The sequence below is a fragment of the Odontesthes bonariensis genome, chromosome 1, assembly GCF_027942865.1.
Source record: "Odontesthes bonariensis isolate fOdoBon6 chromosome 1, fOdoBon6.hap1, whole genome shotgun sequence".
Lineage (NCBI taxonomy): Eukaryota > Metazoa > Chordata > Actinopteri > Atheriniformes > Atherinopsidae > Odontesthes > Odontesthes bonariensis.
In genome coordinates this window covers 2,459,513-2,531,120 of record NC_134506.1, presented here as the reverse complement: position 1 = coordinate 2,531,120, position 71,608 = coordinate 2,459,513, and the positions used below count along the sequence as shown (strand labels likewise).

The following is a 71,608-nucleotide window of genomic DNA, read 5'->3' as shown; positions in this document are numbered from 1 at the left end:
GGAAGGTAATCAGTCAGAAGAGGCTGGCTCCTTGGTATAATTCACAGCTGCGTGCTTTAAAGCAGACTGCAAGAAAGCTGGAGAGACAGTGGCATAAATTTCCATTGCTATGCTGATGATACTCAGCTGTACTTATCTATAAAACCAGATGAACCCAATAGGTTGGTCAGACTACAAGCATGTCTTAAAGACATAAAGACCTGGATGACTCAGAACTGTCTGCTTCTAAATTCAGACAAAACTGAAGTCGTTATCTTTGGACCTGAGTGCTTCAGGGAGAAACTGTCTAGCTATATAGTTACTCTAGATGGTATTTCCTTGGCTTCTAGTTCTACAGTGAGGAACCTTGGAGTTATTTTTTAACAGAATTTATCATTTGAATCACGTATATAACAGGTTTCTAGGACTGCCTTTCACCTTTCAAGTTTAATTTGTGATTAACTACGTTGAGAACTTGAAGTTAAGCCACTTATCTTATCTCTCTTTGTGCCAGTCTTTACCAGCAGCAATGATGAGTCAGCCTGTTGTTCTAATGCCCTCTGTTTACCAGGAAGGAGTTGGATATGTGCCCATTACAGGTCAGAAATGCACACACGCACATATCCACCTAATTTCTCCTGTGTAGAACTGCCTCTTTCATTGACTGTGTGTCCTATGTTGCTAGGAGTGCCTGGAGTGTACAACCAGGGCATGGTGCCTATGGCAGTGCCATCAACCATGCCAACTATTGGGAGCCAGGGGCACGTGTGCAGTGAAGAGGATCTTAAGGCTCTGCAAGATATGTTCCCCAACCTGGATCAGGAGGTGGTTCGCACTGTACTGGATGCACAGCAGGGCAACAAAGATGCTGCCATCAACTCTCTGCTGCAAATGGCTGAGGAGCTCTAAGTACAGAAGACCATCTGGGAGCAGACACACCAACACATACAGTCATGCACACAGGCATGGAAATGATTGAAAAGCAGAATATACCCAGATAGTACAGTCTCTTTGTACACACACAGTTTAGGTAACTCACATCCTGAACTCCCAGTTGTCCCAGCCAAACAGTCACAGAGATCTGTTCCCTCTTCCTTTACTGACTCATAAGCCAAACAGTTCAAAAGAAGTATGGACCCTGCTTGCACACAACTCTGTGACCCAAAAGACATTCCTTATTAAAGCTTCACAAAGACGAAGTATACCTTTTATTAGTCAGTGGTTTAAATTTAGATGAAGAGCATGTCTTTGTGAGATGATGCAGTCATGCCAGGATCATTAATCACTCAAACTGAATAATAAATTAGCAGTAGTGTGACATCTTGTAAATGTGACTTGCCAGCATAATTTTGCGTTTCTTCAGTCTTTCAGTATTATGATCTATTTTGCAGTCATGGTGATACAATCTATATTCCCCACAGGGATTCCAGGGTTTGATTTGCACTGATTAAGCTGTAGCGCGCCCATCTACCATATTCTTTTTGTTAATTGTATGTTTTGTATCTGTGTGTTCTTCTATTTCATATTTTAGTTATGAAATGTTTAGTGCATTCAAAATCTAATTATTAAGAATATATTAAATCATACAGAAATCTATATATGGATAAGAGAATGACAATGAAGAGCCATTTAGGGGGAAATATCTTGACTTAAGGCAACACAACTTGCTCAGATTTATCCTTCACAATGCTAATAAACATATATTCTAAATGTTTGGAGGTAACATATTGTAAGTCACACAGTATGGATGTTAAGTTTTATAAAGTACCTTGTGGAATCACTTGTTAACTTAACTGTAGTCTTAAAGATGCAGCATGAAAATAAATATGTTGCTTTCCTGCTCAGCAGGATTTTGTCAATAAAGCTTTTGAGGCCAATAAAGCTCCATCCACATTTTGCAGAGTAACTTCCTTTAAATCCTAAACCACAATATTTGCCCACTTTTGATCAGCTGTATCCACAGCTGTTTTTAGAAATACTTTGTTGTTTGATTTTCATCATTCCACACAAAGATTGTCCATGCAAATGTTCATGTTGCAGAAATACTTTATTATTATTGAAGAAAGTTGATATCACAGATGTATTTCGTGACACTGATCAAGAGCATTTTAGGGGATAAATAATGGAAGGCTGAAAGAATTAAGAATAAGGTGAAAGCTTGACTCGTCAAAAATAGTATAATAAGTCAGCGCCTCCTGCGGCGCTGTGGCTTAGTCCCCCCCGCACAGTCTTCTTTGCTGCAATGGCACGTTTCCACTTGGGTGTAGCTGTGGTGGAGCTTGGAACCATCTGCACAGGTCAGCTCCACCTGCTTCAGGCTGGTGGTAGCCTCGTGGCAACATTCACAGTGGTGGGTCATGGTGTTCGCTGCTGCGGAGTACCTGCACATACACATCCACAGAGGGCAGCTCTTATATTCCACACTAAGGGTTCTTATTCACTTTCCATCTCAAAGGTGCAGCTACAGATGTTTTCGGATCATTTTCACTTCACATTTGAGTTCAAATTGTGAAATAAATCATTTGTTTTAGCCTAATACTTGACAAATGGATTACATTACTAATACGTCTGTTGCAAATAACTGGGAAGAAGACCACCCCCCCCCCCAAAAAAAAACCCTAATGACAAAAGTATTAACTATTAAGACAAAAAATTTAACTTACCAAAAACAAACTATTAATAGAATAGAAAAATACTTTATTCATCCCCCAATGGGGGCAATTCAAATTAGTCAAGTAGCTCGAAAAAAATTATAAATATTTACAATGATTGTATATTAGCAAAAACTACAATAAAAACAATACTAATAAAAAATACAACTACTAATAATAATAAATAACTAAATAAATAAATGTGAGAAAAACATGTCAGCAGTCCCTGTTAAATCATGTCCAATCCCACTGTTTGAACAACTTGGTCCAGTTCAACGCTGGACTGAAGAAACTGAGCCACAAAGAGGGATCAGTTCCAACTCTCAGGGTTTAACTTCAGACGAGGATTTCCCTTGTGTCTGAGAAATGATTTGGCTCGGATGCTTTCCAGTATAAATAAAAAGATGTTGAGAGAACTAAATTTAAAAACTGACCTTTGCTGACAAAGCCGGACCCAAATATTGTGCTACATTTACTCACATGGATGAGCTTCTGCAGTGTCCAACACAGGATGTCACGTTAACCAGCTCCGTGCTGATGCAGCGGTTCACCTCAATAAGCATCTGCTTACTGTGGACCTTACAAACACTCTGTAGTTTGCCTGGAATACACAACAACTGTTACATACTAACACACTTTTTATCCCCAGGTGAACTTTCCATTTTTAATCATATTTGGTTATCATAAACAGCATCTGCCAACTTACAAGTTTTACAGCACCCGATAGCATCAGTCGTCTCAGTGCCCTACAGGAGGAAGACGTGTGTTAGAACCAGACTATATGGGTTGGAGCAGAGATTCATCATCTGTCAGGTGTTGATAAACTCACAGGTTCACAGTCCAGGGAGTTAAATGGGGGACAAATGGTGTTGGTCGCCTTGGTGACAATCTGTCCATTGGTCTTCTCACAGGTATATTGTACACACTTGTCATAAGGCGATATAAATGTGTCATTGACCTGTAACAAAATGAAGAGTGGAGCTATTACAGAGTCAACTGTTTAGAAAAAGATCCCAATTCCTCAGATTTGAATCATTTAAAAAGACAACACACTGGAAAACAGTTGTATGAGACATTTCTATACCTTTTACAAATGGAAACCAGTTTCAAGTTTGTTGGTTTCAACTTCATTTAAATGGATTTTGTTGTTCAATTCTAAACTTGGTGAAAAGAACACTTTATATTGCTAATGTGCCTTTTTTATTTTCTTGCCATTAAACACGAGGAAGCACAGCTGTAGCACTGACCTCGATGATATGCATTGTCAGGTTGTCAGGTGTGGTGAAAATACAGCTCTTCTGAACGCATGTGCCACAACACTTGTCCGTCGCAGTCTGATATTCAAAGCCCTGCAGAATGAGTCAGCAACAGGACAAAGAAAATGAAACACAGAACAACAAGAAGAGATGATGTAGTTTGTGTGCTAAATGCTATATGTGTGTGTTAGAATGATCTGATATTTATCTTCTTTTGTGAGTGTAATTTTTCCAAGCAATGTTTAGCACAAATGCCTGAAGCATTAGTACATCAAGTACAAATGCTTGAAGCACTATATTATAGTCCAGTGTCTCGGGTGGCTGAAACTCAGGAGGAAGATCAGTCGCCTACCAATCGGAAGGTTGTTGGTTCAACTCCTGGCTTCCCTGGGCCACATGTCAAAGCGTCCTATACCGTACGTTTGCCTCCGATGCGTCCATCTGTGAATGATTGTGTGCCAATGTGTAGAAGAATGTACCGTGTCGCTTATATGGACTGAAGCTTTCTGAATGGGTGAATGTGGTCAGCTGGAGGAGAGAACTGCTGTACAAGTACAGCCCATGTTCCATTTCTGTCATCTACATCCAACAATATTCCACCAGAAATCCTTTTCAGTTCATTTTTTTTTTCTTATTCCTTATTCATGTTGTTGTTTCAGACTCAGATTTTGCTGTTGCCAAGTTTTGACAAGAGTTGTTTTAAAAATAATGAATTAGTCTATTTTATAAATTTATATAAAAAAAACTGACACCTTACATAGTTCTGGTTGCCTTGGTCTACTCTTTAAAATATATATCTGTTCACTTTCCTGTCTTCTTTACCTTCAAATAAAAGCCACAAGTGCTCAAAAAACAAATTTTGCCACATGTTGCTATTTGCCGTATTGTGTGTAGTCAAGTGCTGTTGTGGCATTACATTGTTATGTTGTTGCACCAAACTGAAATGTACTGAGACTATTTCAGAGGTTTTGTTCTCCACATTAACAAGTATATTCTATTCAGCACTCTGTAGGCTAACATCAGTGACTTGATGCGGGCGGCTAAGGGTAGCCAGTGGAGCTCAGTGAACAGAGGGGTGACGTGTGCTCTCATAGGCTGAATTGAAGAGCAGATGCGCTGCGGCGTTGTGGACCATCTGCAGCGGTTTCACAGCCCAGGCTGGGAGAGCAGTTAGGAGGGTGTTATAGTAGTCAAGGCAGGAGATGAGCATGGCCTGCTCATAGAAGGTTGTGACAGAAGCAAAGCATCACTACTGCATATTCGCATTTTCCAAGTTGGAAATGATTTTGGCGTCATGATTATTTCAATTTCTGACGGTTTTGCTCTGTGCTGCAGATGTAAGAGAATCTCTAATTAAATCTGTCACACGCAAACACTGGAAGCCTTTCTGTTTTTCACACGAAGCTCAAAACGTACCTTTTTGAAATAGCTTATTTCGAACTCTCTGAACTTTTGTGCACATTTTTATTAATTGGGTCCTTTATAGTATTTTTGACCTATATTTGTCAAAAAACGTTTTCATTTTTTTCTTTTTTTTTTAAAGCTGATTTGATGAATATTTTTTCTGATAAGTGCAAATAGCTTTTCTGAGTGTGGTCATTCTTTCACGGAATTTATACTTGTTTTCGTGCCTTGCTTGGGTCCTTTTAATTGCTTTATAAAGCACCCAGTTGCATTTTGTTTAAAACGTGCCGTGTAAATAAAGATTGACTGATCATGATTCCTGTACAATCTAATCTGTAACATTTCAAAGACCCACTGTCATTTTTCAGTCCTTTTCTTCTCTTCTTAAAGAATTCCTCAGGCCTCTTCACTACTCCTACATGTTTCACCTCAGGAGCTCTTTGGAGGGCTACAGAGTATCTACACTTTCATTTTCAGGGAGAATGCCGACAGATTTAAGAATTTACCTCCAATTTCCTCTTAAGAAGCATCTCTCTGTGAATTAAAATTGCAATAGCAGATATCAGATGTTGCTCTGTCTGTTGAACGATCTTACCTCAGAGCAGCTCGTGTTGCACACAACAGGTTTGCAGGTAATAATGTTCAGCTTGGTAATGGGATCCATTTTGGGGCCACAGTAACACTCCTGGCAGGGTGAAGGTTGAGCAGACTCCTCTGATGAAGATCCCAGTGTTGCTTCGCTTGTTTCTGATAGTGCAATTGTTGTTGATTGTGGTTCTGATGGTGTTTCTGCTGTCGGTATCTTTGCTCCGGGCTATAGAATTATATATATTGTGTGTTAATACTATTAGGCATCAATTTTCATGGACGCCCCTATACTTTCCCCTCATTTTATATAATTCTGAGCAGGATTAAAAACAAAAGTAAAAACAAAGTTTTATTGTGTAAAATATAAAAAAGTAAATGAGACAAATCACAGACATTTTTACCTAAAATATACCTCAAATAATTAAACATGCTTGCTGTTTTTTTTCCCTCAAATCAAACAACAACTGGACAGTTCTAATTTAAATCAGGGGAATCACCTGGTGACACGTGCAGGTTCCCATTTTTAAGTGATCTCACATCATTTCCGATAGAAGTCTGAAGAACTTGTTCACAATTACCAAAATTCTGATTGTTTGCTTACCTTGAACTCAGTCATGTCATAGAGACATACACCTTTAGGAACTGCAGAGATTAAAAGAACAAACAAACATCAGTATAGTTGACACTGACACTGATTTATTTGAATTAGTTCTAAAATAGATCTATCAATACAATTATTTTGAAATGTCTGTAATGTGAGAAGAACAGCTTCAGATTTAACTGGAAGTGGAACGGCATAACATCTGATTAGCATGTTTCTTTTAATATTCCTAAAAACCAAAAAGGGATTAAAACTGGTTGTACATGTTTCGGACATTGATTTTCCTTCACAAGTAAGACTTCAAACAGAGGAATGAGGCTTGGCGATTATGGCACTTGTAGTCTCTTAAAAATACTTTTTAAATGTCCTTAACAATAACTGAAACACACGCACACACGTAAAAAAGGTTCTTTAACTTTGCACAAATTTTTTGTGCTGTCTTTCCACACAACACATATGCAGATGTTTATTATGATTTATTATAATTAGATTATTATGCAGGTGTAGACCGGAGCGGTCAACAGAGAAGAGTCACGTACCACAGTCGTAGGACTGACAGCAGGTGCCATTGGTGACAGCCACTTGGAAGCCCAGTGGGCAGGTAATGGGACCCACACACAGGTTAACACTGCATTCTGTTGGATGTAAAAAAGGTATTGATTTACCCATTTCAGTCATTTATAAGAACACCAATATCAGCTTAGCGTGTTAAGATGATTTGTCAAGTTAGCAAGAGACTCCCCTAAGCTGGACTTTCTTAGCTCACACCAGCAAACATTCACCCTTACATGGCGTGATCAAACTTCTCTATTGGTCCCTAACACAAGCAGTAAGCGTTGTTGCTGGATTTTAATATGTAAATTTGGGTAAGTCGGAACTTGTTGACAGACATGGTGGGAAGTGGGATTTTCTTTGGCAGGAGAACAGTACATGTGCAGCCGTCTGACTGGGAGCTGCACATAGGCATGGACAAGGGTGTAGGAATGAGTTTAACATTGCGGGGGACACGTCCCCCCTGGTTCCTATGCCTGGTTTCATGCATGGAGGCATGATGGGAGAACTTTTTAAACATTTCTTCAGTATTTTGGAAAAGACACTAACAGCGGGAATTACAAACGTCTGATTGATTGTATTTTAATTATAGATGTTTGTGGTAAATTAGTGAATGTGTTCTTCTGACCCGAGCATTTTTATTCATTCAGCAACACCATTAAGCAATCTCTTTAGATCAATATTACCTTTGAATAATCATGTTACTGTGACCATTTTGAATGGATTTTCATCGACACATGAACAGGATGATTGGTCACTACAAACTAGGACAATGCAAGCATTGGTGAAACCAACCACCACATCCTGTTGCACTTTGGATAAATAAGCTGCAACTGTCATTGGCATTTAAAAAGTTCTCTCTCTCACCGGTGAGAAACAGAAAAGGCATCAGGTAATTTGGCAGAATGATGCCATATAAGAAATATCATTACAGTGTATTTTAACCCATTTCGGCAATGCTGACTGTAAACAGAGCAGAACATAAAACACTGCTGTCAAACAGGGACCCCAAATGAAAAGCAAATGTATGAAGTTCAGGGAACATTAGAAAGTATATTATGTAATTGGAAATCTGTAGTGACATTATCACATCTAGGCCTTCAACAATAAGACTGACCACATGACGGTGTTGTGCAGCAGCCGTTGGTTTTGTTGACCAGCTGGTGGCCAGGCTCGCTGCAGTTGGGTCTCTGTACCGCTGGGCACTGAACAGGCTGACAGTCGATGCTCATTGAATCCTCGTCACACACACAGGTGTTGCAGTCACTTGTCCATGTGTCACCTGGCTGTTTAACAGAAATAAACCACTTGAGAAACAAAGGCAATGCTTTGTTAGTGTACATGAAGATGTGTGTATGGCAGAGTTTTCACCTGTTTGGGTTTTCCATCGGGTCCAACACAGCCTGAAATCCAGGCACAGACATGTGAGCAGAAAGGTGGTGACAGATAGAGAAAGTTTTGCTGAACAAGACGAATAGACTGGAAGGATAAGTCATATACTTGACTGATCTCTCCTGTAAAATTGCTGGTGGCTCTGGTTTTACCATCTACAAACATATACCTACAAACTGACTTCAGAGGCATAAAAACATTTTGAACTAGTTGTCAAGGTGAACAAACAAACGTGTTAATTGAGTTAAATCATATTACACAAAACATCATGTAATTTCCTCTTGTCATTTAACAACAATTCATCATTCATCACTCAGTCAACAAAAAACAGTAATCAGTGTTTTCATTTCATCCCTCAGACACATCTCTGTCAGTCACTATTGCTCAGTGGTGAAGCCAAACTGTTTCTAGTACATCCTCTTACCACAGGAGGTGACACATGTGTCGTACACTGTGTTGAATAATGTGGTGCCATGAGGACAAAAGCAACCTTCCTTTGTGTAGTCAGCGAATGCCTCGCTATCTGCTTGGAACTTCTTGTTGTACCTGGTGCCAGAGATATTATTATCAATTATTACAGTGGTGGGATTATTTGAACCAGTTAGAATAATTGTCACACGGAAACATTCTAAAAGTGGAAACCGTGACTTGTGATGCAGAATTGTATGTAACGTTGCATACCTTGTGCCCCTCATCAAGTCTTTGTATCGCACTCTACCTGCTGAGTCATGAGCCACCGCCACCCCATATTAACATTAAAACGACTGACCACTGACTGAAAGGGAGCATGACAACGCGAGTACCCCCACCATGTGTAAAGAGCACTCCCCGACAGTAGCCGCCAGCAGGACAGCAGTGGGCCCAATAAAAACTGCTTACCAAAAACATAACAAAGTCTGAGGTGTTCACCTAGCCTGCAAACACGCCAGAAACCAAATTCATGGGGTCCGATGGCGTCTTTGTGAAGCAAGCTTACACCACAGAGACACCACCCCACGACCCACAAGGCCCAAGAGATATATTGCTATTATGGATGGGCACTTTGAGTGATTATTGAGGGCAACTAATCAAGTCAATTAAAGTTGATTAGCCGTGACGTCAACATTAAACTAACATTAATCACCAAAGCAGCTATTGTTCCTGTCGTTTAGCTGCAACAAAACCCATCATATTTCATTGTCTTTCCATCCATCCATTCGTCGTAATGTGAACATTTTTGTGATAGTTTAGTAAACGAGTCCCCATTGCGCTGGTAGAATCGTGGTAAGCTATCTTCATCCCGCATAATGTGCATTGGACTTTGTTGTCTTGGTGAGTGAGATACTGCCATGCTTCACTTTGTTTTGTTGCCGGTCTGTTGATCATTCTGTTGCCTCCACTATAGATGTATACTCAGGCAGAAACAATTAGTTTCACGTCTCTGCGTTGTCTCATCCTGTCCCAAACAAAAATTAGTCCACTCTTAAAAAAGAAGTCGACTATGTATCGACTAGTATCGCACATGCCTAATGGCTAACTTCCTGGTAATAGACACGCCGTGACACCCTCAGATGTCTTTTTAACACAGCCTGAGTGGTCTGAGATATTTTCACTGCCTGAGGAAATATTAGACAGGTGCTCATTATGTTATGGCTGATCGAACACGTGTTAAATAAAAATCATCAATATAAACTTTGCTTGTGCTAAAATATCATTCACTGTACCCGTCATTGCATGTAGGCTCTATCAAGGGACCACAGGCCATGTACACTTTGTTGCTTGGACACTTGTGCTCTGTAAGACGGAAATACATTTATTTACTCATTTTTAAAATCTTGAAAAGTTGAAGTATTATACACAATTAACTCTATAACTCACCACAAAGCCCATCAGTAGCATTCCTCCAGTCAATACATACTCCTGCATTAGAGCACTCAGTGGCATAGGCCTCTAGGCTGGAGCAGGTGTTGTTACCACCGTTGCAGATGTCATATGCACAGGATGAGACAAATGGACCAGGGGCTATGACTGCGTGGCAGGGTGCAAATACACTAGAAGGAACATGTTTGCATATTAGTTTACCGGAAAAATGACAAGATTTATTAACTATGCCTGTCTGAAGAGATGGACATATTGTTTCCATTTATAAAGAGTAGAACTTTGTAGAAATTTATAAAAGAGTAGAAAGAGTAGAAATTAGTTTCAGTTTACATAGAACTCAAAACTAATTCACTATAACACTACAGCATCACCACAGTGGTGCATAATAGAAAGTATGCCATGCTTTATGGCTGTAAATATTGGTAAAACTGTTGTTTGAATTATTAGAAAAAATATTTTCATTGCTGTATAGCATTAAAATTCACACATAGAATTTGTACTTTCTTCAACCAGACTACAGAAAGTAGATTAAAAAAAAAAGTCATGAAGATTACTTCTGTCGATCTGGGTATGTCGCTACAAGTTAGTAAACTGTTAAAACTGCATTTATAGAAATGAAGATTACGTGCCAATGAATAATCAGACTTATACAGCTGTGTACGTGCACACCATCAGATAATGCTCCCTTTAGCAGTCACAGTTAAGCTGGAAACGTACAGCCTAATATGCTGCCCTCTACACACCCACATTTGCCAAAATATGATCAATGCAAAGCAGCTCATAATTTTAATCCATCAAATTAAAATCCCCTTTGAGTGGATGTTCCTGAAGTGCCCTGATAAAACAAAGAGGAAGACCAAGGAAATTACTTTCTGACAACACTCAATTTGTTTGTGGGCCATTAAAATTGTACATTGACCAAACGCTAATTCATTAAAAGTAAAACTAAAAAACTAAATTAGAGGTTGTTTAATAAACAAGGATTTATTCTTTTTTGCCTTTCACGGACAGGACAGTTGAAGAGAGATAGGAAGCAGGAGGCAGAGAGAGGGGGAATGACATGCAGCAAAGGGCCGTCCAATGTGGGACTCAAACCGGGGCCAGCTGCAGCGAGGACTCTGGACATGGGGCGCCTGCACAACCCACGACGCCACCAACCACCCCAGAAGGATTTTTTCTTACGGAATGTCTCATTTGTCTTAAATAAGAGTGCTGTTGAGCCATTCTCTGTCTTTTTCTTCTGGCACTATGTCCTGAAACTGAACTGAACAGTTTCTGAATGGTTTTGGCAGTGAATATTTGGCCCTTAGATATGCTAACATGTTTCTATTGAAATGGGCCTTGCAATTTCAACTCCATCCTAACTCTCAAAAGAATGGGTTTAACACTTTCATGTGGAGTTCATAACACCAGCAACATAAATACAAGAAGTAACAAAATTCCAGATATTCTCTAATGTGCGTAATTCTTAGTTAAAGGAATAAAGAAGATAAAAGAATTTAAAATTTTGTGTTTCCCTTACCTGCTGCTCAGGAGATCACAGAGAGAAGGTTTGCAATAGGCCTGTGTCGTTGAGGATGGAGACTCGGGTGTGGTCCCGGGTGCAGTTGTAATGACTGGGGAGGTTGATGGGGTGGCACAGGGTGTACCTGGGACATGCCACTGGCCAGCAGATTCTGAGCAGCTTTCTACTTGGCCATTTGGAGACCGGCAGTCATTGGCCTTGGAGTTGTCACAGGTACCTGATAAAACAGAGGCAGCAGCCTAAGCCACAGAAATGTTCCCCAAACAAGAACCAGTTCTCCAAACAGATTTGTCTTTAAACAAATACCTTTCATTTGTGTAATCTTAAACTTTGGATGTGTGCTTGGAAACCATCAGATTCCCAGAAATCATTTAACCATTTAACATTAACCACATATAGCACGTTTATTTACTTCAAGCTGATGTGGCTTTTCATGTTTTCTGAATGATTTATAAAACCTGGTTTTAATTATCATTTTCCATACACGGGAGATTGGACCGAAAAAAAAAAAAGTTTCAGTGCAATCTGTTGGTTTCCTTAGCTAGGAAATCGTTTTTGAATTGGCTCTATATGAACAAATTGGATTATTTTATGAATAATTATGATTACAATTAATTGAATTCCAATTGGCTTGAATTGGACTTTATTATCTAAGTGCCTTGAGATGACATTTGTTGTATTTGGCGCTGTATAAATAAAAATGAATTGAATACAACAATATACAATAACACAAATCTTCAAATACAGTTAACAAAGTTGAAGATCGTCAACAGGTGCTGCACTTGAACTTAAGTAACGTTCTACCTTACATTATCTTATCATCATCTTCGCTAAGATGCTTTAAACTTCAGAGGGGACATATTATGGAAACATCCCCTTTTGCTTTTGAACTGCTACATAATGTCTACTTGCCAAGCCCTAAAGAGTAATGAGGCAAATCATGAGGCGCAACAGTAAAGCTTGGAGGTGGGTCTGTCTTGCTGTGCGGGTGTTTAGCTACTACTTAACTTCCCCTGTAACTCTGTAGTTACATATTCAAATATTTCCCATAAATTTCATCCCACGATTAGATTTAATAACGATGAATGAAAAGTGTTATGATACAGACCATGTGTTCTGGTAACTCACCACACTGTCCCTCAGTGTTTCCCCCAAAGAGAGAATAGGGCAGGTCAATGCTGAATGAGGAGCCCCTGTAGACTATTCTTGTGTTGATATCCCGTATCTCCAATGTGATCACCATGTCTGTGCCAGTGAGGAGGAGGCCAGAATTGCTATAGGCCGGATAGATCCGTTTCTGACTTACATACACCTGTGGGACAAAAAGACAAAAAACAATGGAAAACACTGTGAACTATGCTGAACAGCAGTTGTCTTGTGCATCATATTATCTTGATTGAGTGATGAACCATTAACCCTAGAACCCTAAAACCTTTTTTGTTTTATGAGGCATTGTATAGCTGGAAATGAAAGAAGAATACGTCAATTTGCCATGTATTGCAGTGGTTTAATATATTTTATAGAGAAATATGGGTATATGGGTATATCATTAGTGATGGTGTTACAAAAATGTACGTTAGTGTTCTAGGCTTAAAGGTAGGGTAGGAGATCCTGGATTTTGAGTCCAGCGAAGCTGCATTTTGAAAATACACAGGTCACAAGTCCCAACCCCTTTATTCAGACTTCCCCCCGAAGCCACGCCTCTAGAGTACATGAACGCGCAATGCTTGTTCACGAGCACGAAGGCGCACGAGCGCTGTTCTGACAGCAAGCATCGATTGGTTTGGCTAACTTTTGCTAACTTTTTCTCATGGCGGATTCACAGGTAAGAAAATACCTTTCAACATCATAATGAAGCGTTTAATAATGCTAGGTGCTAGCCAAGCTGGCTCTAGTTTAGCTTCCTGCCAAGCTTCTGGACGCGTAATTCGTTCACGAAGAAGGGTACGCGCACAGGGGGAAGGAGGGGGAGGGAGGAGCAGATTGCAGTTTGATAGACGCATCAGAATCCAATCATTGTGAACGGTCCGTTCAGTATGATTGGATAGTGTTTTTCCTGGATTGTACGTTCTAGAGGCCACTAAAACTTTTCATTTTTGTGTCAAAACTTTTAATTAATTGGTTGCAATGGGGGTGTGAAGAGTATTTCAAGCAATATGTAAAAAAATGCTCCAGAAAAAGAACACCTACCCCACCTTTAAGTGTTGTCAGAATATCTAAGTGAGATAGCGACACTAAAACGACAGCTTGAGTCTGTTTGAACTGCTGCTTACCACATTAGTTGCTGTTCCTGAAGTCATCACCTGAGTTAAAACTACCTTAAAGGATTGGTATGTAACAATGAGAGCCAGAGGACAAAACGTGCTGTCTGAGGGATCACAATGATCATGGCTTTTTATAATAGTCAGGTTATATTTAGAAATAATCTCCCTGACCAGGTAGTGAGAACAGTTCTCACTGAAACTGTATGATTTTCCATCAAATGTCATGTAATGGGATCCACTCCAGACACTGCACACACCTGCAGGATTAGAAAAAGTGTGTATAGAAATTATAAGTAGGTGCAATACAACTCGCATAAGAAAAAAATGATCTCTTGTAAGCATGTCATGTTTGTTTATCGGTGGATAGTATCTGATACTGAATTAATTGCATTTATTTAGTAACTAATGAATCTTGTTACCATATAATCAATACAACATAAATGCATTGAGAACAAACTTTTTAAAATACCTCTCCTTCATATCTTTATTCAAGTTTCAACCATGTTTCTTAGATAGCATTAAAGCAAAATGGATATCAATTTCTAAGCAATTGAAATTTTTTATATGCATGAAAAGAAAATGATTAAATTACAAAATCCTTGTGTAACTCTTAGACATCTGATTTAGATATGGTAAGATGACACATATCACAGTGTCTAATGCAGATAGAACCTTAATGCAAACAGTTATAGGACCCATGGTTACTGTCACATACTCTGTGCAACCTATAAAGTACTAGAAGAGTATATAAGTTGTTGAAAGGTGGTATATTTAACTTACATTCACATCCATAATGAAAGCAACATCCGTCATCATCATACATCTTGACAACTTTGCGTTCATTGGTACAAATGGGTTGGTGTACGGGAGGACAGTCAACAGGTGTCACTGAGATCTTGCCATTGATGCAAGTAGCTTTGCTGCAATTGCTAACCTTCCAGGATTCTCCATTCTGAATGTGGATTGAAAAATATAAATTAACATGAGATAACAATAATCAAATAATGAAGACTAATTCAACATCACTCTCAAAATATGGAGTCCTGTTTTTGTTTTTTTGTAAGTCTGCGTGACTTTGATTTGGGTCTAGAAAGAATACGTTAACATACATCCAGATGTTCAACTTTCACCCCCTTTGAAACAATTAGTTTTACTCATATCTTGACACATTGACTCGTTAAACTCAGAGTTCAGAATGAGAACGCAAAAATACTGATATTCCAGTTGTCAATATGGTTTCTGCTTAAAAGTGCATAATTTCTTTGGCATCATACAATATCATTTTTTACTTTCCCACAATGTACCATGAAAGCATTAAACGTGCTCCTCTGTTTTTTTTTTTTATCACAGCTTCTTTAAACCCAACCCCAAACTGTTTCTCCGCATCACAATGTTCATCACAACTGTAAATGTGTCGGTATTGTAATGTGAAGTTTCACTTTTGTGTTACTCCATGTTTTTAGGTATAAACACTTGGGGGAGCCTGAAAAGATGGTGTTGGGGTGAGAATCAAGAAATCTAATCTAGATTTATTTAGAACTGTGAAGAGCTTTCAATTTGTCTCTCCATTCTTACTGTACAGAATAACTTGTGAAAACAAAAAGGTTCAAGTTTTCTGTGGATAGTTTAGCGCTGGTTTCACAGAATTTAACCAAGTCTCTCAGCTGTAATGTTGCATGTTTTGAAAGCAAGCACCATCCCTGTAACTGGAGACAGTAGATGTTATAGTTACCTGCCGTCTTCAGAGACGAGGCATCAGAGTAAGGAGAACTAGCTTTGGATGAAAGCAGTTAAGAATGACTTGTCCCTGTCTGTCCCCTCCAAAGAGACCGTTTCATTATAGTCATAGGTGAGCTTGTTGATGACCACAAAATTGAAGTGAAGGGATGAGTAAACATGAAAAATAGCGTGTGATTCCTTTTACGTGTTTTCATTTGAGAGATCCTTAAATAGGATGGCAGTGTTGATCTCAGTGTGCTGCAGGAAATTGCAAATTTGCTGGTTTCGAGCTATGTTCTGCACCTTAGAGCAAAATCAAACAGAGCCTTAACTATTATTATTAGTATTAGTATATAGTATCATTTAGTATCATTTATGCAGTATTATTTATGTCATGGTCACTTTTGCAATATTATTTATATCATGGTCACTTACTTTTGCAATATTACTCATATTATGGTCACTTTACATTGCAATACTTTTATATCACGGCACTTTTTTCATCCTGAGTACTTGTTTTTGCACATTGTCTGTTTGCAGGTTGATTGTTTTCTTGTTTATTGTGTAGGTTATAGATATTTCTGTCTGTTTTTTTTTTGTGTTTTTGCCCCTTTTTATTTTAATTCTGTAGTGTATACTACACTTTTCTTTTCTGCTGCTGTAATAAGTACATTTCCCCGTTGTGGGATGAATAAAGTATATATATCTAATCTAATCTTAGCATTGTTTTAAAAGTCTATAAAAAGATCCAACTCGTCAGTTTGTCAATGCTAAATAAATAAATAAAATGCATCGATTCTTTTGGAAACTCAATCCTGACTTAAAAAAATACAATACGTTTTTACCCACATCATACCTGTCTTGGTGGATACATATCATTGCAGTCCAGGGTAGTTGTAGCTAGAGTTGTTGTTTTGGTAGAGATAGAGGCAGGGACAGTTGTGGTCAAAGGAACTGAGCTTGAAATCGTGGCCTGTGTCGTGGTGCTGACCACCGGGGTTGTAGAATGTGCAGTGGTGCTAGATGTCGGTGTTGTTGGACATTGGCTGGATTGTGTCTCAACTTTACAAGATTCATTGCAATATGCAATGAAACACCACCCAAGGCCATCAGTAACATTGTACAACAAGTCCCCTGTAACAAAAAAACAAAGAGATCAGGAAGGAAAGTTTGGTACTTTACATTACATTCAGAGTAGGCTTTTAAGATTATACTTAGGGGGCACAAAAGGATAATCCATGCTTTGTGATGTATTGAAAGAAATTCTGCAACTTCGTGTTAACTTCATTCAAGCTGATTTAGATTGATGACTTTTGGTGATGATGGGCAAGCTATTGCATTTCTTCTTTTTAGGAATGTCCAAATTGTTGATTTAGCCACAACTAAAGTCTCTGCTATCTCTGTGCTGTTGTTGTTGTTGTGGAGGTTAGTTTGATATCCACAACATTCCAACAACCTTGAAGATGCAAAATATGTGTTATTGTCAAGTAAACAATGAATAATAACCCCCAGAAAAGAACCTTGAGCGTGCAAAACAATTTACCAGCTCCCAAAGTCAGTCATTTTTAGAGCCACCAATTACGACTGCAAGTTTCTTAAGGTATGTCAGGGCTTTGGCTAGCCCATTCCTACACATTTTTTACATGTTTTGCCTTAAACCAACTCTAGTGTTGCTTTAGCTTTTGGCTGAGGCTCATTGTCCTGCTGGAAGGTGAACCTCTGAGACCTGGAAGGTCTCAGTATCAAATCTCTGGAAGACTGAAAGAGGTTTTCCTCAAGACTTTCTCTGTATTTAGCCCCGTCCATCATTTCCTTAACTCTGACCAGTTTCCGCCCTGCAGATGAAAAACATCCCCACCACATGACGTGCCACCACCATGCTTCACTGTAGGGATCATGCTCTGGGGGTGGTGAGAGGTGTTGGGTTTGTGTCAAACATAGTGTTTGACACAAACCCAACCTTTGGACTCTTGTTGCCTCTCTGATTACTGCCCACTTTGCCTGGTCTGTGAGTTTTGGTAGATGGCCCTCTCTTGGCAGGTTTGTTGTGGTGCCATATTCTTTCTATCTTATGATGGATTTAATGGTTCTCTGTAAGGTTTTCAACGTTTCAGATTTATTTTTTTTAGAACCCAATCCTGATTTGTACTTCTCCGTAATTTTGTCCCTTCCATGTTTGGAGAGCTCCTTTGTCTGCATGGTGTTGCTTGCTTTGTGATGTCTCTTGATTTATTGTGTTGCAGACTCTGGGGCCTTTCAGACCTAATTTACTTATGCAACTTCCGAAGGGAAGCACCATCGTGTATTAAAGAGACTTCATATCAAAGGTAGTGAATAAATATACATGCCAACCTTTCTGTTTTCAAAGTACTTGTTTTCTCTTAATCTTTTTATTTCACTTCACCAGTTTGGACTTTACTGGTGAAGTACAATACGAGCTTTGAACAGAAATATGTGTGGAGGAGATCGAAAGAATGTCAGCAAGGAGTAAAAGGCAGCCCTATACTTTCAAGGTGGACTTAAAGCTTTGGAGCGGAACACACTTCCGTTTTGTTCACTGCATGGAGGGTTCTGTGAATAACACAGTGTTTACTTAGACTGCTTTTAGCACTGGAAATACAAGAAATTCTAATGGCAACCTTGCCATTCATAAGGAGGCATGTCAGCTAAGGTGAGCCTTCAGTGTGGTCAAAGACTCATTTGTGTTTACGTTATGAAAGGAATGTGGCCACACACATCCAACACCAGCTTTAAAGGGCCAAAGAGACCCGATCTCAATGCTTCCTAAAAGTATTCTTACTATATCTGTACCAGTACAGTTGTCTTCTTGTGACCAAAGATAAATGTTAATACAAGGTTTAAACACCCTGTCTTGTAGTTTTTTTTCTTGCTTAATGATTTGGCATTGATACATATTTGTAGAGTTCCTAAGAACAGCTACCAAATGAAAATTCAATGATAGGAATCACATCAAGAACTTCTTAGGTGAAATTATAAGAAAAAAATAAGCACCTACACATCTATCAATTCTGCATAGAGAAACAATCAAAGAGAGAAAACAAGATCAATGATAGTTTAGCTGAGATTATTGAAATCAATTCCCTTAAAACATATTTCACAGCTACTGGGGAACACACTCAAAATCTCAATCTCCATGAGACAATGGAAAATGAATGGAACTGTTCAGATGGTAACATATCTTTTATAGATTTGACTGTGTCCGTTAGAGATTACTTCAAGAGTTCAGGACTGGCCTCCAATAAATGTAGTTGTGTACAAAATCAAACTAAAGTGTGGAAAAATCTACATTTAAAGGACAGCATAAACCTGGCCTGCTTTTGGATTCAAAAGCATTTGTAAAGTAAGATCAATTCCATTAAAGGTGTATAATTCATGAAACTTTTGCTTTCAGTTCTTGAGCCATAAGAGGTCTGTGACTAAATTCCAAGATGCTTTGAGGGGGAAATCATTTTATGAACTCTGCTAACTGCCTTATTGTTGGTCAAGCATGTTGTTTTGTCATTGAAAAAAAAATAAAGATGAAAATATTATTTAACATTTTTGCAACAAAGTTTAACAAGCAAAGTAAGAAAGAGGATAATGGTGAAAATAAATGATTGAAGTACCTACCAGGATGGTAAGAAGTACTGTTTAGAAAACAGAAACATGATGTTAAAGTAGTGGTGAAGCTTGATGAGGAAGCAACTGTGGGTCCAGTCGGTTGAGTGGTTGCACTGGCTGTGTAAATTCCTGTGCTGCCTGGAAGTGTCTGTGTTATGGGTGAAATAAAAGTTGTATCTCCAGATGGTTCTTCTGTGGTAGCAACTGAAACCACTATATGTGTTGTGTTCACTGGTACAGTGGTTGTAGATTCAATGTTGGTTGTCGTCCTCTTTGTAGTGGGGAGTGGCCCCTCAGTAGTTCTTGAGCTAAAAGTGGGTTTTGAAATTTCAAATGTAGTTGTACGGCTTGCGGTAACAATCCCAGACGATGAGGTAGTGGTTTGACTGACAGATGTAATGGTGGTTGTAACTGGGCCAGTGGCTGATTTCTGAGTAGTTTTCGATGGTGCGTGAGTTGTTTTAGTACTAATAGAGGGTTTTGATGATACAATGGTGCTTTCACGACTTGTTGTTTTAATCTCTGGCGTTGTTGTTGCAGTTTCAAGAACTGATGTGGTAGATGACGTAATTGGACCAGTGGAAACTTCTGTGAGAAGTGTTGTTTTTACTATGTTCTCTGCTGTGGCTTCTGATGCAGTAGTTTCAACAGATTGTGTTATGATTGCATTAGTGGTGGTGGAAGGCCCCGTTGTCGTTGTGGTGATAATGGAGGGCTTTGATGTTCCAATTGGGGTTTCTTGGCTTGTTGTCATGACTCCAGGAAGTGAGGATGTGCTTTCCACTACTGCAGTAGTGAAACTTGTCACTGGCCCAGTGGTCTCTACTTTAGCAGGTTTTGTTGATCCAACTATTACTGTTGTGACTCCTGACGTGGTTGTTCCTTCAAGCTTAATTGTGGTTCCCTTTGTAGTTTTCGATGGTGCGTGAGTTGTTTTAGTACTAACAGAGGGTTTTGACGTCACAAATGTGGATCCTTGGCTTCTTGTTGTCACACCTGGCAATGAGGTCTCTGTTTCTACAACAGCTGTGGTCGAGGAAGTCCTGGTAGATATTGGAGAATGTTCAGTTGTAGTTGTGGTACTAACAGAGGGCTTTGATGTGACAACTGTAGATTTCTTGCTGGTGTTAGTTTCTTCAACAGCTGTAGTAAACTTTGTAATTGGACCAGTTGTAACTTCATTAACTGATTTTGTTGTCCCAACATTCACTGTTATGACTGGGGAAGTGCTTCCTTCAACAGATTTGGTCGTGATCTTGTTAGTAGTGCTGAAAGGACCTTGTGTAGTTGTAGTAAGAAGAGAGGGATTTGAGGTCACCACTGCTGTTTTTTGGCCTGTTGTCGTGATAATTGGCACTGAGGTTGTTCTTTCAACCACAGTTGTGGTAGATGTTGTTTTTGAACCAGTGGTTACTTCTTTAGGTGGTTTTGTTGTTACAGTCTTTACTGTTGGTGCTTTTGAAGTAGTTGCTTCAAATGATTTGGTTGTGGAGCTCTTTGTAGTGGTTGATGGCCTTTCTGTAGATGTGGTCTCAATTGAGGGTTTTGATGATACAATGGTGCTTTCACGACTTGTTGTTTTAATCTCTGGCATTGTTGTTGCAGTTTCAAGAACTGATGTGGTAGATGACGTAATTGGACCAGTGGAAACTTCTGTGAGAAGTGTTGTTTTTACTATGTTCTCTGCTGTGGCTTCTGATGCAGTAGTTTCAACAGATTGTGTTATGATTGCATTAGTGGTGGTGGAAGGCCCCGTTGTCGTTGTGGTGATAATGGAGGGCTTTGATGTTCCAATTGGGGTTTCTTGGCTTGTTGTCATGACTCCAGGAAGTGAGAATGTGCTTTCCACTACTGCAGTGGTGAAACTTGTCACTGGCCCAGTGGTCTCTACTTTAGCAGGTTTTGTTGATCCAACTATTACTGTTGTGACTCCTGACGTGGTTGTTCCTTCAAGCTTAATTGTGGTTCCCTTTGTAGTTTTCGATGCTGCGTGAGTTGTTTTAGTACTAACAGAGGGTTTTGACGTCACAAATGTGGATCCTTGGCTTCTTGTTGTCACACCTGGCAATGAGGTCTCTGTTTCTACCACAGTTGTGGTCGAGGAAGTCCTGGTAGATATTGGAGAATGTTCAGTTGTAGTTGTGGTACTAACAGAGGGCTTTGATGTGACAACTGTAGATTTCTTGCTTGTGTTAGTTTCTTCAACAGCTGTAGTAAACTTTGTAATTGGACCAGTTGTAACTTCATTAACTGATTTTGTTGTCCCAACATTCACTGTTATGACTGGGGAAGTGCTTCCTTCAACAGATTTGGTCGTGATCTTGTTAGTAGTGCTGAAAGGACCTTGTGTAGTTGTAGTAAGAAGAGAGGGATTTGAGGTCACCACTGCTGTTTTTTGGCCTGTTGTCGTGATAATTGGCACTGAGGTTGTTCTTTCAACCACAGTTGTGGTAGATGTTGTTTTTGAACCAGTGGTTACTTCTTTAGGTGGTTTTGTTGTTACAGTCTTTACTGTTGGTGCTTTTGAAGTAGTTGCTTCAAATGATTTGGTTGTGGAGCTCTTTGTAGTGGTTGATGGCCTTTCTGTAGATGTGGTCTCAATTGAGGGTTTTGATGATACAATGGTGCTTTCACGACTTGTTGTTTTAATCTCTGGCGTTGTTGTTGCAGTTTCAAGAACTGATGTGGTAGATGACGTAATTGGACCAGTGGAAACTTCTGTGAGAAGTGTTGTTTTTACTATGTTCTCTGCTGTGGCTTCTGATGCAGTAGTTTCAACAGATTGTGTTATGATTGCATTAGTGGTGGTGGAAGGCCCCGTTGTCGTTGTGGTGATAATGGAGGGCTTTGATGTTCCAATTGGGGTTTCTTGGCTTGTTGTCATGACTCCAGGAAGTGAGGATGTGCTTTCCACTACTGCAGTGGTGAAACTTGTCACTGGCCCAGTGGTCTCTACTTTAGCAGGTTTTGTTGATCCAACTATTACTGTTGTGACTCCTGACGTGGTTGTTCCTTCAAGCTTAATTGTGGTTCCCTTTGTAGTTTTCGATGCTGCGTGAGTTGTTTTAGTACTAACAGAGGGTTTTGACGTCACAAATGTGGATCCTTGGCTTCTTGTTGTCACACCTGGCAATGAGGTCTCTATTTCTACCACAGTTGTGGTCGAGGAAGTCCTGGTAGATATTGGAGAATGTTCAGTTGTAGTTGTGGTACTAACAGAGGGCTTTGATGTGACAACTGTAGATTTCTTGCTGGTGTTAGTTTCTTCAACAGCTGTAGTAAACTTTGTAATTGGACCAGTTGTAACTTCATTAACTGATTTTGTTGTCCCAACATTCCCTGTTATGACTGGGGAAGTGCTTCCTTCAACAGATTTGGTTGTGATCTTGTTAGTAGTGCTGAAAGGACCTTGTGTAGTTGTAGTAAGAAGAGAGGGCTTTGAGGTCACCACTGCTGTTTTTTGGCCTGTTGTCGTGATAATTGGCACTGAGGTTGTTCTTTCAACCGCAGTTGTGGTAGATGCTGTTTTTGAACCAGTGGTTACTTCTTTAGGTGGTTTTGTTGTTACAGTCTTTACTGTTGGTGCTTTTGAAGTAGTTGCTTCAAATGATTTGGTTGTGGAGCTCTTTGTAGTGGTTGATGGCCTTTCTGTAGATGTGGTCTCAATTGAGGGTTTTGATGATACAATGGTGCTTTCACGACTTGTTGTTTTAATCTCTGGCGTTGTTGTTGCAGTTTCAAAAACTGATGTGGTAGATGACGTAATTGGACCAGTGGAAACTTCTGTGAGAAGTGTTGTTTTTACTATGTTCTCTGCTGTGGCTTCTGATGCAGTAGTTTCAACAGATTGTGTTATGATTGCATTAGTGGTGGTGGAAGGCCCTGTTGTCGTTGTGGTGATAATGGAGGGCTTCGATGTTCCAATTGGGGTTTCTTGGCTTGTTGTCATTACTCCAGGAAGTGAGGATGTGCTTTCCACTACTGCAGTGGTGAAACTTGTCACTGGCCCAGTGGTCTCTACTTTAGCAGGTTTTGTTGATCCAACTTTTACTGTTGTGACTCCTGACGTGGTTGTTCCTTCAAGCTTAATTGTGGTTCCCTTTGTAGTTTTCGATGGTGCGTGAGTTGTTTTAGTACTAACAGAGGGTTTTGACGTCACAAATGTGGATCCTTGGCTTCTTGTTGTCACACCTGGCAATGAGGTCTCTGTTTCTACCACAGTTGTGGTCGAGGAAGTCCTGGTAGATATTGGAGAATGTTCAGTTGTAGTTGTGGTACTAACAGAGGGCTTTGATGTGACAACTGTAGATTTCTTGCTGGTGTTAGTTTCTTCAACAGCTGTAGTAAACTTTGTAATTGGACCAGTTGTAACTTCATTAACTGATTTTGTTGTCCCAACATTCACTGTTATGACTGTGGAAGTGCTTCCTTCGACAGATTTGGTCGTGATCTCGTTAGTAGTGCTGAAAGGACCTTGTGTAGTTGTAGTAAGAAAAGAGGGCTTTGAGGTCACCACTGCTGTTTTTTGGCCTGTTGTCGTGATAATTGGCACTGAGGTTGTTCTTTCAACCACAGTTGTGGTAGATGTTGTTTTTGAACCAGTGGTCACTTCTTTAGGTGGTTTTGTTGTTACAGTCTTTACTGTTGGTGCTTTTGAAGTAGTTGCTTCAAATGATTTGGTTGTGGAGCTCTTTGTAGTGGTTGATGGCCTTTCTGTAGATGTGGTCTCAATTGAGGGTTTTGATGATACAATGGTGCTTTCACGACTTGTTGTTTTAATCTCTGGCGTTGTTGTTGCAGTTTCAAGAACTGATGTGGTAGATGATGTAATTGGACCAGTGGAAACTTCTGTGAGAAGCGTTGTTTTTACTATGTTCTCTGCTGTGGCTTCTGATGCAGTAGTTTCAACAGATTGTGTTATGATTGCATTAGTGGTGGTGGAAGGCCCCGTTGTCGTTGTGGTGATAATGGAGGGCTTTGATGTTCCAATTGGGGTTTCTTGGCTTGTTGTCATGACTCCAGGAAGTGAGGATGTGCTTTCCACTACTGCAGTAGTGAAACTTGTCACTGGCCCAGTGGTCTCTACTTTAGCAGGTTTTGTTGATCCAACTATTACTGTTGTGACTCCTGACGTGGTTGTTCCTTCAAGCTTAATTGTGGTTCCCTTTGTAGTTTTCGATGGTGCGTGAGTTGTTTTAGTACTAACAGAGGGTTTTGACGTCACAAATGTGGATCCTTGGCTTCTTGTTGTCACACCTGGCAATGAGGTCTCTGTTTCTACCACAGTTGTGGTCAAGGAAGTCCTGGTAGATATTGGAGAATGTTCAGTTGTAGTTGTGGTACTAACAGAGGGCTTTGATGTGACAACTGTAGATTTCTTGCTGGTGTTAGTTTCTTCAACAGCTGTAGTAAACGTTGTAATTGGACCAGTTGTAACTTCATTAACTGATTTTGTTGTCCCAACATTCACTGTTATGACTGGGGAAGTGCTTCCTTCAACAGATTTGGTCGTGATCTCGTTAGTAGTGCTGAAAGGACCTTGTGTAGTTGTAGTAAGAAGAGAGGGCTTTGAGGTCACCACTGCTGTTTTTTGGCCTGTTGTCGTGATAATTGGCACTGAGGTTGTTCTTTCAACCACAGTTGTGGTAGATGTTGTTTTTGAACCAGTGGTTACTTCTTTAGGTGGTTTTGTTGTTACAGTCTTTACTGTTGGTGCTTTTGAAGTAGTTGCTTCAAATGATTTGGTTGTGGAGCTCTTTGTAGTGGTTGATGGCCTTTCTGTAGATGTGGTCTCAATTGAGGGTTTTGATGATACAATGGTGCTTTCACGACTTGTTGTTTTAATCTCTGGCGTTGTTGTTGCAGTTTCAAGAACTGATGTGGTAGATGACGTAATTGGACCAGTGGAAACTTCTGTGAGAAGTGTTGTTTTTACTATGTTCTCTGCTGTGGCTTCTGATGCAGTAGTTTCAACAGATTGTGTTATGATTGCATTAGTGGTGGTGGAAGGCCCCGTTGTCGTTGTGGTGAAAATGGAGGGCTTTGATGTTCCAATTGGGGTTTCTTGGCTTGTTGTCATGACTCCAGGAAGTGAGGATGTGCTTTCCACTACTGCAGTGGTGAAACTTGTCACTGGCCCAGTGGTCTCTACTTTAGCAGGTTTTGTTGATCCAACTTTTACTGTTGTGACTCCTGACGTGGTTGTTCCTTCAAGCTTAATTGTGGTTCCCTTTGTAGTTTTCGATGGTGCGTGAGTTGTTTTAGTACTAACAGAGGGTTTTGACGTCACAAATGTGGATCCTTGGCTTCTTGTTGTCACACCTGGCAATGAGGTCTCTGTTTCTACCACAGCTGTGGTCGAGGAAGTCCTGGTAGATATTGGAGAACGTTCAGTTGTAGTTGTGGTACTAACAGAGGGCTTTGATGTGACAACTGTAGATTTCTTGCTGGTGTTAGTTTCTTCAACAGCTGTAGTAAACTTTGTAATTGGACCAGTTGTAACTTCATTAACTGATTTTGTTGTCCCAACATTCACTGTTATGACTGTGGAAGTGCTTCCTTCAACAGATTTGGTCGTGATCTTGTTAGTAGTGCTGAAAGGACCTTGTGTAGTTGTAGTAAGAAGAGAGGGCTTTGAGGTCACCACTGCTGTTTTTTGGCCTGTTGTCGTGATAATTGGCACTGAGGTTGTTCTTTCAACCACAGTTGTGGTAGATGCTGTTTTTGAACCAGTGGTTACTTCTTTAGGTGGTTTTGTTGTTACAGTCTTTACTGTTGGTGCTTTTGAAGTAGTTGCTTCAAATGATTTGGTTGTGGAGCTCTTTGTAGTGGTTGATGGCCTTTCTGTAGATGTGGTCTCAATTGAGGGTTTTGATGATACAATGGTGCTTTCACGACTTGTTGTTTTAATCTCTGGCGTTGTTGTTGCAGTTTCAAGAACTGATGTGGTAGATGACGTAATTGGACCAGTGGAAACTTCTGTGAGAAGTGTTGTTTTTACTATGTTCTCTGCTGTGGCTTCTGATGCAGTAGTTTCAACAGATTGTGTTATGATTGCATTAGTGGTGGTGGAAGGCCCCGTTGTCGTTGTGGTGATAATGGAGGGCTTTGATGTTCCAATTGGGGTTTCTTGGCTTGTTGTCATGACTCCAGGAAGTGAGGATGTGCTTTCCACTACTGCAGTAGTGAAACTTGTCACTGGCCCAGTGGTCTCTACTTTAGCAGGTTTTGTTGATCCAACTATTACTGTTGTGACTCCTGACGTGGTTGTTCCTTCGAGCTTAATTGTGGTTCCCTTTGTAGTTTTCGATGGTGCGTGAGTTGTTTTAGTACTAACAGAGGGTTTTGACGTCACAAATGTGGATCCTTGGCTTCTTGTTGTCACACCTGGCAATGAGGTCTCTGTTTCTACCACAGTTGTGGTCGAGGAAGTCCTGGTAGATATTGGAGAATGTTCAGTTGTAGTTGTGGTACTAACAGAGGGCTTTGATGTGACAACTGTAGATTTCTTGCTTGTGTTAGTTTCTTCAACAGCTGTACTAAACTTTGTAATTGGACCAGTTGTAATTTCATTAACTGATTTTGTTGTCCCAACATTCACTGTTATGACTGGGGAAGTGCTTCCTTCAACAGATTTGGTCGTGATCTTGTTAGTAGTGCTGAAAGGACCTTGTGTAGTTGTAGTAAGAAGAGAGGGATTTGAGGTCACCACTGCTGTTTTTTGGCCTGTTGTCGTGATAATTGGCACTGAGGTTGTTCTTTCAACCACAGTTGTGGTAGATGTTGTTTTTGAACCAGTGGTTACTTCTTTAGGTGGTTTTGTTGTTACAGTCTTTACTGTTGGTGCTTTTGAAGTAGTTGCTTCAAATGATTTGGTTGTGGAGCTCTTTGTAGTGGTTGATGGCCTTTCTGTAGATGTGGTCTCAATTGAGGGTTTTGATGATACAATGGTGCTTTCACGACTTGTTGTTTTAATCTCTGGCATTGTTGTTGCAGTTTCAAGAACTGATGTGGTAGATGACGTAATTGGACCAGTGGAAACTTCTGTGAGAAGTGTTGTTTTTACTATGTTCTCTGCTGTGGCTTCTGATGCAGTAGTTTCAACAGATTGTGTTATGATTGCATTAGTGGTGGTGGAAGGCCCCGTTGTCGTTGTGGTGATAATGGAGGGCTTTGATGTTCCAATTGGGGTTTCTTGGCTTGTTGTCATGACTCCAGGAAGTGAGGATGTGCTTTCCACTACTGCAGTGGTGAAACTTGTCACTGGCCCAGTGGTCTCTACTTTAGCAGGTTTTGTTGATCCAACTATTACTGTTGTGACTCCTGACGTGGTTGTTCCTTCAAGCTTAATTGTGGTTCCCTTTGTAGTTTTCGATGCTGCGTGAGTTGTTTTAGTACTAACAGAGGGTTTTGACGTCACAAATGTGGATCCTTGGCTTCTTGTTGTCACACCTGGCAATGAGGTCTCTGTTTCTACCACAGTTGTGGTCGAGGAAGTCCTGGTAGATATTGGAGAATGTTCAGTTGTAGTTGTGGTACTAACAGAGGGCTTTGATGTGACAACTGTAGATTTCTTGCTTGTGTTAGTTTCTTCAACAGCTGTAGTAAACTTTGTAATTGGACCAGTTGTAACTTCATTAACTGATTTTGTTGTCCCAACATTCACTGTTATGACTGGGGAAGTGCTTCCTTCAACAGATTTGGTCGTGATCTTGTTAGTAGTGCTGAAAGGACCTTGTGTAGTTGTAGTAAGAAGAGAGGGATTTGAGGTCACCACTGCTGTTTTTTGGCCTGTTGTCGTGATAATTGGCACTGAGGTTGTTCTTTCAACCACAGTTGTGGTAGATGTTGTTTTTGAACCAGTGGTTACTTCTTTAGGTGGTTTTGTTGTTACAGTCTTTACTGTTGGTGCTTTTGAAGTAGTTGCTTCAAATGATTTGGTTGTGGAGCTCTTTGTAGTGGTTGATGGCCTTTCTGTAGATGTGGTCTCAATTGAGGGTTTTGATGATACAATGGTGCTTTCACGACTTGTTGTTTTAATCTCTGGCATTGTTGTTGCAGTTTCAAGAACTGATGTGGTAGATGACGTAATTGGACCAGTGGAAACTTCTGTGAGAAGTGTTGTTTTTACTATGTTCTCTGCTGTGGCTTCTGATGCAGTAGTTTCAACAGATTGTGTTATGATTGCATTAGTGGTGGTGGAAGGCCCCGTTGTCGTTGTGGTGATAATGGAGGGCTTTGATGTTCCAATTGGGGTTTCTTGGCTTGTTGTCATGACTCCAGGAAGTGAGGATGTGCTTTCCACTACTGCAGTGGTGAAACTTGTCACTGGCCCAGTGGTCTCTACTTTAGCAGGTTTTGTTGATCCAACTATTACTGTTGTGACTCCTGACGTCGTTGTTCCTTCAAGCTTAATTGTGGTTCCCTTTGTAGTTTTCGATGCTGCGTGAGTTGTTTTAGTACTAACAGAGGGTTTTGACGTCACAAATGTGGATCCTTGGCTTCTTGTTGTCACACCTGGCAATGAGGTCTCTGTTTCTACCACAGTTGTGGTCGAGGAAGTCCTGGTAGATATTGGAGAATGTTCAGTTGTAGTTGTGGTACTAACAGAGGGCTTTGATGTGACAACTGTAGATTTCTTGCTTGTGTTAGTTTCTTCAACAGCTGTAGTAAACTTTGTAATTGGACCAGTTGTAACTTCATTAACTGATTTTGTTGTCCCAACATTCACTGTAATGACTGGGGAAGTGCTTCCTTCAACAGATTTGGTCGTGATCTCGTTAGTAGTGCTGAAAGGACCTTGTGTAGTTGTAGTAAGAAGAGAGGGCTTTGAGGTCACCACTGCTGTTTTTTGGCCTGTTGTCGTGATAATTGGCACTGAGGTTGTTCTTTCAACCACAGTTGTGGTAGATGTTGTTTTTGAACCAGTGGTTACTTCTTTAGGTGGTTTTGTTGTTACAGTCTTTACTGTTGGTGCTTTTGAAGTAGTTGCTTCAAATGATTTGGTTGTGGAGCTCTTTGTAGTGGTTGATGGCCTTTCTGTAGATGTGGTCTCAATTGAGGGTTTTGATGATACAATGGTGCTTTCACGACTTGTTGTTTTAATCTCTGGCATTGTTGTTGCAGTTTCAAGAACTGATGTGGTAGATGACGTAATTGGACCAGTGGAAACTTCTGTGAGAAGTGTTGTTTTTACTATGTTCTCTGCTGTGGCTTCTGATGCAGTAGTTTCAACAGATTGTGTTATGATTGCATTAGTGGTGGTGGAAGGCCCCGTTGTCGTTGTGGTGATAATGGAGGGCTTTGATGTTCCAATTGGGGTTTCTTGGCTTGTTGTCATGACTCCAGGAAGTGAGGATGTGCTTTCCACTACTGCAGTGGTGAAACTTGTCACTGGCCCAGTGGTCTCTACTTTAGCAGGTTTTGTTGATCCAACTATTACTGTTGTGACTCCTGACGTGGTTGTTCCTTCAAGCTTAATTGTGGTTCCCTTTGTAGTTTTCGATGGTGCGTGAGTTGTTTTAGTACTAACAGAGGGTTTTGACGTCACAAATGTGGATCCTTGGCTTCTTGTTGTCACACCTGGCAATGAGGTCTCTGTTTCTACCACAGTTGTGGTCGAGGAAGTCCTGGTAGATATTGGAGAATGTTCAGTTGTAGTTGTGGTACTAACAGAGGGCTTTGATGTGACAACTGTAGATTTCTTGCTGGTGTTAGTTTCTTCAACAGCTGTAGTAAACTTTGTAATTGGACCAGTTGTAACTTCATTAACTGATTTTGTTGTCCCAACATTCACTGTTATGACTGCGGAAGTGCTTCCTTCAACAGATTTGGTCGTGATCTTGTTAGTAGTGCTGAAAGGACCTTGTGTAGTTGTAGTAAGAAGAGAGGGATTTGAGGTCACCACTGCTGTTTTTTGGCCTGTTGTCGTGATAATTGGCACTGAGGTTGTTCTTTCAACCACAGTTGTGGTAGATGCTGTTTTTGAACCAGTGGTCACTTCTTTAGGTGGTTTTGTTGTTACAGTCTTTACTGTTGGTGCTTTTGAAGTAGTTGCTTCAAATGATTTGGTTGTGGAGCTCTTTGTAGTGGTTGATGGCCTTTCTGTAGATGTGGTCTCAATTGAGGGTTTTGATGATACAATGGTGCTTTCACGACTTGTTGTTTTAATCTCTGGCGTTGTTGTTGCAGTTTCAAGAACTGATGTGGTAGATGACGTAATTGGACCAGTGGAAACTTCTGTGAGAAGTGTTGTTTTTACTATGTTCTCTGCTGTGGCTTCTGATGCAGTAGTTTCAACAGATTGTGTTATGATTGCATTAGTGGTGGTGGAAGGCCCCGTTGTCGTTGTGGTGATAATGGAGGGCTTTGATGTTCCAATTGGGGTTTCTTGGCTTGTTGTCATGACTCCAGGAAGTGAGGATGTGCTTTCCACTACTGCAGTAGTGAAACTTGTCACTGGCCCAGTGGTCTCTACTTTAGCAGGTTTTGTTGATCCAACTATTACTGTTGTGACTCCTGACGTGGTTGTTCCTTCAAGCTTAATTGTGGTTCCCTTTGTAGTTTTCGATGGTGCGTGAGTTGTTTTAGTACTAACAGAGGGTTTTGACGTCACAAATGTGGATCCCTGGCTTCTTGTTGTCACACCTGGCAATGAGGTCTCTGTTTCTACCACAGTTGTGGTCGAGGAAGTCCTGGTAGATATTGGAGAATGTTCAGTTGTAGTTGTGGTACTAACAGAGGGCTTTGATGTGACAACTGTAGATTTCTTGCTGGTGTTAGTTTCTTCAACAGCTGTAGTAAACGTTGTAATTGGACCAGTTGTAACTTCATTAACTGATTTTGTTGTCCCAACATTCACTGTTATGACTGTGGAAGTGCTTCCTTCGACAGATTTGGTCGTGATCTTGTTAGTAGTGCTGAAAGGACCTTGTGTAGTTGTAGTAAGAAGAGAGGGCTTTGATGTCACCACTGCTGTTTTTTGGCCTGTTGTCGTGATAATTGGCACTGAGGTTGTTCTTTCAACCACAGTTGTGGTAGATGCTGTTTTTGAACCAGTGGTCACTTCTTTAGGTGGTTTTGTTGTTACAGTCTTTATTGTTGGTGCTTTTGAAGTAGTTGCTTCAAATGATTTGGTTGTGGAGCTCTTTGTAGTGGTTGATGGTCTTTCTGTAGATGTGGTCTCAATTGAGGGTTTCGATGATACAATGGTGCTTTCACGACTTGTTGTTTTAATCTCTGGCGTTGTTGTTGCAGTTTCAAGAACTGATGTGGTAGATGACGTAATTGGACCAGTGGAAACTTCTGTGAGAAGTGTTGTTTTTACTATGTTCTCTGCTGTGGCTTCTGATGCAGTAGTTTCAACAGATTGTGTCATGATTGCATTAGTGGTGGTGGAAGGCCCCGTTGTCGTTGTGGTGATAATGGAGGGCTTTGATGTTCCAATTGGGGTTTCTTGGCTTGTTGTCATGACTCCAGGAAGTGAGGATGTGCTTTCCACTACTGCAGTGGTGAAACTTGTCACTGGCCCAGTGGTCTCTACTTTAGCAGGTTTTGTTGATCCAACTTTTACTGTTGTGACTCCTGACGTGGTTGTTCCTTCAAGCTTAATTGTGGTTCCCTTTGTAGTTTTCGATGGTGCGTGAGTTGTTTTAGTACTAACAGAGGGTTTTGACGTCACAAATGTGGATCCTTGGCTTCTTGTTGTCACACCTGGCAATGAGGTCTCTGTTTCTACCACAGCTGTGGTCGAGGAAGTCCTGGTAGATATTGGAGAACGTTCAGTTGTAGTTGTGGTACTAACAGAGGGCTTTGATGTGACAACTGTAGATTTCTTGCTGGTGTTAGTTTCTTCAACAGCTGTAGTAAACTTTGTAATTGGACCAGTTGTAACTTCATTAACTGATTTTGTTGTCCCAACATTCACTGTTGTGACTGCGGAAGTGCTTCCTTCAACAGATTTGGTCGTGATCTTGTTAGTAGTGCTGAAAGGACCTTGTGTAGTTGTAGTAAGAAGAGAGGGCTTTGAGGTCACCACTGCTGTTTTTTGGCCTGTTGTCGTGATAATTGGCACTGAGGTTGTTCTTTCAACCACAGTTGTGGTAGATTCTGTTTTTGAACCAGTGGTCACTTCTTTAGGTGGTTTTGTTGTTACAGTCTTTACTGTTGGTGCTTTTGAAGTAGTTGCTTCAAATGATTTGGTTGTGGAGCTCTTTGTAGTGGTTGATGGCCTTTCTGTAGATGTGGTCTCAATTGAGGGTTTTGATGATACAATGGTGCTTTCACGACTTGTTGTTTTAATCTCTGGCGTTGTTGTTGCAGTTTCAAGAACTGATGTGGTAGATGACGTAATTGGACCAGTGGAAACTTCTGTGAGAAGTGTTGTTTTTACTATGTTCTCTGCTGTGGCTTCTGATGCAGTAGTTTCAACAGATTGTGTTATGATTGCATTAGTGGTGGTGGAAGGCCCCGTTGTCGTTGTGGTGATAATGGAGGGCTTTGATGTTCCAATTGGGGTTTCTTGGCTTGTTGTCATGACTCCAGGAAGTGAGGATGTGCTTTCCACTACTGCAGTGGTGAAACTTGTCACTGGCCCAGTGGTCTCTACTTTAGCAGGTTTTGTTGATCCAACTATTACTGTTGTGACTCCTGACGTGGTTGTTCCTTCGAGCTTAATTGTGGTTCCCTTTGTAGTTTTCGATGGTGCGTGAGTTGTTTTAGTACTAACAGAGGGTTTTGACGTCACAAATGTGGATCCTTGGCTTCTTGTTGTCACACCTGGCAATGAGGTCTCTGTTTCTACCACAGTTGTGGTCGAGGAAGTCCTGGTAGATATTGGAGAATGTTCAGTTGTAGTTGTGGTACTAACAGAGGGCTTTGATGTGACAACTGTAGATTTCTTGCTGGTGTTAGTTTCTTCAACAGCTGTAGTAAACTTTGTAATTGGACCAGTTGTAACTTCATTAACTGATTTTGTTGTCCCAACATTCACTGTTATGACTGGGGAAGTGCTTCCTTCAACAGATTTGGTCGTGATCTTGTTAGTAGTGCTGAAAGGACCTTGTGTAGTTGTAGTAAGAAGAGAGGGATTTGCGGTCACCACTGCTGTTTTTTGGCCTGTTGTCGTGATAATTGGCACTGAGGTTGTTCTTTCAACCACAGTTGTGGTAGATGTTGTTTTTGAACCAGTGGTTACTTCTTTAGGTGGTTTTGTTGTTACAGTCTTTACTGTTGGTGCTTTTGAAGTAGTTGCTTCAAATGATTTGGTTGTGGAGCTCTTTGTAGTGGTTGATGGCCTTTCTGTAGATGTGGTCTCAATTGAGGGTTTTGATGATACAATGGTGCTTTCACGACTTGTTGTTTTAATCTCTGGCATTGTTGTTGCAGTTTCAAGAACTGATGTGGTAGATGACGTAATTGGACCAGTGGAAACTTCTGTGAGAAGTGTTGTTTTTACTATGTTCTCTGCTGTGGCTTCTGATGCAGTAGTTTCAACAGATTGTGTTATGATTGCATTAGTGGTGGTGGAAGGCCCCGTTGTCGTTGTGGTGATAATGGAGGGCTTTGATGTTCCAATTGGGGTTTCTTGGCTTGTTGTCATGACTCCAGGAAGTGAGAATGTGCTTTCCACTACTGCAGTGGTGAAACTTGTCACTGGCCCAGTGGTCTCTACTTTAGCAGGTTTTGTTGATCCAACTATTACTGTTGTGACTCCTGACGTGGTTGTTCCTTCAAGCTTAATTGTGGTTCCCTTTGTAGTTTTCGATGCTGCGTGAGTTGTTTTAGTACTAACAGAGGGTTGTGACGTCACAAATGTGGATCCTTGGCTTCTTGTTGTCACACCTGGCAATGAGGTCTCTGTTTCTACCACAGTTGTGGTCGAGGAAGTCCTGGTAGATATTGGAGAATGTTCAGTTGTAGTTGTGGTACTAACAGAGGGCTTTGATGTGACAACTGTAGATTTCTTGCTTGTGTTAGTTTCTTCAACAGCTGTAGTAAACTTTGTAATTGGACCAGTTGTAACTTCATTAACTGATTTTGTTGTCCCAACATTCACTGTTATGACTGGGGAAGTGCTTCCTTCAACAGATTTGGTCGTGATCTTGTTAGTAGTGCTGAAAGGACCTTGTGTAGTTGTAGTAAGAAGAGAGGGATTTGAGGTCACCACTGCTGTTTTTTGGCCTGTTGTCGTGATAATTGGCACTGAGGTTGTTCTTTCAACCACAGTTGTGGTAGATGTTGTTTTTGAACCAGTGGTTACTTCTTTAGGTGGTTTTGTTGTTACAGTCTTTACTGTTGGTGCTTTTGAAGTAGTTGCTTCAAATGATTTGGTTGTGGAGCTCTTTGTAGTGGTTGATGGCCTTTCTGTAGATGTGGTCTCAATTGAGGGTTTTGATGATACAATGGTGCTTTCACGACTTGTTGTTTTAATCTCTGGCGTTGTTGTTGCAGTTTCAAGAACTGATGTGGTAGATGACGTAATTGGACCAGTGGAAACTTCTGTGAGAAGTGTTGTTTTTACTATGTTCTCTGCTGTGGCTTCTGATGCAGTAGTTTCAACAGATTGTGTTATGATTGCATTAGTGGTGGTGGAAGGCCCCGTTGTCGTTGTGGTGATAATGGAGGGCTTTGATGTTCCAATTGGGGTTTCTTGGCTTGTTGTCATGACTCCAGGAAGTGAGGATGTGCTTTCCACTACTGCAGTGGTGAAACTTGTCACTGGCCCAGTGGTCTCTACTTTAGCAGGTTTTGTTGATCCAACTATTACTGTTGTGACTCCTGACGTGGTTGTTCCTTCAAGCTTAATTGTGGTTCCCTTTGTAGTTTTCGATGGTGCGTGAGTTGTTTTAGTACTAACAGAGGGTTTTGACGTCACAAATGTGGATCCTTGGCTTCTTGTTGTCACACCTGGCAATGAGGTCTCTATTTCTACCACAGTTGTGGTCGAGGAAGTCCTGGTAGATATTGGAGAATGTTCAGTTGTAGTTGTGGTACTAACAGAGGGCTTTGATGTGACAACTGTAGATTTCTTGCTGGTGTTAGTTTCTTCAACAGCTGTAGTAAACTTTGTAATTGGACCAGTTGTAACTTCATTAACTGATTTTGTTGTCCCAACATTCCCTGTTATGACTGGGGAAGTGCTTCCTTCAACAGATTTGGTTGTGATCTTGTTAGTAGTGCTGAAAGGACCTTGTGTAGTTGTAGTAAGAAGAGAGGGCTTTGAGGTCACCACTGCTGTTTTTTGGCCTGTTGTCGTGATAATTGGCACTGAGGTTGTTCTTTCAACCGCAGTTGTGGTAGATGCTGTTTTTGAACCAGTGGTCACTTCTTTAGGTGGTTTTGTTGTTACAGTCTTTACTGTTGGTGCTTTTGAAGTAGTTGCTTCAAATGATTTGGTTGTGGAGCTCTTTGTAGTGGTTGATGGCCTTTCTGTAGATGTGGTCTCAATTGAGGGTTTTGATGATACAATGGTGCTTTCACGACTTGTTGTTTTAATCTCTGGCGTTGTTGTTGCAGTTTCAAGAACTGATGTGGTAGATGACGTAATTGGACCAGTGGAAACTTCTGTGAGAAGTGTTGTTTTTACTATGTTCTCTGCTGTGGCTTCTGATGCAGTAGTTTCAACAGATTGTGTTATGATTGCATTAGTGGTGGTGGAAGGCCCTGTTGTCGTTGTGGTGATAATGGAGGGCTTCGATGTTCCAATTGGGGTTTCTTGGCTTGTTGTCATTACTCCAGGAAGTGAGGATGTGCTTTCCACTACTGCAGTGGTGAAACTTGTCACTGGCCCAGTGGTCTCTACTTTAGCAGGTTTTGTTGATCCAACTTTTACTGTTGTGACTCCTGACGTGGTTGTTCCTTCAAGCTTAATTGTGGTTCCCTTTGTAGTTTTCGATGGTGCGTGAGTTGTTTTAGTACTAACAGAGGGTTTTGACGTCACAAATGTGGATCCTTGGCTTCTTGTTGTCACACCTGGCAATGAGGTCTCTGTTTCTACCACAGTTGTGGTCGAGGAAGTCCTGGTAGATATTGGAGAATGTTCAGTTGTAGTTGTGGTACTAACAGAGGGCTTTGATGTGACAACTGTAGATTTCTTGCTGGTGTTAGTTTCTTCAACAGCTGTAGTAAACTTTGTAATTGGACCAGTTGTAACTTCATTAACTGATTTTGTTGTCCCAACATTCACTGTTATGACTGTGGAAGTGCTTCCTTCGACAGATTTGGTCGTGATCTCGTTAGTAGTGCTGAAAGGACCTTGTGTAGTTGTAGTAAGAAGAGAGGGCTTTGAGGTCACCACTGCTGTTTTTTGGCCTGTTGTCGTGATAATTGGCACTGAGGTTGTTCTTTCAACCACAGTTGTGGTAGATGTTGTTTTTGAACCAGTGGTCACTTCTTTAGGTGGTTTTGTTGTTACAGTCTTTACTGTTGGTGCTTTTGAAGTAGTTGCTTCAAATGATTTGGTTGTGGAGCTCTTTGTAGTGGTTGATGGCCTTTCTGTAGATGTGGTCTCAATTGAGGGTTTTGATGATACAATGGTGCTTTCACGACTTGTTGTTTTAATCTCTGGCGTTGTTGTTGCAGTTTCAAGAACTGATGTGGTAGATGACGTAATTGGACCAGTGGAAACGTCTGTGGGATATGTTGTCATGTTCAGTTTTGCTGTACTCGCAAAATTATATCAAAAACAAATACATGGTTAATCATAAGTTCGAGTAACTAAATGCAAAATTGTTTTCACTGTTTCCATATCTTTGTAATGATACGTCTTACAACAATTCTGTTGATTATATTACCTTTTGTAGTCCTCCTAACTGTGCTAAATGTAAATGGGACTGTAGTAGGACCAGTGGTCGTTGTCAGTGTGCATGGGTACATGCTTCTTGTGATGTTTCCATTGTCCCCACACTCAGCTGTTATGCAGTTTCCTAGTCCATCTGATGTGTTGTATATGCTTGCCCCATAGTTGTAGATTTTTCCATTAACAATGCAGGTACAAGCTGCAGATTGAGACAATTGTACATTTCAATTGATGTTAGAATTGATACATAAATAATATTTAATATATATTTTTACTTACTTTTCACATTGTAGTCACATCTTATCCCAGATAATGTACAGGAGCTTTGAAAAAAACAAGTTGTTCAGGTCATTTAATTTGTGTTAGCATTGAATTTTTATAAAGTACTGTTGCATACATAAGATCACATTTTGGACATAAATCTTAACCAAAAAAGACTCCCTCACTCTATGCAAAAATATTCATCATGGACCAAGGCATGCAGACTGCTTCTACAAACATTTGTGAAAGAACGGGTCGCTCTCAGGAGCTCAGCGAGCAGCTGCATCCAAGCCATACATCACCAAGTGCAATGCAAAGGGCCGGATGCAGTGGTATAAAGCACCGAAAGTGCTTGAATTTATACACCTGTGGCCATGGAAGTGATTGGAACACCTGAATTAAATTATTTGGATGAGTGAGTGAATACTTTTGGCAATATAGTGTGTACTGTCTGCTATTTCATTCATTTGCACAATATTTATCTTTAACTTGTCAATGGGGATAAATAACATTTTTTTAATTCAATTTAAAGTAAAACATTTTTCTAGGAACGCCTTCTAAGATTCTTCTCCTAACATATAAAGCTCTTAATGACCGAGCTCCATCATATCTTAAAGATCTCATTGTAAGATATTTTCCTAACAGAGCACTTCGTTCCCAAACTGCAGGTTTACTTGAGGTTCCCAGAGTTTCTAAAAGTAGAATGGGAGGCAGAGCCTTCAGTTATCAGGCCCCTCTCTGTGGAACCAGCTGCCAGTTTGGGAGGCAGAGCCTTCAGTTATCAGGCCCCTCTCTGTGGAACCAGCTGCCAGTTTGGGAGGCAGAGCCTTCAGTTATCAGGCCCCTCTCTGTGGAACCGGCTGCCAGTTTGGGAGGCAGAGCCTTCAGTTATTAGGCCCCTCTCTGTGGAACCAGCTGCCAGTTTGGGAGGCAGAGCCTTCAGTTATCAGGCCCCTCTCTGTGGAACCAGCTGCCAGTTTGGGAGGCAGAGCCTTCAGTTATCAGGCCCCTCTCTGTGGAACCAGCTGCCAGCTTGGCTTCAGGAAGCAGACACCCTTTCCACTTTTAAGACCAGGCTTAAAACTTTCCTTTCTGATAAAGCTTATAGTTAGGGATGGCTCAGGTGATCCTGAAACATCCCATAGTTAAGCTGCTATAGGCCCAGCCTGCTGGGTGACCTCCCAGGATGCACCTTTCCTCCCTCTGCTCTCTTTACCCTCCATGTACATATGACATCATTGTTGTCATTAACTTGTGTTTCTCTGTCTCAGTAGGTATCCCTGGCCTGGTGTTACGGTGCTTGTTGTCCCCTCTTTCCTGTCCTCTCAACCCTCAGCCAGAGTGGTGTAAAAAGAGAGTGGCGACACTCCCATAGACTTCTATAGAAAGAAAGGAATGCGGAAGTCACGTGGGTCATGGAGACGCCACAGTTCCAAACAAGAGACGCAGCTCCGTTAACCTCAATTGCTCGTCAAGAACAATTACTGGTAAGTTAATAAAATAACAGCATTTTAAACGTTTTTTACATTTTTAAGCATTATCTATCAGAAGTATACTCTTAGACATCGTTATTTTTACATTTGGTTAGCATGAAATGTCGATGTTGATGTTAAAAATGGAATGGATTTAGGGACCTAGCTTAAAGCTTGGTAACGGAGGCTAACGTGAGGTAATTAACGTGATCATTTCACTAAAGTCTGTTAACTTTTTATCAGGTGACATTGTGTAAAGTTGTTTTGATTGTTAGGTTTTAAAACATTACCAAAATACTATATATTTAACACTACAACTACCAGGATTTTTCTGCCTACCTAGAAGTACCAGAGAGGGGTCATTTGACCCGGTGGCTTTTACCGAATACACTAATCACTCATTTTGTTATGGTAATGAGGCTGTTAGGGGCCCTTGTGTGGGGTGAGGGGTGAGGGGGTCACACCTTACAGTGGTAACAGCCAAGACAAACAGGGACAGACAGCTTCTTCCCAAGGGCTGTCAGCCTCCAAAATCACCACAGGTAAATAGCAACTTGCATGAAGATATCAGCAGCAAAGACAGATAGCACAGTTTGGCGGACAGTGTGTTACAGTTTTTCTCCATTGGTTTGGCTCATTTCTTGAAACTGAGATGTCATTCTCAAAACATGGACAAATCCCAAAACTAATTTGCAGTTCCTCACAACAGAATGGCATTTATCATTGCTTTCATCAAATTTCAAATGCTTTTGTACATGTCTCAATCATTTAGTACATCCTTGCAAATGGCTATGTACAAGTATCCTACAGTTAACACAATCAGCTTACATTTAGTACAATTTTCAAATGAATGTACCTTGCTGATCTATCCCAATTGGTTATCTATCGCAATTGTTAGATGGATAAATACCAGTGCATGTGGACTACTGCTTCATTTCCCTCAAGAATTTTGTGGTGAAAGAAGCTCCTCTCCAAGGAACGAAGATGCAGAGATAGAGCACTCAACCCACATTTCCACAACAAAAGGAGTGTCCGCAGGGGGTCCAAAGGGTCAAATGACCCTCTTGTGGGTCTTTTAGATAAAAAAAAGGGGGTCAATTGACCCCTCCGTGGTAGTTCTAGTGTTAATACATTTTTGGTATTTCTGACGTATTTTCTCCGGTAAATTGATTAAATTACAAAATTTTTGGCATAGTGAGGCATTAGCTGACTGGTCTTTAATTAAGTAAGTGTTTTTTCAGCATGACTTTGCAGCTGTGATAATGAATTTATTAATTTCTGTCAGCAGATGTGGTGCTCGCTGCTGTCATGGATCAACCCTCATTAGGACTTCAGAACTTTTCTACAATGTCCAAACCCTTGAATTTGATCAAATACAGTTCATTGTTGCAAATTAATCTACCCAACAGTATGAATAGCAATAAAATAACTTCTTTATTAAGGCTTGTTTTACGTTTTCCATGATGACATTTTATAATAAAATGTTTGGTTTAAATCTGTTTTGTTTATTTTTTTTCACAACTGACACATTTATTTTGTCATTAATATGGTTTTAACCAGAAAAAAGTTAAATTCATATTTTAATCCATCCATCCATCCATTATACCCGCTGAATCCGTCGGTCGGGTCGCGGGGGGGGGGGGGGGGGGGGGGCATTGTCCATCTGACACCAGAGAGGACAGACTGAATGACATCTTCTACAGATGGAGTGTTTGGGACAACAGGAGTAATTCCTGGGAACAGACAGTAATATCATGCTTTGTTGAAGGATGTAGATCTGAAGGTAAGCTGGACCACTGGCATGATTCAGTATAAAGGAGGACAAGGTAGCTGCCCCCTGCTAGCATGCAGGGGTACCCTCTACGATTTAAAATGGTGATAAATGTGTCTCTGCTGCTCCAAAAAAGAAAAACGTTGATAAAATACATCGTCGGTGAAGTGATCAATGCACATTATGGGTCAATATTTACCGAAAATTGCGTCGTAAATGTTAAAGTTATCGTTTTTGTGCTCCGTCCCGCTAAGACTCGTTCAAACTGACTGACAGCGCTGTGATGTTTGGAACTCCGGAGGCTTACATGAACCACGTGACAGCCCTAGCGGCGACTTCAAAGCGTGTCGCAACTCTGTATTACTCTATAGCTCTGGCCTCAGCCTTCTTGGTTCTGGTTTTGCCAGAGGTTTCTTCCTGTTAAAAGGGAGTTTTTCTGTCTGTTCTGTAGTGAGTCATCTATTTTATCCACCCAGACAAGTCTTGCTTAATTTCTTTGTATTTCTGTGATTATTTTCTATATAAAATAAGTATCATGACAAATTGTTACCATAATCTCCTTAAGACTTAATTGTATCTCTTCAAAAATGTCAGAATAACAGACTACACTTATTTAATTGACCTGTTTTTATGACTTATGCTGACTGGTCAAAGGAAGGATCCTATCATTCAAAATGCTTTATATAGTCATCACATCGGTATATCTTCAAATGTGTATGGATCATTATGCAAGTGCTAAACTATGTATCAGAGGGTGAATATTGTAAGAGACCTACCAAGTGTAACAGTTGTTGGCTGGAACCTGTTCACCGATGCTGTAATGGGTGCCTTTGTCATCATAACATCCACATTGATCCCAGGAGACACACTTCATAGTGTCTTCATCAAAGAAGGGCTGGGCTTGTGGACACTGTGGATAGCAGCCTGAAGTACCATGATTACATATTCATCATTGTATAAGGAAACTGAGGAAAAGTTGTTTTCTTTGATTTTAATGTCAAAGTGCTATTCACTGATTCACAGACACTGACAGCAAGAATGAGAACCTCAATGTAAAATGCTCTGCAGAATCATTCGAGATAAAATGGTGTCGAATATTGCATTAATCTTCTGTCCTTGCCCAGTGGACCTAGCATCATGGCAGCTTGGACGTATCCGTAAAATCTCTATCAAAAACACATCTGATTACATTTGCTTTTAATATTATTTAATTTTATTTGTTATAATATTATCATATTGCTAATAGGGGGAATGTAAATCAATCTGCTGACTTGAGTTGGTTATTCAAAACATACTTTGATATTACTAGAATTATAGTAAATAGTAGTATATGGTAAATAAAGTGTACCTTCCACATTGGTGATGAGCTTGGAGCAGTTTCCTGATGGATTCCTACATGTCTTCATGCAGTCAGCTCCACAAGGCTTGTAGTGCCACTCACAACTGCCAGGTGAGTTATAGTAGTCACAGAAAATAGCTAAAAGAGACAAAATGAGCAAGTATTATAGAATAAGAAAAAATCTATTTTCCAAAATGCTTTTTTTTTTCAAGCAGTTTAAAGTTGGAGTCTGCTCTAGTTATGTTGTTATAGGTCTAGGGAGCTGCAGAACTCCCATGATGCACTGAACACCTCTCCTCCATGTGCCCCCTTTACTCTCCGTGCATGTGCCATCATTGCCGTCACAAACTTTGTGTTTCTCTTTCTGGTTTTTCTAATAGAAGGTATCCCTGCGCCATCATGTTTGTGGTTGCACTCTCTCTGTGATGTGCCTTAAGATTACCTTTGTTGTATATTGTCCCCATGTCGATAAAACTTAATCTCACTGAATTTAAATACAATTCTTCATTTTGTTTATCAGCACCCAACACTGTCCTAAATCCTCCAGGCCTGTAGCTTACACCCTCTTGGTATGATGGTGGTCAAACTTACGGCACAGCTTTGGAGTTCTCCAGTTAACGCAGGCTCCGGCTGTATTACAAGTTTTGGCATAAGCAGCCACAGCGGTGCAGAGACACTCACAGTCCCCACCAGTGTCACAAGCACAAGAGTCCCTCACACAAGAGTCAAAGTATGGACCAGGGTCAACCTTAAACACAAAATGACACAGTTTAGTAGAATAATAAAAGTCCTATGGTATCGGAAATGTTGTCTTGTTGTAGCTGTCCTCATCACAGTGGGAACCATGCAGACTGTACAACTGGTGCTACTTGTGCAGTTACTGAGACTATGTGTGGCTACAAGGTCAGTGTTGGCCAAAATCACAGGAAATATCCTCATGAGGACTGGGAAATAGTCCAATCAAGTTAGTTCATTTGATGGTCTGACATATCTATGGTAAGAATGTTTTGAATAGATAGGGCAATGTGTACTTGGTTACAAAGAGAATCTACAGTATGAAAGATGCAGTATACTGTACGTAATCTGAAAAAAAGGACCTTAATGCTTGTATACATGGATGAATATAATTGTGTCATTTCTTTTCCTATCAGTTACCTTTGAATGACAGCTCTGGAAGGTAGCACTGGTGATGATGCTACACTGTTTCTGAGACCAGGCTGCTCGGTAGCGGTTTGATGAACAGGGATCACTGTTTAGCTGGGCGTTAGGGCAGCTGGATAACACTTTCCAACTGTTACCAAACTGTAGAACATCTGCCACCGTCTCCAAAGAGCGTGTGGTGAAATCATTCTTACTGTTGCCGTCATAGTTGCCACAAAGACCACAGACTTGACCCTGAAAGAAGGAACCCAATAATGTTTACTGATTTCTGAGACCCTCATTTGTTGTTTGCTACTGCCAGAGTCAAATATCCAAATCTACTTTTTTTACAAACCCCATTTCCAGAAAACTTGTGAAATTTCTGGAAAAATGCAATAAAAACTTAAATTTGTAATTTGTTAATTACTTTGAACCATTACTTTATAGACACAAGACACAAATAAGATTTTGAGTGTCTTAAAGGGGAACTGCGGTATTTTCAACATTAAGCCTCTTTTCTGAGTCGTCTGCAACGTTTTAGAACCCCCCTCACCGCTTTTTTGATGTTTACTGCTGTCTCCGGTATTTGCCTAATTTTGATTCATCTCAACCTGCTTCAGAATGGCAAGTCATGCGCATGTCCAGAAAGGTCCGTAAAAGCACCATAAACGTCCGTTTTCAAAATCATCAACTCACCGGAGTGGTTACTGGTGTGCACTGGTAATCCACATCAAATTTCGTAGCGAAAAGTTGCTTCTGTCGTGTTTTATTTGACATTTTGTACTGGATGTTCGTTGATATTACTCCGCCACCGCTAAGAAAATAGTGCGAGCATAAACGAGCTGCCAACGGACGTTTATTGTGCTTTTGGACCTTTCTGGACATGCGCATGACTTGCCGTTCTGAAGCAGGTTGAGAAGAATCAAAATTAAGCAAATACCGGAGACAGCAGTAAACATCAAAAAAGCGGTGAGGGGGGTTCTAAAACATTGCAGACGACTCAGAAAAGAGGCTTAATGTTGAAAATACTGCAGTTATCCTTTAACTGATCAAATTCTTTATATTTAGAAAATATAAATAAATCCAGAACTTGATGCAGCAACACACTAAAACGTGAGAGAGGAAAGGGAAAGACAAAGGTTTATATGATATACAAATGATACATTTCTACAAGATTATACAGTCAACAGTTTAACTGGTTGAAAGATGAGGTTGTCAGGATGGGTATAAAAGGAGCTTAAAGTCTTTCCAACAAGGATGGGTTGTGACTCACCACTTTGTGAGAGAAACATCGATCACTAAAAACGTTATTTCTTTTTTTATGTAAAAGTGCAAAGAACTTTTCAACCTCTACAGTGCATATTATTGTGATCATTCTGCAGGACTTCCAGCAGCGTGGCTTCATACACACAGAGTGTGTGAGCTCCACCGGCCTGCCTGCAGTCCACATCTGTCCACATCTGTCTCCTGCTGAACGTGTACGGAGCATCATGAAGAGGAGGACCAGACAACAACAACCAGGGACTGCTGAGCAGCTGAAATCTGGGATTCAGCAGGAATGGACCCAGATTCCTCTGGAAAAACTGCAGCAATCAGTGTCCTCAGTTCCCAAAGCGTTAAGAAGGGTCGTTAAAGAAAGCTGATGGCGCAGGATGGGAACAGGACTCTGGAACAACTTTTACTGAGTGTGTTTCTGCAGCAGATTCTACATCTGGATCTGTTTTCTGAATATAATGAAGTTGCTCAGTGAAGACTGAAAATTACCACTTTCAGCTCATTTATATTTGATTAAAAGTTAAAACCATCTATCTATTTTCTATACCCATACTTAATTCAATTCAAGGTCATAGGAGCCTATCCCAGCTGCCACTGGGTGAAAGGCAGGGTACTCCTGGATATGTGTAGGTTTAAGCTCTTTAATAAATTACAGGTTTAATTTTTGCATTGCATTTTAGACAGTTCACCAACTTTTTCAGGAAATGTGGATTACGGTTTAAGGAAAGTGATGGAGAATGCCCTATATTCTTGAAGTGTTGGCAATAACAAAACAATAAGCAGACATTAAAAGCTCAGATGGTTTACAAAATCAGGAGATTATGATTATGAGTCTCAACCTTGTGAACTTTATTATGAGCAGAGCTGATTGACATGTTAATAAAAAAAAACTGATAAATGCAAGCTTCTTTATGTAACAAAATGTTCTGATGTGTCCAAATTAAGCGCACAAATGAGTTACTTTAGATGTTACTTACCTGAAACTGTGGGCTGAGTGTAATGAAAAGACTGGTCTTCTGGTCCCACATGAGTATAAGCCCTGGCTTGATAGTCACCACCAGGTAAATACCCATTTTTTGTACCTGAGCAGGAAGCTCTTGGATGTTCCCCTTTATCACATGGAAGCTCTCGTCTTTTAGTTGGAATTCATCATCCTGTGGTTATCAAGATTAAAAACATTAGATTTTATTTTTATACCATTAAGACTTGGTGGAAAAAGTAAGATCTGGGTCAGTGAAACCAAAAGTTTTATTGCTTCATTCTCCCTCATTCTTTACAAAGGAAGACATGCAAAATGACTATATGAAAAAAATAGGATCACATTTTATTTGCGGTGTCACTGAATGTTAATTTTTGTTAATATATGTGCACATAATATTTCAGAAATTTGGGGAGTCAACATCATACTAAGACCGTGTGATTCAGTAATTATAGAATTGTGAATTATTAGAAAAACGTTATGGCTCCAATGAAATGATCATTTTTCAACATGACATACTTAATGTTACTGAAAAGTATCAGTTTGGATTCTTCTAATAAACCCCAACCTTCGCAAATATCCCATGAACCAAAATCTATACTATCGTCATCATTACCGTTCAAATCAACAGTAGTTTTACATTTAGACATGTCCCACAGTGTAAGTGTAGTGCGTTTACCCCCAAGTAGATTTTGATGGTCTTGGAGCAGGAAGTTCCTGTTGTTCCACATGGAACATTTTCAGTGATGATTGTGAAGCTTCCATTGGCCTGACCAGCACTGCAGTAGTCCTGAGTAAGGCACACACAGTTGATACAATTAATTGTCTGTATTTTTTCTGCTACTCAATGTATAATTTTACTTTTAATGTCAGTAGCGGATCAATTGGAACTCTTTTATGTGTCCTCTACTACATAGAAAACTATTCAATCTGTGGGCAGCATGAAACTAGAGACCATTTTGTTTGGCTGCAACATAAAAACATAGACAAGTTGCTTTTCAGCTGGGTTTTCACAGCGTGACGGTGCAAGGACTGAATGTTATTGGAGTTATTCCGTTGGAGTCACCCTAATTACAGGTCTGTTGCTCAAATGTTAAAGTGTGCTAAATCTATCTATGCACATTTATCTGTCTGTCACTTTACCTGTAGAAGCGTGTATTCACACTCTCCATTGAAGTCAAACCTCTTATCATCAAATGTAATGTAGTGACCATCACCATAGATCCCGCAAACTGCATCACACACGTTGTCAGTACATGTAAACTTCCTGCCGCTGCATGAGCTGTGGTGATACACATACAGCAGACACAAATGTTCATATTAAATGTTCTCTTTGTATCATTCCCTCCTCTATACACACAAACACAAATCCTGTTTTTCTTGTGTTTGCAAGGCATTGTACAAACCAGGTGTTGCAGTCCACTGTCAGTGTCTGTCCTGGCTGGAAGAGCTGTCCATTGTGCACACATGGACAGCTTGTCTCATTAATGCAGCCACCTGCTCCATCTGATAACAGACCATCCGGGCACATGCAGCCTGATGTACAGCCTGTGCTGATCTGTATCCAAAGTTTAGGTAAAAAGCAGAAGTGAGCCAAATGAGATGCACACATATCCATCTGTTTCTTCATTTAAAATGGTGTACCTGCTGTACTTACACAAGCCATGTCCACAGTGCTGCAACTCTTCTGACACTCAGCTCCAGTGGCCCCAGGTGGAGCCATGGAGCAGTCGAAGTACATCATGGGGGCAACACATGATGTCACAGCTATAGGATTAGAAATTCATACTTTATTATGGGAATGAACATCAAACAATGATAAAACACTAAAACAGGTTTCTAGGACTGCCTTCTTTCATCTTCGTAATATTGTTAAAATCAGGAACATCTTGTCTCAGAGTGATGCAGAAAAACTGCTCCATGCATTTGTTACTTCAGGATTGGACTGCTGTAATTCTTTATTATTGGGCTGTCCCACATATTCTCTGAAAAGCCTTCAGCTGATCCAAAATGCTGCAGCCAGAGTTTTGATGAGAACTAACAGGAGAGATCATATTTCTCCAGTTTTAGCTTCTCTTCATTGGCTCCCTGTTAAATTCAGAATAGAATTTAAGATTCTTCTCCTTACATATAAAGCTCTTAATGACCGAGCTCCATCATATCTTAAAGATCTCATTGTAAGATATTTTCCTAACAGAGCACTTTGCTCCCAAACTGCAGGTTTATTTGAGGTTCCCAGAGTTTCTAAAAGTAGAACGGGAGGCAGAGCCTTCAGTTATCAGGCCCCTCTCTTGTGGAATAAGCTGCCAGTAAATGTCCGGTAAGCAGACACCCTTTCCACTTTTAAGACCAGGCTTAAAACTTTCCTTTCTGATAAAGCTTATAGTTAGGGATGGCTCAGGTGATCCTGAAACATCCCATAGTTAAGCTGCTATAGGCCCAGACTGCTGGGGGGCCTCATCTGTCACACCTTTTCTCACTTTGCTCTCTTTTTCCCCCGTTTAATTTCTCAAATGACATTATGTACATGTGACATTATTGTGGTCATTAACTCATGTTTCCCTGTTCCAACAGATATCCTTTGAATGGTGTTACAGTGTTTGTTGTCCCCTCTTTTCTGTCCTCTCAAACCCCAGCTGGGGGTTACTAGTATACTAATATTATAACATTATTATTATTATTATTATTATGGGTGCTAGTGTTTTCCACTGTTGTGTCCTTTGTACATTTCTGTATATAACAGAAATGACCTAGATCTGCCCTCTTAGGACATCACCTGTTTCGTCCATGCTCCTTACGCACTTATTTGTTTCCTAAATTGTTTTGTTTCCTAAATTGTCTTCCCATTTGTCTCGGTACCTAACTTACCGCTCTTACTCTAGCACTAGTTATGCTCTTAGCTGTTTGGTTTTGGAAGGAAATGCACTTATTCTTTTGCCTACCGATGTGGAACACACTTATTGTAAGTCGCTTTGGATAAAAGTGTCTGCAAAATGACCGCAATGTAATGTAATGTAAGTGTGAGATTTCAATTTCCCTGAGGGAAAAGGGAGTCGTTCCTTTCCACAGTCGCCTCAGGCACGCTCAGGACGGGAGATTGGACTGAAGACAAGTTTCAGGGCAATCTGTTGGTTTCCTTAGCTAGGAAATGGTTTTTGAATTGGCTCTGTATGAATGAATTGGATTATTTTGAATTTAATTAATTGGATTTAATTGGCTTGACTGTATTAGTGAAGTTCCTTGAGATGACATTTGTTGTGATTTGGCTCTACATGAATAAAATTGAATTGAATTGAATTTCAAGACCAGAGATTTCACTTTGAAAATCAATGATGTTGAAGAGAATTCAAAATAAAGCTTTTCCAATAACTGCCAATCTCTCATTCAGAGAAATAGATTCTTAGTGTTCATGTTTCTGAGCAGCTGAAAATAAATCATTATACTTTTCTCAAACTGGATTTTGCACTTAACCAGAAAAGCATGTAACCAGCTTACAGTGTCTATATGGACACAATGACTTCGGCAAATGTGGAAACCTACTTTGTATCCGGGCTCCTCCCGAGCAGCTAAGAGCTCCATGTCTGCAAACACTGTGAGAACAGGTGTGAGGGTTAGTTACTGACACAGATTGTTTTTGTTTTATTGGAATTCTTTCTACTAAAAAAAAAAAACGCTAATTATACTGACGCAGTCACATCATGTCAGAAGAGTTGACAGAACAGAAATATGTATACTTAACCTGACTTTGGACTGTAAGTATACTTAAATGGCATTGGTATGGCATTGGTATGACATTGGTATGGCATTGTCAGGTGTGACCATTTTATTATACTTGTCAGCTTATCAGCTTCCTTTGACTTAAAGTGTACAATTTATGCTCTGTATATTTAGAACAAAAGTACATTCCTGACACTATAAGTAGTTACCATGTGGTGCCATCTTTGATGATAGTCTGTCCAGCAGGAATAATTGTGTCTTTATCATAGCAGGGACAACTTGCATTGGACACACACTGCTCCCCCTCATTCATGTATGTTCCCTCGGCACAGCCACAGCCATCCACAGTAGTGAAACTGGTCTGGCAAGAGTAATCAGCTTGGCTGAGGCAACGACAAGTACGACCACAACTGGTCATGTTGTAGTCGTACACTGTTTCAGTTGGACACATTTGACTGAATTTTCCTGTTGGAAGAAATAAGAAATAGGTGGTAACACAAAAGTATATCTGACAGATAACTTGTATGTTTCTTCAAGGTACAGTAAATTGTTTGTTGTTACAAATTGAAAATTGTATACTTGTTCTGTATGCTTGTTCTGCAGCTGTTACGTGTTGTTACAAGTGGAATTCAGTTAATTGTAAATAGCTTTGCATGTGCTGTACATGAACTGTTGCTGTAACAACAGTCCGCTCCGATACAGTAAAATGTAGGACACTGGTGTTTAACTCACCGCACATGATTGCCCTCCAGCCTCTGATGTGGATTCCTGCTGCTGAGCAGGCATAGACATATGAGGAGACTGCGGCACACATGCACTCCTCACTTTTCTCACAGTTGCAGCTGTCATACATACAGTTCTGTGAGGAGACACAGTTGACATGGGCTGATTAAGAAAAGTTAAGTAATTTATTTGTCATCGAAACTTTGTGTGTGCAAACCTACATCTGTGTATGTGCTGGGGCTGATGACAGAGTGACATGGAGCAAACACTCCTTTGGGATCAGTTAGTTTGGAACACCAGTACTTAGCATAATTCTCTGAGACAGAAAAACACAGAAACAAAGTCATTCAAAATGCCCAGAAATTCCTGCAGTGTACTTTAAAATGTGGTATGATAGGGTTTGCATTTTATGAGAGTTTATTTGTACCCCTGCTGATATCCTGGCTGCAGGGATGTCCAAAGCGTGTTGTGATGTCTTGACAGCTGGCTCTAGTTTTCCATGTGTTAGCAAAAGCTGCAGCAGTGCCTTCCACTAGCCCACTGATCACCCTGAAGTCATCACTCATTATGTTGTTGAAGTTCCCACACAAACCTGAGATGCATGGGTTTTGCAAAAATGTGCATTTATTGATATATAAATTATTAGAAGCCTGACTGATCCAATTCTGTTGGATCCGTCAGGCTGATCAGGCTTAAAGACATAACTTTTTAAGACAATGAAACATTATTGTCAAGGCATACCAGAGGTGGTCCCTTTGAGGGATATATGAGCTGAAATGAACACCTGCATCACGGGGGACAGCTGCACCATCACTTGTAAGCCCACCTCGGTGCTTATAAAGATGTAGAAGGAAGATGGCCTGAAAGCCCTCAGCTCAGCTGCAGGGACCAGAAGACATCAAACACACAACGTTCCAGCAATTTGTCGAATCAGTTACATGAGTTATGGAGAATGTGTCTGCGCTGCAGACAGTAGCAGTTTGTATGTTTGCCTCATCATCTTTGATCATTTATTTGCGTCAATGAATGTTTTGCTCATTCTAAACTGTAATCATGATACTTTCAGGTCTGCTCACTAAAAACAAGAAACTGATTCTTAAGAAATGTTCAGCTTTCTTCATAGCATGTTAGGTATGTGGCCATGTTGTGTTTAGCCCTGCCACCTCACAGTAAAATGCTTGAGTTAGAACCTGCCAGTTGGGTTAGGGTTAGTCTCTCTGTGGAGTTTACATATTCACCTTGTGTTAGTATGGCTTTTCTATGGATGCGTTGGTTTCCCCCACAGAAAAACAGCAGGCATGTTATATTAACAGGTATTCCAAATGGGCTGTAAGTGTAAGCTTTCTGTCTCTCTGTCTCAGCAAGGTTAGGGACTGTGCCCTGCCTTTTACCAAATTTCAAATTGGAGAGGCTGCAGCCCCCTGCAATCCTTACATGATAAAGTGGGTATCACTGATGGATCTGTGGATGTTCTGAAATAAGGACGGTAGGATTTAAATGGACTCACGTGTAAACAGTGGAAGCTGAGAAAGAATCTTGTTGACATAAACTTGTCCAGATGCTTGAATTTTGATGACCTGATTTTGTGGAAAGACACATTTTAGATTAAATCACATGTAAATCCACCACTTACATTGACTAATATTCATTTGGTTTTGCTTAAACAATTTAATCTGCACCATGTTGCTAAGAACAAGGCTAATTTAATCAAGTAAGCGTACAGTCACAGAGCTTTTTTATCACCATCTTGTCAACAACGTCAGTTCTTCTGCCAAGTTCTTGTGTTTGTTTCACTTAGTTTGTCAGATTATTAGCAGGATTACCCAATAATGAGGTAATCAACTTGTTGTCAATCGAGATACTGTATGTGTCTGAGTCCAGAAATGTTTTATTCAGCTTTGCAGGGAATATAGAATCCCACACTGTCCTCAGTAGTTTTTGGTTTGTTTGAGACGGAAGATGTTTGGACCTCTCCTTAATGTCTTCATTTCTTAACAGTAGCCTGTGTGCCAGATAAACTCTGTGTTTGGGTAAGTGAAGACAAATTCATTTTTCATTATTGAAAATATTTTGGGTTTTTTTTGCTGTTAGCCATCGGCTTACTGTTATGATAATTTATGCCAAGACTGTCTATCATTAGTCGACTACATTCTCAACCTGTCGTAGCCTGTTGTCCTCTTAGTTGGAAAAATGACCCTGGAATCTGCCACTATCAGAAGAATTCTGCAGCGTTCTCAATTACCTACTTATCGAACGTTTCTATACAAGACAGCATGTACATTTATTGCCAACTTATTTTCAGGCTTATCAGTTGGATGTAATTGTTGAGTTTACATTTTGGTAGTGTTAGAAAAATAAAAATGATTAGCATGCTCAATTAAAAAGTCCCTATAAACTCATTAGTGTGCTGGTCCAAGACTCCAACATAAAAACTAAAACTGTCACAACTTTATTACTGTACATCAACAACAAAGAACATCTGTTACATCTGCTTTCTAACATGTGGAGTAGTTAAAGAACTTTTTTACTGAAGATTAAATTATCATTAAAACTCTCTCTATATCTGACTCCTGTAGGCGTTAGAACCAAATGACCAGTTATTTAAATGATATTGGATAAATTAGAAACAAGTTTCGAAACAAAAGGGTCACGACTTTGTCATTTCAGTTAGTCACCAGTTACAACAACTTCACAAGTTGATACTTCTATAATGTGCACAGAATTATAATTTTTATGATCATGTCATTCTGGATAGTCACAGTTCCATAAATACACAAATATTCATGTTGCTACTCTTGATTCTGTACATCGTATTACCCCAAATCATTTGAGCTATAATATGTATTGTGCGTTGTTAAAATCGTTATCATTATAATGACTATAATTATTATCAATTGATGATCAATGATAAAAATAAAAGGTATGTAATTGTGGTATCTGGGCAAATAAAACCTATTCACTTGTACTTTGGGCAAATGGCTCAAAGACCCTGAGCGGTTTTTTTACACTGTGTCAAAAGGAAATATCCATACATCAGTGGAATAAATGACAGAAAAACAAATGTTTGTGTCTGAGGATTACCACAGAATTGTCGTCCAAGGCCAGAGTAACAGCTCTGAGACACGTCCTGCTGTCAGTCAGACCGCATTTGACCAGGTCCACTAACACAGTATATGAAGATCCATTACTCTGCTGCAACACAAATTAAGAGAAAACACGTCACCAACCAGAACTATTAATCTAAAATATATTATACACTCAAATGTCTTCTTTCATAAAATTCTAAATTGGTCCATCATATCCAAACATGTCCAGAATTTACTCTGCAAGTGGTTTGTCAATCCATGCTCCTTATGTGACATGGTACATAGTGGTATATGAGCGCTAAATATTAGCTGAACTTTCTATACCTTAGCCAGAACATAGGAGCAGTCCCCATGGAAGGTGTAGACTTTTCCATCAAAGGTGTTAATATGAGCTCCTCCCTCCACAGAGCAGGTTCCTGAGCAGTTTTCCTCCGTACACTTCCAGTGACCACTCTCACAAACACTGTCACAGACACACACACAAACCAATTTCATTTCATCAATGTGATTGGTAATATGGTGAAAGAATAATGATACATAAATCCTGGTTTAATTTAGATAAACTAAACCTTTGGTTTGCCGTGCATTAGATCAGAGACAGTGGAACAAATGAACTAACATCAGTGGAAACAACACATGGGCACCAAATAGACAAAGGTCACAAAAAATAGGACAAAAAAAATAATGACTCCAAATCTTCATGGGGATCTCCTCCCCGTTCAACACATGAAAACAAGGGGAAAAGCCATCATCAGGATTTTTAACATATTCACAAAAAGTGAAGCGTCATGGTCATGAATTTTCAAAATGCATTCTGCAACCATAGCCATTCCTGAAGTCTGTCCCCTCTCACTTTTATGTCACATACATATCCGGAAATCTGGATTTCGGAGATTATAATTGTAGCGTATTTATTTTCATTTGAAACTTCAATAAAGCTGTCCAAATCCTCATCTTACCAAGATCTACAGTTGTGAGAGTAGGACTCTCCAGACTGGTAGATGTTGTTGTTGTGGAGACATGGACACTGAGTGACAGCAACACACCCTGTGTTAGCAACGTCATCAAAGACCATTCCTAAAGAAGACAGGGGGAAATGATCATCACACTCATGTTCATGCATGTGTCAGAGACATAAAGAATATTGTATATGCTAGCATATAGCAATATAGTCCAAAAGGTGTGTTGGTACCAGCAGGGCAGCTGCAGCCATCATGACAGTGGCTATCACACGTCTGACTGGCCTGAGGGTTCGAGCAGCTGTCAGGGCATGAACTGCTACACTCCAAGAACTCCATGTTGTAGGGACATTTCTTATCTGTGAAAACAATTTTTCCAGTTTTGTTGTTTCATTGATAATCTGTAAATGTATTCTATTCTGTAAAAAACAGGCAACGAAAACTGCAATTATTCAAAACTAGAATGTTCAAATGAGGTGCAATGAAATGTGGTCATTTTGAGGTGTGACACCCTTACAGCAAAAAGTTTCATTCCTCCACTGTTGAGGCCTGCCGCCTGCATGAACACACTCTCTGGAGAATTCTGAGATGGTTTTGCAGAGGACGGAGTTAGTGTTGTCTTTTGAGTTGCACATATCTGCCATACAGGCTTTACTGAAGGACTCCACATCAAGAAGGTTCTGGCAACTGCTGAATGGAGCACTGGAGAAGGTCTGGTCACAGAGATGCTGGAGAAACACATTTCAATGATTCATAAAAAGATGAATTGGCTCTTTCAGTAAGGGAAACAAAACAAGGTACATCCTTTTCACATTACACTTAAATCTGTCTACTATGTTGGATCTAACGCCGTAGGCAGCGCGTCACTCTCATATTCTGAAGGTCGTGAATGCGAGCCTCACATGGGGCAGAGTTTAACAGGCGGCCGTGTAACCGGAAGGTTCGATTCCCACTCTCGCCACTCAAAGATTGGTGGAACTGACAGCTAGAGGGGTGTCAGTCCACCTCCTTGACACGGGCGAGGTGCCCTTGAGCGAGGTGCCCTTGAGCAAGGCGCCGTACCCCCATGCTACCCGGGCGCTGTGATTGGCTGCCCACCGCTCCAGTGTTTGGCATCTGTCTCTATGAGTGTATCTTTTTTATTCCATTATTTTGCATTGCGTTTTCTTAACATACTTTAGATGAAGTCCTGATGATGTTCTATATTGACCTATAATGTAAAAGTAGTCTGCAAAACTGTTTACGGAGGTAGAATGTGCCAAAGTAACATCTGTCTGAATTTTCCCAGTAAGAGCTTTGCATTGTAACAAGATGACCACTGTTAGTCACTTACCCTGTCAGTAAAATGTTATTGCTGTCGCTAAGTTTGGAAAATTGGATGATATTCAATTGATAAGAAATATAGAAACAGTCAAAACTTTAAGAGCCATAGATAGTATAGAACATATATCACGTTAATGTGTCTGACTTCATGAAATGTTTAAATGTGTTTGAAGTACGCTGAAGAGTGAGGAGGTACCTTATCGCCACAGCTCTGGACTGAGTTGAGTTCAGGCTCCTCACAGCTCTCTGTGGGCCCATTCACCTTGTAGGTCTCAGCGAAGTCTAGCACAGACCCCAGAGCCCCTACAGAACAGCACAGTCAGCCACACAGCGGTCACTGGGATTATACATCCCGGTTTTCAGCACAAATGGAAAAACTTTTCTTCGGTTCTTATTTGTTTGTTTTGTGTTGTGGTTTGCACAAACTAAAGGAATGTTAAACAACTTTATGTCAGGGGCATGGGGTGATTGGATTCAACATAACATTTATCAATATACTCTAAAACATATTTTCACATGATGCTGATATTTCTACAACTAATTGACAGCAGGAATAACAGACAATGACCAATCATTAAGGACAGCTTAAAGCCACAGATGTTAAGTTGCACAGTAAACTATTTCTGTCATGTGAAATAATACTCAATTGTAAGAGCTGTTCTATTCCTCAAATGGTCACTGGAAATATTTAAGGACATGGACATAAAAAGTACGTCACAACATGGAAGCTTAAATTCTGTGTTTGTGATGTGTTTAACTGAGGTTGCTTTGCTCCATCAGTTCTGAATTTGAATGAATTAAAAACTTGTTAAGAAAAACACTGCAGGATACAGTATTTTACAGACCATAAACCCATGCTACTATTTTTCCAGTCATAGAAATCATGCATTCATTTCACCTTTTGTATCTAAGTATCTAATCCTCATTTTATACATCAGATTTATAGGCTGTATGTGAACAGCATTTCTTTTGATTAATGAAATTCAGATGAGCTGTGCTTACACTGTAAAACTGGTTCAAGTTCAAGTGAACAGATTGAAGTTGAACGCTGGAGCAATGCACATCCAAATCTTTGACATTTCCTAAACTCTAATATCAATCAACTGCAGCGAGCTCTTCCACATCACATCATGTTGTGATGAACTCTGTTCTCCACTTGGACGAGTTTCCGACCAGTCACAACAGGTTTATGAATTATGATGAAAACAGACTGGGTAGCTCCATGGTTGCCCAGTTGAATTGTATGGGTGGCACCAGTCTTCACATGGAAACTTGATTTCACAGGCAGATTTCTCCCTTCTGTAGAACCACCGCTGCACAGGCTTGGTACTGAGCTAAATCTTTAAAAGGATACGCCACCTTGGTATTGTTCTTTGGCGTTCTAAACCAAGGTCTTATCTATGCAACAAAGAATACCCAAGGGTAAGAAAGTAGAATTTACTCAGAGCTTACTGTTGACTGATTCCCACAAGATCAACTAAAATGTTGTCTTCGACAGAGCACGAATAAAGTTGGGGTTTGGTCATCATTCATTCACGATTTCAGCCAGCTTAGATTCTCTCCTTAAAAAATGTGAAGTGGGTTTGACTTCAGGGAAGAGACACGTTAAGCTTCCAGATTGATCTGCTCTGCTGCTTGTGGAATGACTGTGTTGGAGCTTTCCCTCTGGCTGGTTGTCTTTCAAAGAGTTGTAGTACAAGCTTTCTCTGAAGCTACACACTGGATCAGGGGGACCTCATCTAGCCTTCAACTAAATTACTCACATACGATGGATGTCTTGTTGTCCAGAGCAAGCCTTTGTTGTTGTCAATCACAACCCCTCTCAGTAACAGTGTGAATATAGTCCTTTTTAAAAAAATATCCTAAATGATCCTCTGTCATTATATTTTGTAAACTCATTCCAGTCCTTTTTCAATATTGAGTGAAATCCTGACTAGAGGCCACATAACAATCCACCTGATTATCTATCATTTTGAAAAAGATCTTACCGTCTTTTATGAAATCATTGGATATACCATCAAAGTTCCCACACAGTCCACAAGTCTGGTTCTGATATTTAGCATCAATTTCAATCTGTGAAGACACCACAAACATGTACTCACAAGGGGGGAATCATTAGACTTCACATTATCATCATACTGTCTGTAGAATTCTCCATTTCATGTTGCAGCATGTTTTCTCTCTGTCACTATGGCATAAATCATAAGGCATTAAAAAAAATGTTTTGAAAAATGTTTGCCATCACACTTCTTAGAGCTTTTACAACTGTGATGGCCCAGGAATGAACTTACTATCATTTTCATGAGTTTAGTTTAGTTGGTATTAAAGGACTTGTTGTCAATAATAAAGATAACAGCTTCTGACTTAGTGTATTCCTTTGTTTTCGCAGGGTGTATGTAGTGAAACAGTTCTTTGTACAAGGCTACCAATTTGGAAATAAAGTGGTGTGCTTAAAACCCCATGAAATACATTTGATAATAAAAGCAGTAATAGGTCAACACATAAAATGCTGCATAAAGGAGGATAGTTATTGCACCCCAAGTCATGCCCCATGTCATGAGTACCTGTTTTGTAGTTTTGTGCGTCATTTCATGGTGTGTACTTTGACAGAATGACACCCTGCCCTCTACTTACCCTAACTTAAAAAGTATTTAAATTACAGGTGAAAAGTGCCTGAAGTGATTTGTGATTTGTACTATTAGATTATAATGGGTAGGTGTTTGCATTTGTGTGTTTCATACATCCAAGGAGTCATCCAGGTTCCAGATAGCCTTGATTCCGAGCTTAGCTTCGACAAAGATACTTGATGTGGTCCTTTTGATGCTCACTCCAAATATGACAAGTGGCAGAGACATCCTGGGGCAAACAAATACGGTGTGAAAATAAAACAGAAAGCACAGGAGGCCATATTCAAAAGATCCTTCAGATACTGATTCAAATCTGAATATTACAAAAAGACATAAAAAAGCTTGCAAAATATTTAGCTTCAACTGGAAAATCAAAAGAAGGCAGCGGAGGCGAGAAGTATAATATTAATCTCAGACACATGCCAGCCTTCCCTGAGTTTAAGGGAATGATGATATATAAGTTTTCCATAACTCTGTATTACTATTTTCTGAAGCTATTTTCTATGTTTTGTTCTTTTTTATCGATTACCCAAGTGATGTATCGTTGTCTTTGGTTTTGCAAGTTATTGCCTCCATGGTCTTAATGAAAGCAAGCCTGTTCTAAAGTTCAGGTTTTCAAACAAAGGTGTTTGCCCAGGACTCTGTGGCACCACAAATTATTCAAGGCACAAGGTTTTTCAAAATTCCTCAGTGGATGTTCCTCAAGATCTGACACAGACACCATGAGAACACTGCATTTTTCTCATAATCCACTGGTGGCAGCACTGGACGTGCCTCCATGGCAATTTGAAGAGATATTTATAGTAAAACAGAGAAGTATTGGTTATTGATGGTAAAAGACACACCCTCAGTTCCAAAAAGGTTGGTAGGCTACACTGTGTTAAATGTAGAATAAAATTATATGCAAATCTCATAAAACAAACATTTATCTACAAAAGAGCATCAAATCTTATTTCAAAGGTGAGATATTTTTATAAATCACAAAAAAGATTTGATAATCATTAATTATGCGGCAGCAACACTTTTCTAAAAAGTTCTAAATTAGTTCAAGCACTCATTTCTATAGATCTTTGGTGTTTTGACACATTTGAATCGTCTGGCGTTGTGTCTGGTTTTCTAGCTTAGCATGGCTACCAGTTCTCTCCCTCCATCTCCTGCTTTCACCTGCTCCGTGTGTCAGATGTTTAGCTACTCGTCTCCCTTAGTGATAATGTTACATGTAGTACAAAACAAAAGGTTTTTTTTTGTTGCTTTGAAGGCGAGGTTTTCTGGCTCATTAGTTGTCCTCCAGCAGAACCCGAACAGCCGGGACCACAAGCTGGCTGGGTAACAGTCAGGAAGAGGAGGCATAGCCCTAAAGTCAAGCCTGTGGTTCACCATCAACCTGTCCAAGTTTCAAATAAAATCCCCCCACTAAGCGACACACCCGCTGAGGAAAAAACCCTGGTATTTGGTAGCTCTATAGTCAGAAACGTGGCAGAGACACCAGCTCTCATTTCTAGAAATATGGACGAATTTATTAGTCATCCAAAAACATGACAACCCAAGGTTCAGACCAGGATGCAGAGTTGTAGTCTTACACACTTCTCTGCAGCTTCCCACCTGCTGACCCCCCCCCCCCAAAAAAAAACAACCTTATGATGACTGTGTCTGCTCCCACAGCACCCAAATAAATGATAAATAAATCAATAAACACAAGAGGAAAAACTTTAACTGCCCAAAAACATCAAACTATTAAATGTGGTTTGCTGAATATCAGATCTCTCCTTTCCATGCCTCTGTTAGTGAATGAGTTGATTTGTGATCATCATATTGATATATTTAGTCTTACAGAAACCTGGCTGCAGCAGGAGGATCATGTTAGCATTAATGAATCAACTCCCTCTGACTGTTTAAATGTTCACGTTCCTGGAACCACAGGCAGAGGAGGAGGAGTGGCAGCTATCTTCAGATCAGGGTTACTCATCAGTCCCAGACCCAAGATTAGTTTGTGCTCTTTTGAATATCTGATTCTCAGTTTTTCCCACGCAAAGTGGAAATCCCAGAAACCTCTTGTGTTTGTTGTTGTGTATCGTCCACCTGGCCCTTATTCTGAGTTTCTGTCTGTTTTGAGTTTACATTACTTGACTACACAACAAGAAATTTATTGATAGAAGGTGTCTATCAGAGAATGCTGTAACCAGATTTAAAGAGTTAATTCCATCATCATTTTATTCACTGTCTTGTGCAAATATTTATATTTAAATAATATATATCAAACTGAAGATACATGGAATCCTTCCCACTATTTTCACTGATGTATCATCAGGTACAGCAGCTTTAGAAGATTGTTTTCCCCTTAATCAATGCTTCCATATTGGATTTGATCAATCTGTCTTTGTTGACAGGATATGTACCTCAGACTTTTAAGGTTGCTGTAATTAAACCTTTACTTAAAAAACCTACTCTTGATTCAGAAGTGTTGGCTCATTATAGACCTATATCCAATCTCCCTTTTATGTCTAAAGTTCTTGAAAAAATAGTTGCAGCTCAGCTTTGTGATCACTTACACAGAAATAATCTGTTTGAAGAGTTTCAGTCAGGATTCAGAGTGCATCATAGCACAGAAACTGCACTGCTGAAAGTTACCAATGATCTCCTCTTAGCCTCTGATAGCGGACTTGTGTCTGTGCTTGTCCTGTTGGATCTCAGTGCTGCATTTGATACGGTCGATCACAGTATCTTATTACAGAGACTTGAACATGTTATTGGGATTAAAGGAACTGCATTAGGCTGGTTTAAGTCATATTTATCTGATAGATTTCAGTTTGTTCTTGTAAATGAAGAATCTTCCTCACACACCAGAGTAAGTCATGGAGTTCCCCAGGGTTCTGTGCTTGGACCGATTCTTTTCACTTTATACATGCTTCCATTAGGTAACATTATTAGACAGCATGGCATTAATTTCCATTGCTATGCTGATGATACTCAGCTGTACTTATCTATAAAACCAGATGAACCCAATAGGTTGGTCAGACTACAAGCATGTCTTAAAGACATAAAGACCTGGATGACTCAGAACTGTCTGCTGCTAAATTCAGACAAAACTGAAGTCGTTATCTTTGGACCTGAGCGTTTCAGGGAGAAATTGTCTAGCTATATAGTTACTCTAGATGGTATTTCCTTGGCTTCTAGTTCTACAGTGAGGAACCGTGGAGTTATTTTTGACCAGAACTTATCATTTGACTCGCATATAAAACAGGTTTCTAGGACTGCCTTTTTTCACCTTCGTAATCTTGTTAAAATCAGGAACATCTTGTCTCAGAGTAATGCAGAAAAACTGCTCCATGCATTTGTTACTTCAGGATTGGACTACTGTAATTCTTTATTATTGGGCTGTCCCACATATTCTCTGAAAAGCCTTCAGTTGATCCAAAATGCTGCAGCCAGAGTTCTGATGAGAACTAACAGGAGAGATCATATTTCTCCAGTTTTAGCTTCTCTTCATTGGCTCCCTGTTAAATTCAGAATAGAATTTAAGATTCTTCTCCTAACATATAAAGCTCTTAATGACCGAGCTCCATCATATCTTAAAGATCTCATAGTTGGATATTTTCCTAACAGAGCACTTCGTTCTCAGTCTGTAGGTTTACTTGTGGTTCCCAGAGTTTCTTAAAGAGTCAAATCTGTTTAAAAGCTTGAGAAAACGTTATGTAGACTGTAAGAATTTTGTGTTGAACGTAAATAAAAGTCAAATTTGCTGAAAACTAAATTCCCTATATTTCCAACACAACTTGAGCTGAAATCTGTACTACATAATCTTTAATATTCTGTGTCTCAGTATCTCATAGATACATGTAGGCACAGTTGATTGGTCTTGAGTGGACTTACGTCTTTCCATTAACAATCACAGAGTTGTTGGAGAGCTCTACCACAGAACCTTCCAGCCTCATGGTGATGGTACTGATGGTGGGGATATTGTTGATGACGCTCCGCCTCATGTTGATGATAAAATTTTCATAGTTGCTTTTACATTGTGAGACCAGGATATGGTTACACGTTGAGGGAAGCTGGAAGAAATCTCCATCAAAGGTCTTAAAGTGATAGTGCCCCCAAGTTGTGCACACTCTGTCAATGTGAGATGTGTTAGCTGCAAAATTATAAAAACAGAAAATCACATAAACACATCTGTTTTGATTAACATGAACAGTTGGGGGAAAAAAAACACAATTTGCATAGTTACCTGAATTCAGGTTTAATGTGTTCAGAGAAGGGACAATGGTTACTGTAGGGAGAGAATAAATAATCATCCATTAATTTGTCCCTAGATTTTCCCAGAGTATGTATTTTATGTATAAAATAATTTTACCCTCAATTTTTATATAACAAAAGCAGTGAATCCAGTGGGTCATTCCATGTAAATTTAACCGTTTTTTCCTGTTAGATCTTTTAATGTGATTTTTTTTTTTTTTTATGGTAAATGAATCTATATGAAATAATTAGATCCATGGCAGTACTATCAATTAAATTATACCCACTTTTATGGTGAGTGGTATATATGTATGCCTCTAATTAAATGCTTTGCTTTTTTTTGGTCAGGATTATTAAATATATTTATGAGTTCAAAAAATGCTTTTAAATGTGCTCATGGGGACAGATTCATACTTTACGTCTACGATGTTCAGGTCAGTTACTATATTTCATCAGCATTTTTGTTGGATAAAGGTAAATGAGTCTAAAACACTGTAAAATTTTCTGAGTGATACTATTCATTCTAAATTATTTTATGAATAATTATGATTACGATTAATTGAATTCCAATTGGCTTGAATTGGACTTTATTATCTAAGTGCCTTGAGATGACATTTGTTGTATTTGACGCTATATAAATAAAAATGAATTGAATTGAATTGAATTAAATTCTAAAAACCTACTTCTCAAAAAGTATTAAAGATAACTTATTATTTCACCCCTAAATATAACAAACAAAACATAGTTTGGCTTGTTAAGGTTGGGGTCGTTCAGAAAAACGTTCCTAATAAATAGTAGGCTTGTGTTGATGTACACTTTCAAAGTCATATGTGGCTTGTAGCCTCCAGAAATTGCTTGAGAATTTAATTTTCTGATTTGGGACATTTAAAAAAAAGTTCAATAAATTAAATATCATGTTTGAAATATATAACAATGGAATTTTTTTTTATTTTGTATCAAACATGATGCTAATTTTAGAAAGATAAGCACATCAATCTTATCGTTTTTTTATCAAAATATTCTGTATTACAAGTACTCTGAAAACATATGTTTGAATAAAATGACAATGTATAGAAAATAAATATTGAAATTCACATTTTCGATATTTCTATTCCACGTCTTTAAAACATGATAGCCCAAAGTCTCTAAACTGGCCTGGGTAAGTGGGCTACCTAACAGTTTTTTAAGCAATGTATTTAAAAACTTTGCTGAAAATCATTTGCAACTCATTTAAATCATTTTTTGGTTTAAAATCAGGCTTAATATTCAAGACAAGTACCCAAACATATACAATATCTAAATTGAAACTGATTAGACATGTGATACCTCTGTTACAACACAGATCCTTTATATCATCCATTAAGTCTAAAGCTGAAAAATACTTTTAAAAAAAAGGTTTACCAGTCTGAGCAAGTGAGCCAGCCAGCAGAATCAGGTAGATGAGCCATGGTGTTAGTTGGAGTCCTTGGGCACCCATGTTGGTCCTATGGGCTGACTCACAATGAGAATAACTGAGCTGGAAGAACAGTTCTTTTATAATGTTTCAGTTGAGGTGGAGTTGAAGTTTTGTTTACTCTGCAAACATGTAACCATCACTGCTCTGAACAACGTCATCCAATGCCTCTGATGAACTGCTTTGAACTGCTTTTACACCAAAAGTAACCACAGGTTCAATATTTAATTCAAAATGATCAAAGTCTGTCCTAATGCATGTAGCAGAAGGTCCATCATCAGTGCTCTGACAGAGCTAGGACTTGCCAGTCCAGCATACCTCTACATCCCAGTAGACAGCCACTAAAGCAACATAAAGGTACGGCATTAGGGGTTGTGTCATGGGTAATCACAGCTCTAAGATAATAAGGCCAATTTTCCTACATTTGACAGCTTCCAGATGTCCTCACAACGGGTACAAAATAAATTAAATAATAAAAAGGAAAAAACAATCAATTTCATCTCTTTTTTCTACAGTTGTTGCTGTCAGTTTTAGAGCCTCCATGAAAGAGGCTTGAGCTGTGTCCATTTTTGATGCCCCGACAGCAACATCCTTTATGAAAATTATTATGTACACCCCAGTGTTGTGTTTGCATTTCTGCAGAGCTGAGCTGAAGCCTATCAAACCCTTGTCTACTGAAGAGGCATTCAAAGTGTGACTGGCAATTATTTAAACACTTTCACGTTGCACTCAAATAGACGTTACCGGGTGTTTATTTTTTTGACTAGTTTAAAAAAGGCTGAATAAAACACATTTACCTTTGTTCAAGCTTGTAGGATTACCATAACCGAGACAGCTTAAAATGTCCAACATGTTTAATAATTAATGTAAATAGTACTACAACTTACACCAATCAGTCATAACATTAAAACCACTGATAGGTTAAATTAGTAACACTTCTCAACTTGATTCAATGCAATGTTCTGCTGGAAAAACCTGCATTCTGGAACTCACATGCATTTTAGTTTGACACCCTCCTAAACATTTCTGCAGTCCAATCACCCCCCACAGCCACACAGTGTGGCAACACCACTCCCTTAACAAGCAGCTTCCCACAGAGGGACAGCACTGAAGCCTTGCAAAAACAGCTGAGCAAGGGCTAAAAAGGAGTTCACAGAACCACTGTGTTCACCTCCTGCCAATTTGTCTTTTTCACATTCAAGATGAGGTGATTATTACCACACCATGTCCTAAAGTTCTTCACCAGTTCCCTGTAGTCAGCCTCGTGTCATTCACTGATACATCCAACAACTGCACAGTCATGTGAGTATGTCTGGTGATGACTGGACTCTGAGTTGTACTTGAAGTAGAATCAGTACAACTCAGCCAAAAGTATTCGCTCATTTGCCTTTACACACACATGAACTTAAGTGACATCCCAAACCAAAGAAAATAGATTATGTCCATGAGCTGTCACATCCATCACTCCCAATAACCAGACTGTACTATCTACACTTTCTTGTGCACTCTTTGCAAATTTTATTACATTTTCTTTAGTGCATTTTTTTGTCTTTGTGGGTTTTTTTAAGTGTTAGTTTTTTCACTGTGATGTTGGAGCTTCTAAACTGTCTTTAATTGTTTTTAAGCAATGACAAGAATCTTGTCATCTTCTTTTTCAACTGTTTTTGAACAGTCCTCAATAACTCCCTCTCTCTATCCCTAAAGGCCTTCATCTGCATGTTCAGCAGCTTTTTCAGGTTACTGGTAATTCAATTATTATCAAAATCAGAATCATCTTTATTAAGCCAAGTTTGTGCTCAAAAACAAGGAATTTGACTCCGGTCCCTTTTAATCTCTGCATGCAAAAAAACACAAAACGTTTTAAAGAGGGAATATATAGAATAGAATAGAAGAGAAAAATACTTTATTCATCCCCCAGTGGGAGAAATTCAAAATTAGTCAAGTAGCTCAAAAATGTATCTTTTGAATATTTACAATGATTGTATATAAGAACAATAAAAATAATAATAACAATAATAAATGAATACATTAATACATTTGAGAAGAACATGTCAGCATCACTGTTAAAAAGCCTTCTGGCTGTGGGGACAAAGGACCTCCTGAAGCTCTCAGTCCTGCAGCCTCTCACTGCAGCTGCTCCTCTGTCCTGCAGGATGCTGTGGAGAGGATGTTTATTGTTCTCCAAAACAGAATCTAACTTCCTCCTCATCCGTTGCTCCACCACAGCACTGAGAGGGTCCAGCCTTCTGCCTACAACAAAACCAGCCTTTTTCACCAGTTTGTCCAGGCGCCTACAGTTTTCGTCTGTAGTCAGACTACTGTAGTGCAACTCCCCCAGCAGACACCAGCATAACAGAAGCCTGTTGGTGGAAGTTGCTGCAGAGGTGGAGGTACAGCTGGACAGAAGAAGCTTGTTGGTGACAGCAGAGGTGGAGGTGCAGTCAGGCGGAGGAGGAGGCTTGGCGATGCAGGTTGCCATTGAGGTGGAAGTACAGCAGGGCAGTGGAAGCAGTATAGAGGAAGCAGCTGTAGTGGTGGGGGTGGAGGGAGCAGCAGCAGAGGAGGGAAAAGCCACACTGTCAAACCTGTTGTAATAATGGTTGAAAGTATTGGCTCTGTCCACATCACCTTCCACAGACTGAGAGTTCTTCAGTCTGTATCCAGTGATGGTCCTCATGCCCCTCCACACCTCCTTGGTGTTATTGTTCTCCAGCTGTCTCTCCACCTTTTTCTTGTACTCCACCTTAGCTCGACGTAATGTCTTTTTAAGCTCCTGTTGTACACTCCTCCGCCTTTCTCTATCCCCATTCTGGAACGCCCTCTTTTTCTGCTTCAGGAGGTCTTTGATGTCACTGGTGATCCATGGTTTGTTATTTGGATAGCACCTTACAGTCCTGACTGGAATCACAGTGTCCCTACAGAAGTTAATGTAGTCTGTGATGGTGCTGACCCTCCTGTCCACGTCAATGTCCATTTCATCTTCCTCCAGCAGTACAGCCCAGTCTGTGACATCAAAGCATCACTCGCCTCTGGTGACCACTTCCTGAAAGATCTGGTAGTAACAGGAAGTCTTTGTACACACAGTCTGTATGTGGGTTGTAGATAGACCATGCTGTGATCAGATCTACCCAGTGGTGGAAGAGACACTGTCCTGTAAGCCTCCTTCACGTTAGCATAGAACAGATCTAATGTCCTTTCTCCACGTGTTGGACAGTCCACATACTGTACAAAGCCAGTCAGGCAGGAGGATAGAGAGACGTGGTTGAAATCCCCTGTGATTGCAATGAATGTCTCAGGATGCTGGGTCTGTATCCTAGCAACGGCGTGCGTCATGGATGACTTCACATGCTGTTTTAGGTGCCACCCAGGATGACAACTGTGTATGGGAACTCTCTAGGTGCATAGAACGCACGGAAACCAACTGACAGCAGTTCAATATCTGAACAGCGTACCCTCTCCTTAATGCTCACATTGCGGGGGTTTACCCATATACACAAGAAAAAAACATAAATACGAGAAGAAGATAAAGATAAGTAAAAACAAGTTACAGAAAAGTCTTAAAAACTATATGAAAAAAACTATAACTACAAAAAATTGCCTTAATAGTGCAAATGTGCATTGTTATGAGACCTGAACGATATGACAGTGGGTTATATCACAGTGTTCATCAGATTGACTGCCTGGGGCAAGAAACTGTCCCTGTGGCTCCTGGTTTTTACAAACAGCTGCCCGAAGGTAGCAGTTTAAGCAGTTTTTGTCCGGGATGTGAGGGGTCTGCAGAGATCTTTGCTGCCCTTTTTCTGACCCTGGACCTGTACAGGTTTGGAATGGAGGGAAGATCAGCACCGATGATCCTTTCTGCAGACCTGACTGTCCGTTGCAGTCTAGCCCTGTCCTGCTTCATGGCTGAGCCGAACCAGACAGTGATTGATGTGTACATCATATCTTAAAGATCTCATAGTTAGATATTTTCCCAACAGAGCACTTTGCTCTCAAACTTGAGAGGGTTTTCTTGTGGTTCCCAGAGTTTCTAAAATGGAATAGAATAGAATGGATAACAGAGCCTTCAGTTATCAGGCCCCTCTCTGTGGAACCAGCTGCCAGTAAATGTCCGGGAAGCAGACACCCTTTCCACTTTTAAGACCAGGCTTAAAACTTTCCTTTTTGATAAAGCTTATAGTTAGGGATGGCTCAGGTGATCCTGAAACATCCCATAGTTAAGCTGCTATAGGCCCAGACTGCTGGGAGGCCTCATCTGTCACACCTTTCCTCACTTTGCTCTCTTTTTTCCCCCTTTTATTTCCTCATATGACATTATATACATTTTGCTTTATTGTGGTCATTAACTCGTGTTTCCCTGTTCCAACAGGTATCCTTTGAATGGTGTTACACTGTTTGTTGTCCCCTCTTTTCTGTCTTCTCAAACCCCAGCTGGTGGAGGCGGATGGCCACCCTTCCTGGTTCTGGTTCTGCCAGAGGTTTCTTTCTGTTCAAAGGGAGTCGTTTCTCTCCACAGTCGCCTCAGGCACGCTCAGGACGGGAGATTGGACTGAAGACAAGTTTCGGTGCAATCTGTTGGTTTCCTTAGCTAGGAAATTGAATTGGCTCTGTATGAATTAGACATATTTTTAATCCAATTAATTGGATTATGGATTATTGGATTAATTTGATTGGATTATGATTACAATGAATTGGACTCTAATTGGCTTGAACTGGACTGTATTATTGAAGTGCCTTGAGATGACATTTGTGGTGATTTGGCACTATATAAATAAAACTGAATAAAACAAATAAAAAAAGTGGAAAACATTAAACTGGACTGAATTGGATTATGATTGGTTACAATTAGTTGGATTATACTTGGATTTACTTGACTTTCATCACAGTTAGGGTACTAAGGGCGCTTTAATTCCAGAGGTGTCTGGTCCGGACCACAGTTAGTTAGTTAGTTTGGTCAGGTGTGAAAGCTCATCCAAACTCTGGTGCAGACCAAACAAGCTAACTCTGGTCCACCTGAAAACGTCAGTCTCGGTTAGCTTGCAAGTGAACACCGGTGCTGTTCGCTTACAGTGGGAATGCAAATGGAGTATCCAGCAAAACAAAGAGAGGAAGTAACGTACCTCGCTCAGCTTCTGTGTAACCACAGAGGCACGGCGTGGTCGTCTTCGCCTTCGCCATCTTTTTCGGTTCTGCTGCATTCATTTTAATGCACAGAGCAACATGCTGGATCCCTCGCCTGCTGCTCATACTGGGCAGCTTCTTGTGAAAAAGCCATTAGGTTTGAACACCAAAGTAAAAACAGAAACTAAATTTGGTGTTGCTTCGTTGTACGTTGTTGTTGTGAACAAGCCGGCTGAAGGGGATGAATTTCTGTTTTCGGTCCTGGCCAATCACTGATCCGGGTTTTCTCCTTCATGCTTCTTCCCTTCCTGGTCAATACTGCCACAAACCAGCAGCTGTTGTAACTGCGTGACGTTGTCCAGGGTCCGCTTTTAAGTGCAGTGTGAAAGTAAACCAAACCAAATGAAGGTTTGACATTTTTCGGCATTCCCTGCCCAATCAAACCCAGTCTCCTGGACGATCTTGGTGTGAAAGTGCTTTTAGGGCACCAAAATATCAGCCCTGTGCATGCATTCCTTCCTGAAACACATGCATTAATATCAATATCTATAATATACAGATATATCAACAAATTAAACTAAGCTCATAAGGGAAAGCATGAAATAGCTTACCGTATTTTCCGCACTATAGAGTGCACTGGATTATAAAGCGCACTGTCAATGAATGGTCTATTTTCGATCTTTTTTCATATATAAAGCGCACCGGGCTATAAGGCGCATTAAGCGAAACAAAACAGTGTCGTTGCTGTTACCTGGCAGTTCAGTGATGATTCGAAAACGAAACTTATAAAATCGGCTCGGTGCGTGCACAAAACCACAAAGTAGCAATTCTCGACAAGTAGCACAAATCGACTGAACACCGGCCTTCGTGAAAGCTCGGACCACAGTTGAGACTGATACCTTAGCCCAGGCATCCACGATCCATTGGCAGATAGTAGCGAAAGTCGCCCGGCGCTGTCTCCCTCCCTTGGTGAATGTGTGTTCGCCTTCTGTCATCCACTGCTCCCACGCAGCTCGCAGTTGACACTGATATTCATGTCCCGTGCTAACGCTGTTGCCTTCAGTCGAATAGAGACTGTAGAGACGCTTCTACCCGCTGCTCTCTGTTCAATAACCCACTGTTCAATTTTTTTATTATTATGATGAATCACAATATATATTACTCCGCTACGCTCATGACTACTGTAGCCGTAATGCTGCGGTGCGGCTTTGTAGTTTACCAAAGTCTTACTAAAACATTTTGATAGAGCGCCGTGTACCACACAAAATCGCTTCGGGGTCCGTAAGCTAACAAGAATAAACCCATATATAAAGCGCTCCGGGTTAAAAGGCGCACTTTTGTTTTTAGAGAAAATTATAGGCTTTTAAGTGCGCCTTATAGTGCGGAAAATACGGTACATTCATACTTACTACATAGAAATAACTAGTGCCCCCTTCCATCAGCACTTCTTTGACATAGACTGACTCTTCACAGAAGCCTGCATTTGTCCAACAGGAGTCTTTCACCGGACCCTTCATGTCTTGCTCAGGCCTGTCTATGTGTCCAAGGTCCAGGGAACCTCTCCACCAGTCTGACTCCAGGATAACCTTCCATGACGTGCTTAGAAAGGTGTCTTTAAAGAGGTTACTGCTCTTCCAGCCCTTCCCCTTGACGAACCTCACAGATCTCACCAGAATCTGCCAACAACCCTCTACTGCGTTGAGACACAGCTATAGCTTCAGATCGCTAGTTTATGGAGCTTCTGTCGGACCAGTCTGGTATACGTATAAAGCTGGTAGCTAACTGTTTAAGTTGCTAGCCCTCAGCCGGTCCAGATTCCTGTCCTGAGGCATTCTTTGCACAAGCAATAATTTTGCAAGCAACAGTGATTTAACAAAAAAACTAATATAATTAAGATTATTATGAAAAACACAGAATGATTTTTTCTCTTAAAGTGGCTAATTTATCTGCTCATTTTGCATCAATTTGTATATTCACTACTGTATGTTTGGCTTTAAAATCAAGGTGTCCATATTCTGTTTTCAGATCAGTATTGGGTTGCACGGCGGTGTGGTGGTTAGCACCATTGCCTCACAGCAAGAAGGTTCCAGGTTCAACTCTCCGCTGGGGGCTTTCTGTGTATGCGTGGGTTCTCTCCAGGTACTCCAGCTTCCTCCCACTGTCCAAAAACATGCATGTCAGGTTAATTGGTGTCTCTAAAAAAAATTGTCCTAAGGAGTGAGTGTGTATGGTTGTTTGTCTGGTTTGTCTCTATGTGGCCCTGTGATGGACTGGTGGCCTGTCCAGGGTGTACCCCGCCTCTCGCTTGATCACCGCTGGGATAGGCTCCAGCCCCCCCGTGACCCGACAGACAGACTCAGCGGATATAGAAAATGGATGGACAGTTGTGTTTTTATTTGCAGTATGGTAACATTATTTTTAAAGTATATTTTTTACATAGTTTGTTGTCATTTCTAGTATACTCTCATTATAAGTCACTATTTGATTGAGTTTAGAAAGCAAAATGATTTGCTTAGTTTTAGGAAAGGGACATGGTGTCCGCTGAAATACTCCTGTTATGTTACCTGAATCTTATTTGCCAGTTAAGTTGTATTGGTGATAATTCCCACTTCAAGAATCTGCTTAAAGAATTTGGGTATCTCAAAATTTTACCACCTCAACTGTATAATTAATGTTTTGCATTGTGGTCCACAAAGCTATTATACATTTTTACCTCCACAAAACTGGCTGTCCAGAAAAGGATGATATTTTTCTCAAACAATGCATGGAAAAAAAAAGTTAAGAATGTTTATGTGACCACACAAGCAGGAACTATAATTAATACAATATTTACCCCAAGTCCCACTTTATAGGCTTGACAGATAGACATTCAAGATCATACATCAGTAAATGAAAAGAAGCCGCCATACCATTTTTTTACTTT

At 40.1% G+C, this 71,608-nt stretch overlaps 3 protein-coding genes across 3 annotated transcripts in view; 1 reads left to right on the top strand and 2 right to left on the bottom strand.

Moving 5' to 3' along the window:
• tollip (toll interacting protein) overlaps positions 1-1,872 on the top strand; it is a 14,288-nt gene extending 12,416 nt beyond the window's left edge. Inside the window, exons 5-6 of the mRNA XM_075461599.1 lie at positions 494-578; positions 665-1,872. Of these exons, the coding sequence (XP_075317714.1) occupies positions 494-578; positions 665-888 (309 nt within the window). The 3' untranslated portion in view covers positions 889-1,872. The remainder of the gene's footprint in view (positions 1-493; positions 579-664) is intronic.
• A 292-nt stretch (positions 1,873-2,164) lies between these two features.
• Positions 2,165-21,214, bottom strand: LOC142383018 (intestinal mucin-like protein). The gene is made up of 20 exons (XM_075469140.1): positions 20,691-21,214; positions 16,648-16,925; positions 14,853-15,024; positions 14,082-14,329; positions 12,937-13,120; positions 11,933-12,025; positions 10,281-10,430; positions 10,127-10,196; positions 8,848-8,969; positions 8,403-8,434; positions 8,149-8,317; positions 7,019-7,114; positions 6,480-6,520; positions 6,084-6,104; positions 5,886-5,999; positions 3,878-3,979; positions 3,460-3,588; positions 3,346-3,376; positions 3,111-3,231; positions 2,165-2,360 (listed from the first exon to the last, which is right to left on the bottom strand). Exons 1-20 carry the CDS (start codon positions 21,004-21,006, stop codon positions 2,165-2,167), a joined length of 2,685 nt encoding a protein of 894 aa, XP_075325255.1. The 5' UTR covers positions 21,007-21,214.
• A 5,529-nt stretch (positions 21,215-26,743) lies between these two features.
• LOC142383006 (mucin-2-like) lies at positions 26,744-63,588 on the bottom strand. Its single transcript, XM_075469129.1, has 33 exons — positions 63,513-63,588; positions 61,752-62,010; positions 57,996-58,110; positions 57,243-57,327; positions 55,451-55,557; positions 54,449-54,659; positions 54,165-54,290; positions 53,932-54,049; positions 53,297-53,435; positions 52,968-53,078; positions 51,394-51,463; positions 50,628-50,765; positions 50,314-50,478; positions 50,108-50,202; positions 49,896-50,022; positions 49,373-49,628; positions 48,987-49,036; positions 47,104-47,213; positions 46,853-47,004; positions 46,590-46,728; positions 46,126-46,236; positions 45,445-45,621; positions 43,208-43,447; positions 42,644-42,800; positions 42,062-42,190; positions 41,490-41,637; positions 37,489-37,532; positions 37,205-37,408; positions 33,597-33,884; positions 29,337-29,582; positions 28,282-28,517; positions 27,217-27,687; positions 26,744-26,845 (listed from the first exon to the last, which is right to left on the bottom strand). Exons 1-33 carry the CDS (start codon positions 63,586-63,588, stop codon positions 26,744-26,746), a joined length of 5,202 nt encoding a protein of 1,733 aa, XP_075325244.1.
• Positions 63,589-71,608: the final 8,020 nt, after the last annotated feature.

Coding starts and splice junctions, on each gene's coding strand:
- LOC142383018 (XM_075469140.1), bottom strand. CDS start 21,006: ATGCCAGAGATTAAAACAACAAGTCGTGAAAGCACCATTGTATCATCA. Junction 16,926..20,690: donor TCTTACTACAACTACACAAG/GTCCTTTCAGCA, acceptor TTTTTGTTACAG/GGGACTTGTTGTACAATGTT. Junction 10,197..10,280: donor TGCTACTGATGGGCTTTGTG/GTGAGTTATAGA, acceptor TCCGTCTTACAG/AGCACAAGTGTCCAAGCAAC.
- LOC142383006 (XM_075469129.1), bottom strand. CDS start 63,588: ATGGGTGCCCAAGGACTCCAACTAACACCATGGCTCATCTACCTGATT. Junction 58,111..61,751: donor GTGATTGTTAATGGAAAGAC/GTAAGTCCACTC, acceptor TGTTTGCCCCAG/GATGTCTCTGCCACTTGTCA. Junction 49,037..49,372: donor ATCAAAGATGGCACCACATG/GTAACTACTTAT, acceptor CTGTTCTCACAG/TGTTTGCAGACATGGAGCTC.